The sequence below is a fragment of the Platalea leucorodia genome, assembly GCF_965183815.1.
Source record: "Platalea leucorodia genome assembly, chromosome: Z".
Classification (NCBI taxonomy): domain Eukaryota; kingdom Metazoa; phylum Chordata; class Aves; order Pelecaniformes; family Threskiornithidae; genus Platalea; species Platalea leucorodia.
The window spans coordinates 44,245,352-44,317,440 of record NC_138858.1 but is presented as its reverse complement, the minus strand read 5'-3'; the positions used below and the strand labels follow the sequence as shown (position 1 = coordinate 44,317,440).

Below are 72,089 nucleotides of genomic sequence, written 5' to 3'. Positions count from 1 at the left end.
AAGTTTTGTTGGATCAGTTCCTGGATGAGAAAAGTTTTTGGAGTTTTTTGTTAGAGTTGGGTTTGAATCTTAAAATTTATCCGAGAATTTTTTCAGCTTTTATATTAAAAAATCCCTCTAGATGGTTATTTTAAAGATTTGTTAGAAAAAAAAAATGTTAATTGTTGTTGGTGTACTTGATGTGTCCAAAGAAGGGCAACGAAGCTGATGAAGGGTCTAGAGCACAACTCTTATGAGGAGCAGCTGAGTGAGCTGGGGTTGTTTAGTCTGGAGAAGAGGAGGCTGAGGGGAGACCTTATTGCTCTCTACAACTCCCTGAAAGGAGGTTGTAGCAAGGTGGGGGTTGGTCTCTTTCCCAGGTAACAAGTGACAGGACAAGAGGAAAGGGCCTCAAGTTGTGCCAGGGGACGTTTAGACTGGATATTAGGGAAAATTTCTTCACCGAAAGGGTAGTCGGGCATTGGAACAGGCTGCCCAGGGAAGTGGTTGAGTCTCCATCCCTGGAGGTATTTAGAAGATGTGTAGATGGGGTTCTTAGGGACATGGTTTAGTGGTGGACTTGGCAGTGCTAGGTTAATAGTTGGACTTGATGATCTTGTTTTTTTCCAACCTAAACAATTCTATGATCTATGATTCTATGTTTGACCAGAAGCATTTGTAATTAGGTCAGATACCATCTTCAGCATGTGGTGGTATCTGTATCTGTGTATACATATATATATATGAATAATCACGTGACTGCAAAACCAAGGAGAGCTACATGCTCTAGGTGACTAGCATGTGTGATCTGTAATATGCTAGCATTGATAAGGCTCTGTTTATGAGATCTCTTCAGATTAGCAGCACTGTTTAATTTTTGGCTCAGCTTCTGCAGAGAAGGCACAGAAGCAAAAATCTGTGACGTGCTCCAGAACAGATACTAGAGCTGCAACACAGTTCTGTTTAAGCATAATTTAAAGCCTTCTTATAATTGCTTGTTTTGAGAGCTGGGGTCTGACAGGCATGCTTTGGTTTGGTCTCACAATGCTGGAGGAACCTGTAAGCACGGCTGGTATTTCACTCTTTTTTCCCTGAGGCACTTAGAGAGAGGGCTCTATCCTGAAATGCTCGATGTAATGTTCTTCCACTTCAGGTATTCTTTAGGCACTTAACCCCCGCTCTCTGTGATTTCCCTGTTATGTTACTCATGCTTTTCTTTTTCCCTTTTGTAGAATCACAGAAAACAGGTATTGAAGGGGCTTCTGTTCCAGGCAGAATATCATACCTAGATTATTCTTTAGGGACGTGTCTTAATCCCTTCTTAAAACTCCTCAGTGGTGGAGTCTAAGCAGGCTTAGGGCTCAAAATGCTTGAAGACTGGGAGAGTATTAAGAAGGAAACATGATCTGTGTATGAACCTGTTCTTACACTCTTTCCTGCTCATCTGCTGTTGGCTAGTCAGAGGTAGGATAATGGGGTAGATGGTCCTGATGTAGCCCTTCCAACATCCTTGTGTTATGTTCTAATGTCCAGTGGCAATATATTCCTTACTGCTAGAAAGATTTTCCTTGTGATCAGCAGGATATTCCCTACATCCTTACAATAGCCTCTTATACTGAATATTGTTATACCTTTGCTCATTGTTCCTTCTCCTCAACAGCCTTAGTTTTTTCAGACTTTTGGAATAGGGTCATGTTTCCCAGCCCAGGATCCTTGTTATTCTCCTCAGGATTCTCTCCAACTAACCCATGTAGGAAAAAATGGGCATCATTGTCCCATTGAGACCTTATTAGTGGTGAGCACAGTGGAAGTTTACATCAGGTGTCTCTGAGGCTGTGCTCCTCTGTATAGATCCCAGTATGATGTCTGTTCTTTTGCTGATTGATGCCCAGATGATGATTCACACATCTCCAGATCCTTTCCTGAAAAATTACTATCTAGCCAGTTATTTCTCAACCAGTGGGTGCAGTTAATCATACCTGTGTAAGTGTGTATCTAATTAATAAAGATTTTGTCCTCACTAATTTTTTGTCCTGTTTTTTCTGCAATTTGCTCAAGTATTTTTTAACTCTAAGCCTGCTGTTTCACTTGCTTGTATCTGTTTTCAGCTAGGTTTCAGCTACAAGTTTAATAAGAATATTCCTAACTTCAGCAGGGTTACCAGTGAAAATCTGAGTAGTTATGTACCTATGAAAGATCTTGAGTTTGACTTTGAACCCTAGGAAAATACTTTCTAAGTATGGCTTTTCAAGGGATTTTTTTTCACCTACATAACAATAGTTTCGTGTTATCTGTTACTTCATCACAGGGTGGTCCACAGCTAGTTCCCTCAGTCATTATGAGGCAAATGTCTTTCCCTAAATTACTTTTGATTAAATTTCTTGCAACTGTATTCTGATTTAGAAAGTCTAGAAAAAGAATTATTGCATATAATTATTTATACCATCAAGGCAGTTCCATTTTTTTAACAATTGAAAACATGTATCTCATACTGGACTTTAGATTTCTATTTTTCAGTAGTAATAAGCTACTCTGTTTGTTTATAGATTTGAAGAGAAAAAGGGCATGCCATACACTTATTACCGGTCCACTTGTTTACAGTTGTGGATCTTAGTATTCTGATTGTAACAAATTGAATCCGTTTTTGATGAGAGAATTATTTACATTTTAAAAAATCACCTTCTTTGATGGAGTTGCTGCATGTCACAGGTTTCAGAGCTTCATGTTGAGACAATAGTTACTGGCAGGTATAATGAATATACTCTCTTTTCATCATGATTCCATCTTTTAAGAGGCTAAGCGCTTGCTAATTAAAATACAGAGAGCAAAATAGGTAAAAGAACCAAAGGGCTTTTCAGTACATTTTCAATTTCCTATCCTGAATCGCAGTGTATTAAGATTGCAGACTGTGTTTCATAGGTAACTATAGTAACATATATTTTTGTTACCTTTCATGTTTCTTTGATAGAATTCAGTGCTATAAGAATAACCATTCTATTTCTGTTTGTTGTTGTCCAGTTATATGTAACTTAAAGTGAACTTTTCAGTTGATCCTGAACTTAGTATTTTTTTTTCTGTGATGAATATGAATTAAAGTGCATTTGTGTTGACTACATGGTTGGTTTTTTTGGTTGTTTTTTTTTTGTGTGTGTGTGTTTTGTTTTTTTTTTTTGTTTTTTTTTTTTTTTTTGTAATTATACTTAGCTTGCTGTGCATAATAAATTGTCAGGATCATTTTAAAGGTTCTTTATGCCTGTGACTGCCTTCTACTTTGCTGACTCTAAGAAAGGCTCTCTGTATTTGAAAGAATCAGACCAAAGGTGTTTACGTTGTATCACTCATAAACTAGTTAGGTTGCATGAATGCTCTAAATCTAAAATAATTACACCAATTTGTTTTGCAAGGATAGACTGCTCTAGTTTGACATTTAAAGAGAAGGAAAGAAAATTTTATTATTTATTTTAAATATAGGAGAAAAGTGATTTCCCTATATTTTATCAAGCAATAATTCTAATAATTCAAGAAATTTCAAAAAACAAAGATGCTTAGCTGTGATCTTCTCATGCAGATAGTGTATAATTTTGGGACCTGGATTTTGACATGACCACATGTCTAGAATGGAAGGTGGAATTCACCTGCATTGCATTTGACAAGGGCTCAAATACTGGAAAGCTGGAGCTTTTGCCTTGCTTTCCTCTCTGTTCCAGCTTTCTGTGCCATCACTTCATCAGGTGGAGAAAGCTGAGTCTCTTCTTTCCTTATCCACGTGGAGGAGTGGGCCTTCCCTTCCACCTTCTTCCCCAAAGCCCTCTTACTCTCCTGTGGAAGTCACTAAGGCAGACGTTCGCAGCTTTACACTGTTTAGACAAGTACTTAGACATTTCAAAATTTTCTTATTGCAGCTGAGCCTAGGATTGTTCATATTTGGACTTACGGAGCTCAATATAAATGTCTTCTGGGGGTTATCCTTAATATCTTTCAATTTTCTTTTTTATAACTGCTTTATGTTGACCTGCTTATTCAGCACATAAACTGTAGGGTTTTTTCCATGGCCTCACCTTAGTTTCCGGGTTTGTAGGTTTTACCTGTATCTCACTATCTGTAGTCATTTTTCTTTGTTCTCAGTTGTATGTTCAGTATTGCCGTGAACAAGTAGCTGGAATTAGTTTCTGTAAATCAGATTCTTAGACACATTGCACTTTTTGGTAAGATTTCTGTCAGTATTTAGAAAATCACTTTTATTCCCTCTGAATGTAAAGAACAAATCACTAAGGAATATCAAGTGCCACATGTTGCCAGTTGTATGGTTACAGTTTGTTCTGAAGTTAGCATTTATAATGGTGAACTCTATGGAACACATGCATTTTTTTTTAAAGTTAAAGTGGAACCACAAGGCAGAGACCTGCAGTTTTCCCTGTTAGTATTACTTCTCACAGATGATTCTCTTGAACGACGGTGCTGTTACCATAGCAGAAGCAGTAGCTCTGCAGACTTAAAAATGTGTAGCTTTTTGACCTCAAAGGACTGCCTTATGCTTTTGCATGCTTCCTCTTTCATTTTAGATTTTTAGGCATAAAGAATAGCGATTACAAAGACCAAACATATTTTCTGCCCTTTTGTATTAAATAGCAGGATGTAGAAAGTATTCCAGTTCTCTACAGCCTAACCAGTACAGTCAAAAGTTTATGTCCCTCAACAGAATAATACACACGATCTCTTTCAAAAACATATACTTTTAAGTCTTCCTATTTTCCACAAACAAAAGAGAAAATAGGAACATGTAGCCTTGAGCTAGCTATCAGCAACTAACATGTAGCCAGAGCCAAATGTTACCCTTGCCGCTTCCTTTGGCAGCCCATCAAATGACCTTGTTTGGATTTTGACAGCTGAGTAAGACTTGTGGATTTTGAAAATTTAACATATAGATGTACTTATTGATCTGGAAACCACATTTTTTTCTCCATCAAATGCTGCTGCTGTCAGTAACTGTCCCTCAGAGATAATTTAGTCACAAGAATATTTACATCAAAGTTCACCCAACTAACAGTCACATTCTGTCAACTGAAAGATATCAGAGGAATGCAGTAATCAGAATTGATTTTAATTACTCAGTTGTTATTAGTTACAATTTTACATTTATGTTTTCTATGGAATTCTTTACAGTATTACTTTCCAACCCCATTTTTATTGAAAAACAGACAGGTTTTCTTTTAATTGCGTTATTGACTGACATATTGTCACTTTCTAATCTTATTCCCTGGGTTGCGATAAGTGAACAAAATTGAGTACTTAGACATAATTATGTATTTTGAAAATGAGCACTAATTAGAAAAATCTTAATTGAAAACAAGCTCTTACAGCGTACTGCATGATGTGTAGGGTTTGTAGTATAGTATGTATTCATGTTAAAATAGCAATTAAACTTACACCATCACCACCATCGCCTCCCACATGTGAGAATGATAACCACATTCCCAGCTGCAGGTTACACCTGAGACAGACTGGTAAATTCCTCATTGCCAGTTATGTTTCCTAAGTTCTTAGATGCTGTGTTTTGAATTACGGTAATTGCTCTTACTTTTTAAATTATTGTATAAAACCCAAATTTTTTTCAAAAAACAAAATCATGCTACAGTTCTGTTTCTGTCTTTATTTAAATATAATGGAATAATTTTCATTTTTAAATTTACCAGGTACAGCTGGTTAATTTTGTGTTTAATTAGTCTGAAATAAAATCTGGAAAAATAGCTGGTCCAATTAATTGTCACATATGCCTCTTTGTATCAACTAGTTTTCATCTGTGATATTTTTTTATTTCTTGATGCTTAAACTGTCTGGACAGAAACCTGACCCTGCTGAAATAGTGACAAGATTCTTGATGGACCTGTGAATCATCTTGCATTTATATGGGCTGGTTCAAGTTCAGTTACCAAACCCACACAATTGCCATGGAGCAGTTGTTAGAAACACTTACCACTGCTTGCCATTATAGGAAATGGGAACTGTAAAGAAAGAGGGACTTCCTTTTCTTTATCCTAGTCATTGATATATTTATATATTTTTAGATTGCTTTCTAGAAATGTATCAGTTGACAATTCTTCCTCAGAATTAATTAGCACCCCCAGTGTCCTGTGAGAAAAGCAACAGCTCTTACAGCTGTACTAGTAAATAAATGAGTGTGCTTGGGAGTATTCCTGGGTACTGAAACAAATCCATGTGACCATGTGTCTGTGCAGTCTAACTGCATGCACACCCCGTATTGGGAACAGTCTCTGACCTATTCTGGCTGCCTGGGAATTGTTCAGAGAGTGCTAGTTAAAACAGGCCAAATTTGTGCCAAGAAATGGTCTAATAACTTACTAGCAGAGGCAGCTGAATTATTGTGTCTAGGAAGTAGAAGTGACATGCCGAAGAAGAGGAAAACTAGCTATCTAAGTTGGATATGTGGACAAAGTGCCTTTTCCTAACCTTGAGAGTTATACATTAGAATTCACCTTTAGTAAAAAATTTTTACAAATCTTGCTATTATTTCCAGAGGTTTTTCCTTTCCCAGTATTATTATACATACTTTCCCTTTCTTTCCTTTGATTTTTCTAAAGCATGGAAAATAAAATTCAAAATTCATCAACATTACTAGGATTCTGCACTTAATATTTACTTATGGTTTTCCAAAAGTAAAACTGACTCAGCCCTTAAAAAGATGTGATGTGTAGGTCTCTCTGCCTATAGAACCCATGAAGGTATTCTTAAAGATATCTGGAAGAATATAGGGTTAACTTGGTTTTTCTTTGTGGGTCTCAGGGTGCACCTGTTGGCCAGCTTTTGCTAGGTCAGTCTGGAATGCATGAAGCTCAATTTCTACAGAGATGTCTCTTTGGATGCAATTTAAACACTCTGTAGTAACTACAAAAGGTGTCTGGCTTTCCAGAAAAAATATACTTCAGTCTTTGGCTACAGCTGCAGCATTTCCTGTCAGATCCTAGGAATTTAATGAAAATATGAAAGCACTATTATTTTCATTAAATGCAAAATACATTTTTAAAGCCATTCACAGCTAACTATTAAAATGCAACCAGTTTGTGTGACCCTTACAGGAATTCGTCTGCACTACAGTGTGTTATAACCATGTTATAGTAATTCAAAATGTCTGTTGTTAAAGTATTTACTTTTATAGGTTGTATATCACTTCTTCAAAATTACAGCTCTCAAGGACAGAGTATTTTACAGCAATATGGTGTAGCTATTTTAGGTGGCATCTTTAATACTATATAGTACAGAAATTAATGAAGAGTAAATTTGTTTACAAAAAATTGTATTTTATTTAAATGCCATGTTTTTTTAAAAAGTTTATCATGAAAGTAAGAATGATTATACACATCTTTGACATTGCTGCAATGAACCATTTAACAAATAGTTTGTTAATTAAGAGCAAAACTTTTTCTGTCGCCCTGGATTGCCTGTGAACAGTTTATCTTTTTTTTTCTCAAATCCATTTATTTAAAATTATCCATTGGATCATCCTTAGTTTTAGCTTGAAAGTTATCAGTTCATGATAACTATTTGAAACCAGAGCTGTCCTCATTTCTTCTGAAGTTAAAGTCACATGATAGGCTTTTCTTCCCTGATCAGATGGGTGAACGCGATGGCCCATTTGTGCTTAAAAAAACCTCAGCAGTCAGCAGAGCACATTATGTTAACTGTCACATAGCTATAAAGTGGTATGAAATACAATATGAATATATCCAACAGCTTTTAGCCCTGTAGTGTAGTCAGCTAAAGCACTTACACCTCATCACAACTAAAGCCTAACAATGCAGCTGAGTGAGTGGCAGTTGCTGTCTTTGGGTTTCAGAAGTCCGGTGCTTTAGGAAGAGGATCAGCCTGCCACCGAAAGCACTTATTTTACATACACAGAACTAACTTTCCATAGATGTTCTTGAGTATTTACTTGATGTTTACTAAAACATGAACATCAGTATACTCACTTTGTAAAAGATTTGTGAGTGAAGGTTGATACAATACAATTTATGGAAGAAGTTTCACCTATAGAAAAATAACACATTGGAAATAGCTGGTTTTGTAATCTTCTCCAGTTGTGTAAATCTTGAAGGTCTGCAAGATAATACACGTATCTAAAAGGTATATTAAGTCTGTTAATGAATTTGGGCTTATAAGAACATAATTTTTTTCTTTATGCTTTGGAGGCAGATGAGAAGGAACCTAGTTTTAGTGACCTTTTAGAGGAGGAAACATCCAATAGAACTAATTTTTTTTCCTTTCTGATTTTATACTACGTTGCTAGGATGCATTGTCTTTTTTGTAATTTGTACAATGGGAAAAGAGGATCTCTTAAATTGGTAGAAACTGTGTTTTTTCAAGTCTTGTCTAAGACTATGACAAAGTCTCACTCCTCTTCAAGATTAACAAGCACAGTATTTTCTCTTACATTCCAGAAGAATTAGTGTGGCTTTATAACTTTGTGATTCTTTTATTGATTGTTTTACTTTTCAACTCTGAATCATGTAACCTTTAATCGCCTTTGGTTTAAAAGCCTCATGAATTTCCTTTAACACTTTCCTATTTAGAAGATCCTCAAGGGATGCTTTACTACACCTTTTTTCTTGTCCAGCTCTCCATTCTTTTATTGCAATATTGCTTGGTCATACATTGTAATAAGTAATTATTTAATGTTTTTGAATGCCCTTACTTTATTTCTCACATGATACAGAATTAACCTTGCTTAGGTGGAGAAAAGTCAGATTAGTTGTGTTCACATATATTTGGCACTTAAATTTGAACTATATTTTCAAAGTATTATATATTCAGGAAGTAAATTCTAGTAAGATTATAATCTCAAATATTATTCTGACCTTTTATAAATAAAAAGGCCTACACAAGCTATTTTTCTACCCTAGTAAATTAAAAACCTCAGAACTGTTCTCTGGCACTGAGGCTAGTGGGCATGGCATTGCCCTCTTCATTATTATTAAACTGCACTTACTTTCCAAAACAGGGTGGCCACATTAAAACTGGCTTTTTCTGTCTCCCAAACAGGACAGAGAAATCATTTGGCAGATGCCAGTTGTCCTGCATCCGATGCCGGGGCATTGGTCTACACAATTTAACAGTGTAGGTGGTTGAGTTTCAGTGCCTTTGCCTGAGATCCAGCACTTTTGAAATTATTAGTTGCAGTCAAGGGGATGGAGAGACACCATCCAAAACTGCTTTCAATGGGGCACTGACCAGTTCTGTTTTCCCCAGGAAAGTTGCCCAGAAGCCTGAAGTTGTGGGCATGTCCAATAGCCCTGTGGGCACTGAGCAGCTCAACAGACAACATCCTCTTGGGATCCAGAAATGGGACATTCTTCCCTCACTCTTTAAGGGTCTGCTGTGATATCAATACACAGAGGTTGCCTAATATAAACAGGAGAGGTTTCACACAATGAAACAGTGGCAGCTACTTTTATCTAAGATAAAGTAGAAGGAAGTACTGATTGTGTGTCTTCTTTATAGAACAGCTGGAAGGTAAGAGCATTACACACAAACCTGGGAGATGGATTCAGACTTCCTCTCTGTCTGAACAGATTTGATATTTCTTGCTCCATGTAAGAAACCCTTTCCTTTAGGCTCTTATAGTTGCTCAAGTGATTGAATACATACCATTTAGCCAGAAACTGTGAAAATAATGTAAGATTTTTTGGGCCAGATAGAAAGAAATGAAGGATGGATTGGTGATCTACCACATAGAGAAAGCTGGCATCCAGCATCTGCTCCAAATACTTCTTTACCTAGTTACGATGCACTGTAAAACACAGATACTTGGAGCAGTGTTCTTTGACCAGCTGGATGCTTCTCATCTTCATCACTGTCCCCAGCAGCTTTATGGTTAGGACACTTGACTAAGGAAAAAGAAGGGTAACTTTAATTTGCTTCAGGCACGTTAGTGAATTAAACTTGGTTCTCCTGCTTCTGGGGAAATGTTCCAACACATTGAGCAAGAAAGGGAGGTAGGAAGAGGATGAAACAGTGACCTTTCTGTTTACAAGGACCTTGATGTGTTTTTGAAAGATCTTTGGCACCATTCTGCAGAAAAAGGTCAAAGCTAATACTAACTGGAAGGAGATATGCCTGTTTGACCTAACATTGTTCATCTCTGTCCTGAAAAGGACACATCTATCCTCTCTCTTCAGCATTGCTCATTGTTAACTAGATTTGTACCTGGGTAATTGCATTTTGAGATACCCATTTCTTCAAGAACAGAGAAGGTTCATCAGTAGATGTAATTTGGTTTCGACTATTAGAATTGTTAAATGTATGTAGACTTTCAAACACAAGGAAGGTTTATGTACCTGACAGTTTGTATATCCTTCAGTGAAAAAAAGATACTGTCTTAATCTAGAAAGCTTATTTTGCTTATCTCTTTAGACTATTCTGTCCATTAGAGCACTACCAGTGACTCTCTTTGTGGCTTCTGTAGGAAACTTAGGAGCCTGATCAATATGGATTTCACCATCTGTGACCGTGCACGAAGCAATATTTAGTCCATGGTGAAATTCGAGCTCTTAATAATGAGCAGCATGTAATAATCTAATGTAATAAATGACTGTTCTGGGACATGTTATTTCTCTGTGCACGGAATAACTGTTTTTCTTTTCAGTTCTTTTAATGAATGGACTCAGAGAATTTTGCTTTAGATTAATTTCTTTTACAGCTATGGAGAAAGAAATAGCAAGAAATTAAGCAGTGGTCAGGTTTTCTCTCCACAGAGCAATGTAATTACTGCTTGTTCTAGCAATCCAGCCTTACCACAAGAAAATAATGACAGAACAGATCTAGCAGCTTTAATGTCTTTGAGCTTAGTGGGACTGAAAAGACAAGGGAAGAAAAGCTTTTCTTTTCTGAGGATGCTTGTGGATCTTTCCATGTCAAAGAGTCTCATTCTCCCCTTTGCTTCTGAGGAAGTGTTACTTCCATACCTGAAGGTGGAATTTAAGATTCAGTGACTTCTTTTGCCTTTCACTCAGCCAATTCTGCATTTCTATTCTTGTTCATTAAAAAGCAAGGTATTTGTCAGGATTCCTAACACCTTAAAAATAGGGCAGAATAAAAAAATTAATCAAGTTATCATGAAAATCATCATGAAAGCCTTCCTGTAAAAGATGAAATTCATAAGCATTTATTGCCAGCTGCTTATGTTATTCGTAAGCATTACAGATTTTGAGAATTGGCAACATGACAGCATGTCTTTAGAACAGTCTTCTGTTATTTCTGGGGTTGGAGTACTCGTGTTAAAGCAAGCATGAGGATGACTGCTAACACCTCCAAAATAGGCCCAGCAGTCATTATTGGTCATTTCAGCATCTCCTGGGCTATTCAGTTGATCATACAGACAAGCTTTTAAGAAGGCTGTCAGATGTTCATACCTCCTTTGCTGCCAATACTTAATAATTTCTGCAAAAGCATTTTGGGTACTTCACTATTCTTTTGTTAATGGTCTATTTTCTCTCTTGCAGGCTGAAGATGCTTCATCTGTATGGTTTCCCCTTCAGTCATAGTCTGGAGTCCATTAAAGAAATCAATAAAACTATGAAAGTTTTTCATAACCTCACTGTCCCAACTGCTAACATTTCAGTTAAATGAAAATTTCTGTGTATCCCGAGAGACATTTTCAGCTTTTAAATGTAGCTCTACTTTGATGAAGAGCTTTTATGTCACTTTGTGTCTCATTTTTTGATAAAGTTGAAGCATAAAATTGTGTTCTTTTGCAATATTGTGCAAGTTACTTAATTTCTTTGCCTTGGACTAAGTTTTTAAAGATATAGAATACGCCTGTTTCCCTTCAAAGGTTATAATGATGCAATGTATCTGAGAAGTACAGTCTACATGATGACTGTTACTAAATGCATTACCCTTAGTTTTTAATTGAAGAGAAAAAGAGTGAGTCACATTCAGTAGTACTAAAAACCTATACAGCAGGGAATGAGGGTATGTAGCAATGGTCTATAATCTGCTTTGACTTGGCATTTAAGTATGTGCAGCTATCCTATATGCTTCACATGAGGTGCATGCCTGGATATAACTGGGTAAATAGCTGAAAATGCCATCAAAGTCATAAAAAGTGCAAATGAAAGCACAGTAGGAGAAAGGCAGAGAAAAGAAACAGTGCGGGGTAAGAACTGTTGCCACAGCCCATCTGCTGGAGACCTCCCAGAGCCGCTCCACTCTGCATGCTACCCTCTCACCATGTGCTTCACCTGCCTGTGTGCGCTGTGCTTCCCTTCCTGATGGTAGGGAGAAGGCGAGGCTGATGAACAGGTACAGGTACAAGAGGAAGAGATGGAGTGCCAAATTGGGATTGTGATGCTTTGAGATATATGGTGTCTTGCAGACGTGGTAAAGTTTGTGTCAGTGAGTAGAGGAATTGGAGTAGGTTTAATTAATTATTTTTCATGGTGCTGTGGCTGGTATGATACCTGTGTGTAATACTAACTGTTTCAATGAGATGTTTCTATATTACTGGTTGATTCTATTTTAGTTATGCTCTACTTTCTACTTTTAGAAATTGTGCTAAATTGCTTAAACTGTCCAAATGCGAAACAGTCAGTTATTGCAACCATAAAGGGATCCATTCACTCCCTTAACCACGCATAATATTTGGAAGATTAGTTAATACATGTAACAACTATAGAAAAAAATACTCTGTCTTCAGATTAAGGTCTGAGTAGTGTGTGTTAAATAAATTGTAAATAATGCCCAAGGCCACACACAATAATGAGGAGAAATTACTGAATAATTGTTCCAGTTTATGTTCTACTACCTAACTTTTAAATGCTTGATATTCCAAGCAAAAGTCTTCCTTTAGTATGTATGTAAGATTCATAAAACAATATGTAGAGAGGGACAGGAAGAGTTGGTGCTGCACGGCTAGAAGGCGCGTCCCCTGGGTGGTGGATAGGGGATCCCTCTCTGGAGGGTGCACCGGATAAAATTGAAGAAGGTGCCGCGAACCAACGCAGCCTAAGGGAAGGCCACCCTGACAGAAAAACCACTGGCCCTCCAAGTCACGGGGGTTGGGCAGGAGGCCAACTACCTCCTCCCGGAAAAAAAAAATAAAAAGTTGCAGAAATGACGAGCATCAACTCGGAGATGGAGAAAATCAGTAATGAAGTGAGGAGGAGGAGATGGAACTGGATCGGTCATGTCTTGAGGAAAAAACCAACAGAAGACTGCGCTGTGGCCCTTGGGACTCCAGAGCACGCAGCCGCAGACCAATCGAAGTGGAAGAATGATGTTCGCGCCTTGTGTGCCTCCTGGCACTGAGAGAATTCAGATCAGATCGGACGGGAAGAGTGCTGCTATTTCTAGTGTGCGATCTGCCTGGAGCACAGCACTCCAGCTTTTCTGGGCTTCTGCACAGTTCTGCAAAGTTACTTTCAGAGATCACATGTATTCAAATAGCATTTAAGAGTTCTGTAGCTTATCCCACTGGCCAGCTCAGCTCCTCTGCTCTTTTGCTTCCTGGGGCAATGCTAGGTCTTGATGTCATGTGGTGCCACACCTCCCGTTTCTGGTTACCCTCTCTCTTTTAATCTGCTTCATTTAACCTCTGTGTCTATAACAGCGTCAAAACCCAGCTTTTCCCACTCAGTACAATAGGACACTTTAGTAGTGATACAATGAATCTCTTCTTGTTCATGTGTTATCTCAGGCCTCCCTGAAGTTCCTGAGCATGATTTCATGTTCTGTTCTGTCTCTTCAACCGAACAGATGCTCTGGCTAACTTGTGTGTTTCACGGCACAGTGAAGTAAAACAGATAGACTGAAAATTGCACGTGTGGTATACCTGTATCTCTAGCTTCGATATCTTACTTATAAATTTTAAACTCCTCCTGTACCATATTCACACTACTAGACCACAGAAACAGTGCTTTGCTTTTACATATTTATTTAATTTAGGGTTGGATTTGAAGAGACAAATCCTTCTAAGAACAGGCACATAATTTCAGAACTAACCACTGTTTTGCCATTGCCTGCTGGGAATCCTACCCTCACCACTCACTCTTAGGTCTCATCAAATAAATCATCTCTTATTTGTTATCTCTGTGCTGTTGTGTTAGGACCATTTGACTGAACCATGGCCTGCCAAGCACCTGTTTTGCAGGATATACCTATGCCATGGCAGTGCTAAATGACACACCGTACTTCATGCCAGTGCCTGAGATTTGTGTGACAAAACTTCTGTAAAAGTGGAAATAAGGGAGATGCCAAAGACTGAATTCTCTTTTATGACATCCACTGAATACACAAGGGATTACCTGCACATGAAGGCAGAAATCTGGCCCACATAGGCATCACATTGGCAAATATTGCAAGACTTTTATATGGCTTGATTCAAAACTGAATGTTAATGTGGAGATTTCCATTTGTTTTCAATGTTACTTACTATTTACTTGTATCACATAGGTAGAAACATAAAGCTTTCAAAAAAACCAAAGATGCAGACCTTTGCAGCAGGAAGGTCAAATGCCAAGTCATGTAAAAACTGGGTTAGGTAGAAAAGTTTGGGAAAAGATGATGTTAAATCTCAGAGAAAAAAAAAGATGGGGGCTATATGTTCAAAGTCCATGCCCTTACTTAGCAGTCAAAGGTAGTCACTACCACAAGAGGTGCATGGAACAGAGTAAGAGAGTGGTCAGGATAAGGGTTACTGACAAACGTCAACTCATAAACCTGCAGCCACAAAAGCAAACATTGTTTGGCGAGCACATTGATCTGAGTGGGAACTCCCTGCCTAGTGAGACACGTTCAGCCCCGGATGAGGCTGTTCCCGTTCAGCTCAGGAGCTTGTCAACACTGAAAGCCAAATGTCCCGACCCCTATGAACAAGGAGCTGGTGTGCGTAAGCAAGACAAGTTTGTCTCTTTTGACGGCTGAACAACCCTTCATCAGCCCCGTAAGGGCTTCATGATACTCTTTGGGTACAAAAATCTGATGGGCAGATGAGAAACCATGGAACGGAGAGAACACTTGTTAAATTAACTCTGCTTTACTAAAACACTAGATTTTGCTAGACTCAGAATCTGAAGATGATACCGCTTGGCTACTTTTAGTAGTTTTAAAGGTGTGTAATGGAAAAGTAGTGACAAAAATGTATAAAATCATAAATTGAAGTCCTTCAGTTATTTGATATTTTTAAGCTAAAATTTATATTCCAAATTACTTAACAGCTGTATTTCTCTAGAGTGCAGGGAACATTTCACAAAACATTTTATTGACTAGAGATAGATTGCTGGCAGGATTTTAGGCTGAGTCTGTCTAAGCCTGAGAAAACAGTAATCAAAACCTGTAAAATAATAGTAATTTCCTTTGAGGGCATTCCACACCTCTTAGGCAGAGGAACACTTTATTGTTCCCATTTACAGTATGTGATTTATTCTAATGTGAGTTCAGCTGGACTATTTGTGCTTTGCTGGATCACGTACTTAGCCTTGGGCTATGTTTCGGTCAGTAAGGAAACACTGTTTTAACAGCTGGATTTGTATTCTCTTTAACTCTATCACAACTTTGGTACACACAACCTACATTTGCGCATAGACATAAACAAGAAAAAGTGCAGGGAAAAAAACAAACAATCAAACCCCCAACCACCCACCTTAGTTAAAATTTAACTGCTTCCAATGAAATCTGAGTTTTGAGTCAGACTTCAAGAAAGTGAGAAGTCTTGACTTTGGTCAAGAAAGATGCTAGTTCTTCTATACAGAGCACTGAAAATCTGGCTCCTTTGGTTTATTGATTTGAATGTAGATTTTGCATTTTCAGCTTAAGCTGGTATTGTAACAACGTACGTGTCTAAATTACTGGTGATGGGATAGCAGTGAGCACGTACTTGGCTATGTATAACTCCAAGACATGGTCAGCAAGAATTTATCTAGTGAGACTTTGGGCCATCCTGGGTTCCTTGTCTTCCACGAACGTAAGGAGTATTTTTATTCTGCTGGAAAACAGAAATGCGATTTAACACCTTACGGAGGCCGCACAGTATTGGGACTCCCATTTGATTGCTGCAGGGGGGGTAGGACGTGTTTTTAACGCCTGGTGTTCGTAACCGGTTACCTGTGCTGTTGGCCAGGCACCGGGCGCGTCGGTGCGCGAAGGGAACACCCCGCCCCTGCACCTCCGGCTGCGGGCGGGAGCCCGGGGAAGGGGGGGCCGGCACCTGCCGGCCGCCGGGTCGGGACCTTCCGCCTGCCAGAGCCGGGAGCCGCCACCTGCGGCCCGCCCCCCGCCTCCCGGCCGCGCCCGGCCCCGCGGGGCGCCAGGGCGGAGCAGGGCCCGTCCCGCCCCGCCGAGCCCACGGCAAAGTTGTGTCGCCGGGGCTGGCCGCCGCCGCGTCCCGTCCCGTCCCGTCCCGTCCCGGCCGCGGGCAGAAGATCCGCGCCCCCGGCCCCGGCCGATGGATCCCTTGGCGGCGGGGGACGAACTGTCCCGCCTGCGCGCCCTCTTCCTGGCCTGCGACGCCAGCGGCTCGGGCCGCATCGAGCGGGAGGACTTCGCGGCGCTCTGCGCCGAGCTGCGGGTGCGGCCGGCCGAGGCCGAGGCCATCTTCCAGCGCCTCGACAGCGACCGCGACGGGGCCATCACTTTCGCGGAGTTCGCCCGCGGCTTCCGCGGCGCCACCCGGCGGCGGCCCGGCGGCGGCGAGCCGGAGGGCGAGGAGGAGGAGGCGGCGGCGGCGTGGGCCGCCGCGGGGCTGGAGCAGCCCTGGAGGGACTTCGAGCTGCGGCTCGGGGACGAGGCGAGGTACATCCCCAGGTAAGGCCCGGGGCCGCCGGCGCCGCCGCCCGCGCCCCCCCGACCCCGGGGCGGCGGCGGCGGGAGGGGCGGCCGCCCCGGTGCGAGCGGGGCTGCGGCCGCGGGGGCGCCGGCGCTGAGCCTGCCCGCGGGAAGCATCGCGGCGGCGAACCGCCCCTGCCCTCCTCCGGGAGGGGAGCGTCCCTCCTGGCAGCAGCTTGCGGCGGTGCTGATGCAATACCCTGCTGGGCACCGGCCCTCCCGGAGTCCGGCCTGACCCCTCGCCCGCTGTGCTTGCGGGTGTATGGAGCCCTCCCCGCACCTCCGCGGTTCCGAGGCTTCCAGCTCGGCTTTTCCAGCGTGCGGCCCCTTGCTTGCTTCCTCTCCGCTGCTCTGCCGGCGGCCCACGTGGGAAGATGAGGCCGGTGAAACGCACGGGATGCGAAGTGCTGCCGGCTCCGCAAATGAAACTTTCTCCCCCCCGCTACCCCCCGACCAGCCCGCAGCGTCTTTCTTGCACCCCTGTCGTCCTTTTCCTGGTAAAGGCAGACCAACACCGCCTTGGCCTCCAGATTAACCCTGTTCCTTAAGTACGGCTCTCGGGCCGAGGAGCTCGCTGAAGTCCGTGAGAGCCTTTGCCCTCGATATCGGTAAATTAAGACAACTGACGGTAGCTTGGTTTGGGATTAAACCCGATTACCACGGGTCTGTCAGTACCGAGCTGGTTCCGGTTTACATAGGCACATTTTGGTGATTCGCAGTAGTCTGCCTGAAACCTCAGGTGCTCAAAATTAATACGAAAATACTGGCTATAAAAAGTACAGAGTGATTCTGCTTCATTTAAAAATTGTAATTTAAGCTGGAAAACAAGCAATCTGAGTTTAAGGGCTTGGCAGCTAGTTAAGAGGCAGTTAAAAAAAAAACCATACATGGATATATTCAGAGAGACTGTGTCAAGTTGCAGCGGGTCCTGGCTGTGAGGTACACAGAAGCTAGTAAGAAGCACATTAGTTTCTGGATAACTTTTGTAACAATCGAGTCAAATGTGCAGTTTGTTGTTTTACAGAGCATAGATCAAATCATTGGCAAATTTTTATCATACCAGTCTGCATGTAATGCACCTTAAATTTTTATCTGCCCCAATAATTTGGTTCTAGCCACTTTTAAAAATGTTTGGATTGTGAGATGAAAAGTTTCTTCAGAGAAATAATAATATGGTTCTAGCCACTTTTAAAAATGTTCATATTGTGAGATGAAAAGTTTCTTCAGAAAATTTTTCAGTTACTTAACCTGCTGATCATGCACACAACTGGAGTCAATTGTTCTTTTCTTTTTGGACTGGAAGGGTAAATAACATTGGTTAGTCTTATTGGACTGCTCCATTTCGGACAGATCAGTGCCTTCATACAGGTCTTTCTTACTTAGTTCCTGATGCCTTCCTTGCTGCATACTTGCTTTCTACAGAATGACCAAAAAAAAAAAAAAAAAAAACCAGGGCTGTTTGAAAATTTGTAGAAGCAATTAATAACTTAACCTAAAGCCAGACAGAAACTCAATAGGAGATGGAAAAAATCTGACTCATGAACAGTGGTAGCTTGTGAAAGCATCTGTCTCATTTGGTAATAAGCCTATCTCAGTATCTTGGTTACTATGTTTGCAGCAGCAGTTTGAATGTAGTCCAGTTGTTTGTCTAAGAGGATGGTAGGAAGGAAGGGGAATAACTTTTGTTGGCTTGACTGTGCAGACACGTCCTTTAGGTTTTTTAAATTCACGGTGACACAATTAACATGTTGTGATTCTTATACATCAAAATTGCAAACAGAACTGAATTTTGATAGTTAAATACATGTGTATTAGGTGGGCAATTTTCGATGTAAATGCTTCCTATTCATGTTCAGCTTTACAAATAGCTTTGAACATCCTTCACAGTTGGCTGTATTTATTAGGTGTGTGCCAACGTCAGCTGAAGAACAGTATGCCCTTTGTTTTCTTGTTCTTGTTCTTTCTCTTTCCTGTCCTGAAGTGCTAGAAGCAGATCTGTGTTACAGTTCAACTTTTTTCCATTTGTGGCCCATGTCTTTTTTTGTTGAAATGTATGTGTAAGTTTTTTTCATGTGAGTAATCCCACTAAAATCATTAGGACCACTTGTGTAAGTAATGAATATATTGAAATCATTTGAGGACTCTGGGCATAGGAGAGATTTTAAGCAACAGAGTATAACAAAACCATGTAAAGTACAAGCTGGTACTTCAAAAAAGTTCTTTATCTTTTTATTTAAATTTTTTTTTTTTTTTTTAGTTGCTTATCAGTTCAGCTTTTTTAGGGAAAGGCAGTACTTTGAAAAACAGACCTGGCTTGGAACACACCTGTATCTTCAATACTATAAAACAGTTGGTGTCTTCACATTGTGGTTTATTACTCTTCATATGTTTGCTGTAACATTGGCATTGAAAACCATGAGAAAAGTAATTACAAAGAAACTCCTCAAACCCAGATGAGTGGAGTTAGTTGTCCGTATTTTTTATCTTGATCATGTGTGTTTTTTATGTCGATCATTTTGGGGTTCTGTCCCTTAAAATGCTGTCCCTTAAAATGCAGACTTCTGGCCCCAGTCTAGCAAAACACTGGCACATGTGCTTTGATGCTATTGTGGTTTATGTGGAGAGAAACAAGGCATAGCAGATGGAGGTGGTAAGATAAAACCAGGGCTGAAGTCAGGAGAAAATTATGCAGTAAACACCTGTGGCCGCTATCATTCCTGAGCTTGACTGAGTGCCCATGGAAATCAAGGGGAAATTTTTCACTGATATCAATACACATGGTTCAGCCTCTGTTCCTGCCACTGAGCTTTTCAAAGCCATAAATAAGCCTCCATAATGAGGTGTGAAACCCAGTAACAGATCAATATCCTGACCCAGTCCTCAGTGTAGTAGCAGACATTAGAAGCAACATTGTTTACCGCCAGGTACTGCCTCGTTCCAGGTACTAAAATAAGCATATACGATAATAAGTGTATTTTGAATTTAGTTAATTTTAAAAAAGATAGTTTTATGATGGGATGGATCCTTCGTCTCTGCAGTTGGTGTATCAGTTGCACAGTTCTATTAGCTTATACTTCAAAACATCCAAGTCTGTACTGGAGCTATGGTTATATCGCTTGCAGTTGAAGAGGAAAAGTAACATCAAGGAGTTTCTTTTTAGCCTTGCTCCTTCCCTCTCTGTCTGAACAGGTTTTTGGGACTAAATTCAGTTAGATTTCTTGGTAAGGTGTTCACTGTGAGTCAAAGTATTGTTTGCCTTAGTCTTTACACATGCTCAGTGGGCAATTGTGCCTCTAGCGCAAAAAAAAATGCAAAGTCTTTCCAGGCTGATGGCCTAATATAATGTGTGAAGTCAGATTTTCGTGGAATTGCATAGAGGGTTGGGGTTTTTTTTTGGCATTCGTTTCATTTAAAATGCAGCTACCCCTCTGTGTTCTTATATTCAATCAGGTATAATGAGTAATTAAACACAAAAGATTGCAATGCCTTTGGTTTATGTGTAGTGAATTACCAACTGGAGTATACCTGTGTGAGCCATAGGAGATCCATTGTATTGAGAACTCAGGCATGTTTGTTAGTTTGTTCCTCTAAGAAGTATTTGCAGGGATACAGGAGTAGACAAAAAAAGAAACTTACCTATTTGGTGCTCCAGGCAGTGAGTGGTCCAGTGTACTGCCCACACTGGAAGGGTGTAGCCCTTGACTGTGTTACTGGGTGTTGTGTTCTTTTTTAATACTTGGCCAACCTCAGGTCTCTTTGGACATCAGTGGTAAGATTGAAAGATTCCCTCTCTGCTCCTAATTGGCATGTGCTCCTTTAAGCACGTGGGAAAGTCTCCTAATGGCAATGCTTTTCCATTCCTCAGCTTGAACAAAGAATGGTCCAACATCCACTGACACTTCAAGAGAAAACCTGTACTTACAAATGCTGTGACAGTTATTTGTGTCTGTAAATTACAGGCAAAAAACTTCCTGGAAAACAGATTTTGAAATTTTATTGTCAAAGACCTTCAATCTGTGTGTGCTGTGTGCGTGCGTTCTTGTGTATTGTGGAATAAACTGAATCCCTTTAAGCCCTACCAGGCAATTTTTGTGTGATATTTGGCAAATTGGATAATCTGATTGGAAAATTAACTAAATTGGTTTGAGCATGAATGGGTGGATGAATCTGGAGAAGAAAGTTTGTATCCTATTTCGAGTTAAATTCTTCTGCTTCTGAGAGTCCTCATACTTCATTGCTTCGCTTTTTAGTTTTGGGGTCTGTTTTACTTCTGTGCCTTGTACTTTGGGCCAAGCTGATTGTTCATTGGACTCCAATTCCAGCACTGCCAGACTGTGAGATTTTATGCATCGTACAATTCCAAAGTCTCCTAATGTGATTATGATAACCATTTGCCCCCAATCATGTCATCTGGAGCTGTATAGAAAATGTGGATCTGGGGGACGTGATAAAATGAGAAGAGAATGCTGTTTTTAACATGAGCTACTTAAACTATGAAGACAGGCAATGCTCATGGGATATACTGCTGTGCTACAGCAAAGGAGAGGGGCTCTGCTGCATAAAAAAAGATCCAAAGCCTGTCGTGCTCTTGCTGTCATGAGCCAGGATGGATTTTTGCCAGAGTCAATACAGAGCACAGCATCAACTCTTGTCAGCAATTTGTGTTTACTTCCAAGAGATGATGAGCCATGATATCAGCACTGGAGAGATTTCCTTGGAAGTCGAAGTGTGTTCCCCGGAGACGGGATAAAGGCAAATCCTGAGGAAAAACAAATTCTGGGTCTCCTTTGTCACAGTGCTAGAGAGCGGATCTCTGCTGTAAGAATGATGTCTTGTCTTTTAATACGTCTCACGACTGGGGTTTGACAAATGTGCTCTGTTGGAAATGTGATGGGTGCCCTCTGTGAGCTAGAAGACTTTCTGAGCTACCTTAGGTTTTACTGCTCCTTGGAAACATTAAAAATCCCTTCCCTGGGAATCAGGTCATGGCCAGGCGAGAGCAACCTCCAATCTGGAGGTTGCAGATTTGTTTGTCTTCTTTTAAAGCAGCCTCTTTCTGAAGGGGCAGCTATAGAAAAAGAAAACATGGTATTAAAAAACCCCATAGTGCTTCAGGGTGAGAAATACCTTGAATTTTACACCATGTTAACGTTTCATGTAATCTGTTTTTCCTCAAGGCACTTAATCTAGGAGGAAGTGTTAGGCACTCAGCTGTGACAAAAGTAGATCCTTTCCAATTTGAAACGGCTTTGGTCAGTCTTTTCTAGTGGCTGATATGATGGCATATCCAACGTGTCTGCTTTTCAGAAAAAGGTATTTCTTTATATCTTGGTGGCACACATAGGCTATTGGTCTTCAGTGTAAGGACAGTCATCAGATGTATAATGCTTGTTCTTTCCGTTGCTTGGACCACCCAGCTCAGACCTTCCCAGCTCAGACCACCTTATACTTCATCCCTTCATGCCCATACCAGAACAGAACTGCTACAAGTGATGAGAGTAATTTTACAAGCTCACCTACAGTGAGAGAGCATTAGAACAGTGTTCTAAAACATAGGAATGGGAACATATTATCAGCATGAAAACAACCTTAAGTGTAGTGGTGATTATCTTTGCTGTTACCTGTACCTACAAAAATAGAAACTGTATTTTTCCAGTGTTTGAAAGATGTCTGGGTCAAGAAAACAAAGAGAAAGTGTTTGGGAACCTTAAGTCTGCAGGTAAGAACATGGATAAAAAAGAAGATAGACGTGAAGACAGAGGTCAGTAATTGGCAAGGGATGGTGTTGAGAAAGATGTGGATGTACACAGAAGGACCTACAAAAACAGTCCTGCTGGAGAACGCTTTTGTCTAGTTTTGTTACCTCTCAATACAACCTTTGCCCAGCTAAGCCTGACAGCCCAGGCGCAGCTCCCGTCTGAGTGAGATTTTACCTTGTTTTGCTGCTTGTGCTCCCCAGAGTGCTCTGCACAGGGGGCCCTGAGATTGTGCTGGTCACCTTGTTAGTCTGCACCTTTCTAAAGCAGACCCAGGTAAACATATGCGAAACAGCAATGGAAGAAATACTGAATCTTTACCATGTGAATGAAGGAAGGTGGTATTATCACATCACTGGCATATCTTTGATTTCCCCCAGTTTTCCATTAGCTTATTGCACTTTGTACATCTTTGGTGGAAAACTGTACAGAAAATACCACCCTTGGGGTCAGACTAAGGGGCCCATGTAACATAGCACCCTCTCTCTGGCAGCTACATAGGGAACACATGTAAGATACTGAGCAACTGTAGAGTTGTTCTTTGATAAATTCCATCAGCTCCCTCTGAGCTGCATTCAGAGTGTGGATCATTAGGCAAACGGTCACTGTACATTCAGCAAACCAAAATAATACTATGAATTGGTATGAATTAGCATAGCTCTGTGGGTTAAATGAAATTATGACACTTAATATAATCTAAATATCTGATATCTCTAATCCCACTGTTGTTTTTATTCTTTTTTTTTTTTTTTTCCCCCCCGTCTTCTCCTCTTCCTGTATTCTACCATGGTATTTTAAATCTGTCATATTACAAATTACGTTATCATCAGGGCAGTTTTATTTTCTTTCTGTAATTCTCTCAGGAACTCTCTGAAACCATGTGAATAAAGTAACTTTGCTTAAGTTAACTCTTATGTGAAGTTGTGCAAATATTCACTAATTACACTTACTAATTACTAATTTTACAGACAGCTTATGTTATAAAACATGTGAGATGAGGTAAGGTAAAGCCAAAAGAGTACTTGGTCAGAATACTATACTTTTTTGGGTACTAGTGTTTTGTGTCTGTACTTTGTAGAAGCAGCAGAAAGGCATGCGTGGTAGGTAGCGTAACCATAGTGCCAGATGGTCCAAAGGGACACATTCTTACATGTTGTTTATCAAAAAGTGCTCTTTCTATGCATTAAAATTTGTGAATGTTTACAGTTGTGTTAGTGTGGAACTTTGCAGCTAAATCCATTTAAAAGGGATTTCAAGATTTCAAGGAAGACCAGTTTTAAAGGGCAAACATGAGCATTTCTGATGAATTTTGCTGAAACTGAAGTAAGCATTCTAGTTGCCGTTTTGTCCAGCAAAAGGACAGACTATTCAGAGTTCAGGAGTCAGCTTGGTGAAGTCCATTTGTGAAATCTTCCTTTATAAATAATTTTGAATAATAATAATTGATAATAATTTTGAATTTGCAGAAGGAAATAGGCATGTATTCAAGGGGAGATGGAGACAAACAAACAAACTGGGCAATATTCATTGCAAGTAATCTGCCCTGCTGCAGTGGTGTCACTGATATTTGCCAAAGCGTGTGAAAACAGAGGAGTGATTGAAATACGGAAAGAGACAATTCAGAAGAATTACTCTCATAATCATCAAATACTTACTGCATGTTAATATAGAGTGTATATAGCTGCATCCTTTTAAAATCGTATGCATCTATAAAATATTATCACAGTGTGCTTGCTGTTAATTCATCATGGATACTTGGAGTGATTAAATCAATAGCAGTCTTCCCAGTTCATGAAAGTGTATTACTTCTTGCTGAAGGCATAGGTGATTAAGCAGAGCCACATCAATTTTGTTGCATGACTTTAATTTCTCCTCTTTTTTTTGTTGCTGCAGTAGTTGTTGAGTCATGTTTTTAATTAAGACTTTCTGTAAAGTTGCCATAGAAGCACTCAGGTAAGTGTCGCTGAGAATTTCAGTGGCCGATGTTAATCTAAAAAAGACTTCCAGGCCCTTTCCAGGATCCTGCAAAGCTGTGGTTGCATGGGTATTGTTCTGCTTCTTAAGCCTAAGTACTGCATCATAAAACTGGGTCACTGAGATATTTTGAATCGATCTGGATGGTATCTGGTCACTGGGTTAAGGAGAAATAATAAATATAAAGAGGTTTTTGTATCACAGAGGGAGAATAAACTCTCACAGTAACTACTTTGTGCTTCTGACTACTGCATGTTAAAGCAGACTTAGCTGTATGGCAGAGGCTCAGCAGCACAGAGATGCTGATTTCTGTCTTTAGTTCTGGTATGTATATTTGCATATACTTTGAAAAGAAGCTGCAAGAGGGAGTGGCTGTGACATTCTTGTAAAGACAGCAAAAGTTGCAGAAATACATTACAATATTCCACTACACCTGTCTTCTGGTCCTGGCACAAAATACAGTAAGCGAAGGCCAGACTAATTGATTCTCTAATCAGTGTAAGACACTGTACCTTCAATTTTGCTACTCCATTAATAATCGGTATGGTAGGAGCCTCTGGTATTAACATTATGCATGTGCTAGTTTTGAACACAGGATTTGCAGTATGGTTTGAGGTACCGTGTAGCTTTATGGATGTAGCTTCATTTCATTAAAAGGCAGCAGCTGATTAATTAATTTTCCTACTGTTTGCTTGCTTTCTAGGAAACAAGGTTATTAGTAAGCATCTTGTTGGTGAAATTTAAAGGAAATCTAAAGGAAAAAAGAAAATTTCAGAACACAGATTTCATGTTTGTATTTCACGTTTCTAAAAATCATATATGTTGACCTAGATTGTGCTGATTTTATCTGCCTTGGAAGACTGATAAACTTTGTCCAACTCGCTGTGCCTAGTGCCATTTCTATTTTACACGTGACTCATTAGAAGGACTGTGCGTATATTCACACTGTTTGAAGGAGTCATGTTCTTCAGCAGCTAATTCTGGATATGCCCAATGTCTGCTTTTATCTAAAATTTGAAACTATTCTGGAATAGTTTATTGGCTGTTTTGGTGAGCAATTTGCAGCTCTGAAGGACAGCTGAAGTGCTAAGAATTTATGAAATTCAGCATACATTACCAGCTCTCAGTCCAACTGTCAAAAATAAATGGAATTTCAAACATAGAGTGTGCATACATTGAAGATATTCAGAGCACTACCTTAAGTTTAACTTAACTTCTGGAAATACTGAATACAGCTAAAGCATTAGCCTTTGTAAAGCAAACCCTTTGCAAGACAGAAACATGTATGTACACAGAAATGCCCCTGGCATCAGTAAATCCATATCTCTTTGTGCTGCTGTTATGTTTCTGTATATTGAAATGAATGTCAGCATTTCAGCTAAAAACAGATTTTACAGTGTCCTGAAATACTTAATTTGTTTAAAATGGGAGTCTGAGCTATAGTAACAGTTATGGTATTGTTGTAATAAAATAAGTTATACCTTCAGTGGGAAAATCACATAGAAGCAGCGGAGTGCTGCAATGTTGATAATATAAGCTGTGTAATTGCTTCAAGTGGAAAAAAATGCAGAGAATATACATTGATTGTTGATATCATGCATATGGTGAAGGTATTAAACAGCAGTACCTCCTTAGAAGACAGGAAAACATCAGCTATGTAACAAGGATCATTAAATCAGAGTTTAAGCTTTCCTTTCACAACAAAAAGAGGTCATGTATTTGTGATGTATTACATATGGTGTTAGACTAGAACTTGCAAAACATTATTTTTGTTTGCATTTCTGCCACTGATGTGCTGTATTTCCTCATTACTGGCCTGCTTCCTACACCTTTCTAGACCTGATCTTCCCTTTTCCTTTTTTTTCTCATTAAGTTCGTGTTCTGGCATAGAGTCTACATGGCAACCAGCTTCAATTTTCCTTGGGACTGCTAAATTCTGTTATAGAATTTTCTCTGATATATTGCCTTATGGTAATCCAGATATTGGAAGCTACGTGGCATATAATGCAAGGGGTTACATGGCGCTTCTAGTGGTATGACCAGAAATCAGTGCTTGTTATGTAGTAACCTGTGTAATAATGTTTTGGAGCTACAGCTCCCTCCCTGCCATGACTGGTACAAGAGATGTAAATACTAGAAGTCCAACAGCTGAGGGAACATCAAACTTTTTTTTCTTGAAGGAGATATGATCACCTCCCTCTCTCCCCTTTAAACATCCATTTTAACTTAGGTGGTTGGTATTCATACCCATTGTCATTTCTTGTGCAGCCTCCTGAAGTTGTAAACTTCTTCACAGATTATAATTAACATTAGAGCAACAAACAAACTTGATACACATTATGGGTTACTCCAGTGGCATGCTCTTCAGTACACCATGAACAGAAGTACAAAAAATTTACTTAAGCTAAAAAGTTTTTTCTACAGTAACTATATTAAAGTAGAGAATCAGGAAGGGTGAACATCATTTAGAATAATTCAGGCATGCTATGCTGAATGTTCAAACTCCGTATCCAACTTGCTAAATGTTAAAAATATGCAAAAAGGGGAATACCTTAATTTGTAATACATTTTTCAAACCCACTATAGAACATGTTTCCAAGTAGCTGGGTTAAAATGGTATCTCTCTTTTTCAGACAAGAGCAGGTCAGTGTTCTGTATCAGAACATACACATAGCGGAACCAAGATTAATCCAGGCGTACGAACATGTCATTAAGAACTTCATCCGAGAGATCAGACTTCAAAGCACGGAGATGGAAACTTTGGCCATCGCGGTAAAAAGGTATAGTGAGTTGTGTTTCTAGTTCAGTTATGCAGTTACTTTTTCCTCTATCACACTTTGTTGGGTTAAACTACTGGGAGTTACTGCCAAAATATGTCATGTGGAGTATTTCCATAAACTGAGTTCAAAGGTTAGTTTATATACACACACATGTGCATAAGCACATATAGCAGCTTGCAAATGATTCCCTGTTCATATTTTGGGTAAGTCCTGGACCAAATTTTTGCAGGCTCTATTCTTATGTTTAATGTCTTAAAACATTTTGACTCTTCTTCCTTGGCTGTAACTTTTGAGTTTTAGCATACACGACACCTATACTTTCATTTTAGAAACCATATTTTTGCTTCTTCAGGTTCAAGGGGTGTATTTACTTATTGTAACTACTCGGCATTTGCAATCTCACATCATTACTGCCAAAACCAAACAGATTAGCTGAGGATAGAGATCTTGTATGTGTGGGTGATGGAAGTTGCTGTAGTTATTCGTTTGAAGTCTTTTCATAGGATAACCAGAGGGGCCTTTTATCTCTGTAACTTGATTTTTCAAAATGCAGCTGTGATGTATTTCATACTAATCATCAGCTGTCAGCTATTATTTGAAATCTAATTTGCCTGTATCTTCAAATTAGTTCATGATTTTGGTTCCCAACAATACCAGTTTCAAAGTCTGGGCAGTGTTAAACTGTTTCTGTGTCTGTCTGTCTAATTTGTTTCAACTGAGGTAGGCAGATATGTTGTACACAACGTTTCTGTCAAGCCAGAGGGCAATTCCTAAGACAGTATTTACTTTTAAATTTTAGAGCTCAGGATAAAGCAGCAGTTCAGCTCAGTGAGCTGGAGGAAGAGATGGAACAACGGATACAGGCTGCAGAGCATAAAGTTAAAAAGGAAGTAAGTATTTTATATTTACGGAATTTCCTAATTAGCAGACTCTCAGTGGTCTTAAGCAGGATTGATGGCTAGGTGTGTTTTTGATCCTGATGGACTGACTCAAAGCTGCCAAAGGCAGGGCCTGGATGAAAAGAAGCTATCCATGAGATCGAAAATGTGTTCTCCTTAATGCTTTCCCAAAGAGGAATGGCTGCTCAGATGTAATAAACCACAAAAAAAAGTCTTTCTCTTCTGTGAGAATATGCTGGCCTAGAGGAATTTGTTTCTGAGACCAGTATTGGAAACAGATTGGAGAAAATGACCTTTCACCATAAAAGAATGGAATCTAGTTCTCCTAGTAGATGAATTTATGTAGAAATTAATGCTTAGATCATTTGTTCCTAATTTGTGTATCTGCCTGGAGTGGTGATCTTTCTTTCCCCCATTCTCATCCTGCAACTATATTTTAGAGAGTTATAGACATAAGAGAGGGTAATTGTGATGGCAGCGTGTGAGGGCCTGGACCTCCCAAAGTTGATGGGAAATTCTGTTCCAGTGTGCTCAAGTTTTAGCTGTTATTTAAACCAGCTTGTGGTCTTGATGGAAAAGTACCAGAATCCTCTTCCCCTTACCCATTGAAAGATATATTAGAGCCACATGTGGCTGTGTAATTCTGAGCAGAAAGCAGTACAGTAAAACCACCCTACCTGTGTTGCCTGCTTCATGTTTAACTGTTACTAAATTCACGTAAGATAAACCTAACTTTCTAATGTGCACACGAATAACAGTTTGTGAAAGTGTTCTAATGTGGACATAAGAAATGCGTTAATTAAAACATATACTATGGGCATAATTATTCCTTTATAGGACACACAATATACTGAATGTCTGTACATTTGGTATGGTTTCTTTCACCAAAGCATTTGCAGAATCAGAAGTAACAAAGTGCAGCCTGCCAACTTGCTGATTTTAAATAGTTCATGGTAATTGATCTGTGAAGGTAAATGGTATTCTAACAGATTTGCTTCAAACTGCATCTTTTTCTATACAAGAGGAAACACTCCTACCAAACCATAAGTTAGTTGCTTTCCTAGAAACAAAATATAATGACGTAAAAATGTTAAAGATACCACCCCAGAAAAAAAGGTGTATCATAGTACGTTTAATTAATGATAATGCAACTCTCAGCAGAAGTAAACTTTCCATTTCCAGAGAGACTAAGCATTTATGTTTACAAAAGAAATACATTTGCCCTGGAAAATTTCTGTTCTGCAAAAAGTGATAAATCACTGAAAAAAAGCCCTGAAGACTCTTTTTCACTACTGTAAAAAGGTGACTGGGATGTATGTATTCTCTCACTCTGAGAACATCCACAGTTATGTACTAGCATTATGTAAAAACACATCTGGTATGTATTATCCACATCTAGTTTGTGTTTCTTATTCTAAAAAGTCCTCAAATTGTCACAGAGTTTCATGGATTGCGATTTCTCTGTTCACACCTAGCTATAGGTATGAAAGGTGGGCTGTAACTTGTTTCTCACAACGTTTTTTTCATTTTCACTCCGAAATGTTCCCTTTAGCTCATAGCTCCACATACTCCACCTACGAAAACACCCTGAGAGTAAACGTAAGGTATTTGCTTTGTGGGTTTGTACTAAGCCATTAATCTTAATGCCTGTACTCAAGGCTATTGTTTGTCAGCGTGATCTCACTCACGCCACGGTGACACCTGCCTCTGCATGATAGTATCTGCAGGTTGAGCCTATCTATATTTTGTTTCAACGGAAGCAAATAGTTACCAAACAATACTTAGGAGTCCTATATAGGTGTCCACAGTAAGAGAATCCAGCTTAAGCCAATTACTTTGATTATCGTTTTAACACACAGATGACAGCATCAGCTATAGGAAAGTGTTGAATTCTGGGCCATGTCCATGTCTGTGTTTTCCATGTGAAAACTTAAGCTGCCTCATTGGCACCATGTATCACTACTGCATTCTGATTTCTTGTGTTGTGAAACTGTGCACTGAAGTCCTTGGGGAGTGACTGGAGTGAGTTAAACACATACTCATCTGTAGCACGTGGAACATACCATTCTTCTCATTGTGCTTGATGTAACTTCCTTTCAAAATCTCTGTTTTGATTAAAATAAAACTCAGAATAGTGTACTTGGTTTGATATTCAGACCAAGTATCATATGAAACTAAAGATGCTGTCATCAGCATACCTTTTACTGAACTTGGGCCTGTAACATTCCAACACTTGCAAGTGAAAAAATTTAAAAAAAAAAAAAACAAAACCAAAACAACCAAACAGAAATAAATACGTAACTGATGGTGGCACAGTAATGCTAGTACTAGCACATTGTTAAATAAGCCATAGAAGGCTGATTTGAAAAAAAGGATGTAATGCCCTGATCTGTGTGCGGGTATGTATGTATACTTCTATATATGCAATACAGACCTAAATTTATGTACAAATAAAATATGAACACTTCTGTTTCAGTGTTTTATTTTAAGACATTGAGAATGTTAAGCACAGGAGACTATGACATAAATAACAAACACTGAAATGACCTATATCTTTGCTTCCACCATACCATTTTATTTCTATGAATATTTTATACACGGACTGCAATTACAGAATCAGAATCTGTGGATCTTAAGGAAGGCAGAGGTTTATGTAATGGAAAGACAGAATTACACATATTAATCTAAGGAGAAAGTGTGTGGTTTCCAAACTGATGAATGCATTTTTTAATAAACTTTTGAAACCTGACTGAACTTTTAATGAGATTAAAAATATTGCAGGAGAGGCGAAAAGCTGAAGAAGCACTAAATGAGCTGAAGCGCCAATATGATACTGAAGTTGGGGATCTTCAGGTGACAATAAAAAAACTTAAAAAGGTAAATGAGTTGAAGTCATGGTGAGAGTTCTTAAAGTGTTTTAAGAGATGCTGACCTTACGAAGTGCCTTCCCCAAGATGAGTGATCATAATTGTAGCTTTTGAATTTAATGTGTATTAGTAAATGGCAACTGCAAATAATTTTTTAGGTGGTTGTTGTCATTCTGTGCTGTTGTATTCATTCTGTGTAATTTACTGAAATACTTAGGAAAGGGACCAACTGCTAGCCAAATTCTGTTGCTGAATAATTTTCTAGGTCCATCAAATTGTTAACACTGCAGTTACCTAGTCTTGTATTTGATACATTAGAAGTAGTCTAATATATTGCCTCCAAGTATTTGTAATTTATAGATTTAGATGAAATTGGCAACCCAAATATAGTAATTTACAGTAATATAGTGCCTTTTAGCAGCTAGTACATGTCTCTCAAATATTAATAGTAAAGGTGGGTTTAAGCTGTAATTGTAAATTGATGTTACCAGTGGAATTAGTTATTACTAGTGTGAACCTAACTCCAACCTGATCTTTTCATTTGATATCTAAGTGTAAGGTAAACTGAAATCTCACATATGAATATTGGTTTGGGTTATTTTGTAATTTGGGTTTAATTTTGACATTTGTTTTTGCTATAAGTTTTACCAGAATTATAGCGACCAATGAGGATGCATTTTCGTTTCTTCATATTGAATTGCACTTAAAAGAGCATTGATAGAAATGGAAATTTCTCACAAGAAACATGTGAGCTTGTAGTACAAATACTACACAGATGAGGTAGTATATAATGTTTTTTATGTTAGTGGGGATACACCTGTTTATATCTTCTCAATAGTTGGCCTCTCTGTCACTAGTTATGCATATTCAACATGTGCAGTGTGCAAAATGCTCATTAAACATTTTTAAAATATTGTTTAAAAAATTGTATAGAAAACCGGTGATTTTTAGAGTAATGCTGCCTACTTGCACGGTTGGGAAAACTGGGTTTTAAAAAGTTTAATAGCTGTAAACCATTTTAGGCATTATTTAATATGATTTCCATTACTTTTTTGTACTTTGAATCAGAACAATCAATAACATACATTAATTGTGCACTTTTTTTATCCTTCTAGCTGGAGGAGCAATCAAAAAATGTAAATCACAGGGAAGATGTGGTTGAATTAAAAAAAAGAATACATGATATGTTGCTGGTAAGAGATGATTATCATTAATATATTAATTTAGCCTCAATTTTAGCCTCTGCAATACAGGATTTTTTTTTTTTTTGTTTACATTTATTACTGGTAAGCTACGAAATAAACTTTTGAAGTTGTTGCTAAGTGTATGAGGATCTTTAACTTGGAAAAAAACCTGTTCTGTATAAATGCATACACATTCTAGGTATAACATTTAGAAATGGCTTGAGATGATATAGTCCCCTTTTTCTGTAACTGAAATGGAAGAATAAAAATTCAGTGGTTCTTGCATGCTAATTTACTGAGTTCTCTGTTGATTTAGAGTTCTTTCATTTTCTTTCCCTCTCTATGCTCAGATTTTCTAGTGTTTCATTTTTATTTAATTTTTATGCTTTTTATTTTACCATTATAATATTTCAACATTTTATGCAGGTGACTATGACAGCTAACATCTAATATCTTCCTTTTTTAAGGAAAATCAGAAACTTAAGAAAGATCTTCTAGAAGCACAGACAAATATAGCTTTTCTACAGAGTGAATTAGATAGCTTGAAAAGCGAGTATGCAGATCAGACTTTGAACACTGAGAGGTAAGATACTTCTACATGATGATATTTTCATCAGGGGGAAAAAATCTGTTGTTTGATATAGTTATTACGTATGCAGTTGGTAACTGTTATTTTCTAAATTTGCCATAAATGAAAGGTACATGTTTGACATCATGCGAAGTATGCCGTGACTACTGTTCTCCTGTCAGGTTTCTGAAAGAGCAAGTTCTGGATATGATGCGAACTCTTATAATCTTGCAAGGAAGCCCATTGATTTTACTGGGACTTTAGTTAGGAGTAAAAGTTATAGCATCAGTCAATTTTTTTCCTCCATGACTTGCACTCAGATGAATATCTGTATGAATATTAGGGAGAATAGTTTTGGAAGCCTCCCACATCAGTCTCAACCAGTTTTTTCTAAAGTGAATGACAGCTGCTAATAGATATTAATTTAAAGGAGTGTAAATTGCAGTTTCATTATGTGGCTATCTTCAGATAACACAAATGATATTTCAAGGGGAAGGGAGACAGTCCATACGGTTATTTTATAGATCTTTTATTTTTCATTCACAGTCTTTGTTTAGATATAATGGTAGAGATCAATGAGATTACTAAGTGATTTTACTTTGTATAAAACTACTTTTAACATATTTCAGCAGAAATGTACACACAGAAAAACTGTATTCAGAAGTATTTTGAAATGGTATCTTTTCCCCACTATATATTTATCACCTCTTACAAATGTTGACTGTTTAGTTTTGTCCTCTGCCAAAAGCAATATTATAAAAATAAAAAAGGATATCCTGTAAAGTATAGCTTCTTGTTTTTTTTTTTTTTGCAGAGACCTAGAAATGATCCGAGAGTATACTGAAGACAGAGATAATCTGGAAAGACAAATTGAAATACTTCAGTAAGTTCTTAGTAATTCAGGTTTTTATTAACAAACTTTGTCCCAACATATTTGGGGGTCAATGTTATTGTATGCAAAAGACTGGGATGAGATTTAGGAAAAAATACCAAGCAAAAATACTGCAATGGCCTCAATTCTTATAGAAGGTACTGTACTCAACTCTTACAGAAGGTACTGTGCTACTAACTCTACTGTGTTACTGAGCCACTAACTCTTCATTGTTTTTTCTTTTTTTTTCTTAGCCTCACTGACTTTCATTTCTTTATGATAAGCTGAATGAGATTTGAGTCTAGCCATACTGCTACAAAAATTATTACTTGGCTCCTTTTTTGATTGACTTCGCTTCTCCAGTAACTCCCTGTCTTATCATTATATAGAAAGTACTAAGTGTGTGCAGTATTATACAAGGGGCGCACAGATTTTCCTTTAAAGGAGGGTCACAATGAATAGGGTTTTTTATATGTTTAGTTAATTTCTTTACCCTAAACATATTTTCTCTTTCAACCAGATGAATTGCATCTGTCTTTAGAGTCATCTCAGCAATACTTAAAGGATAGTCACTTTGTATTTCAGAAATGGCTGTACCAGTTTACCACCCCATAGCTGTTTTTTTTGTGGCCATTCCTGCGGTGTCTTTTTTCCCTTCAGCTGACCACAGACCATGCTACAGAAGTGAAACAGGGTTTCCTAGGCCGCTGCTGGAGGCTAAACTTCACAGTGCTTTTTTCAAGTGTGATCATTGGTTTGAGTACATGACAACACATTTCTAGTTCCATGTTACTTTTTAGTGTTTATCTAAAGAAAAACAAAAAGGTTTTTTGATATGTATTTTTTCAGTTTTTCTGTGTGATGTTACATGATTTTTAATGTTTTCTTAACTGCTGCAATTTAAACTATGTTTCCTTATTAGATCAGCTAATAGAAAGCTACATGATAGCAATGATGGTTTAAGAAGTGCCCTTGAAAACAGTTTCAGCAAGTACAACAGATCATTGGTATGTATTTGTAATTTTGTTTTGTTGTACTAGAAGATTTAAGAATTAACACACCAAATGCAAATTTGTTTGTACTTCAGTGGGTAGTCAGAAAACTGAGTTTTATTCAGTGGACTCACTCTGGGAATACACTTCTGTAGTTGAATTTTGTTAGATTTTACTTAAGTTTTGTGAAATAATGGAGTTTTGTCAGAGCACAACTGCTTTCTGAGGTGCTTTGGAAAGTAGTGATTTTTTTAATATGCTATGGCCAAATGCATCTGATGAGGTGAATAATTCAGCAGTTTCTCTTGCACTAAAGGCAGTATGTTTGTATTGTGTATATGGGAATGCCCTAACACTGAAAACACACTTTTTCAGAAAACTGCTTTCTTTTAGTAGCAAGGTCTTTGCTACTAAATTTGAACTTTTGTCCAGGCAAGTCAATGGGAAAATGAATAGCAGGGACTGCTGACAACAGGGACCTCAGTCAGACCCTTTTGTGCTGTCACAGCTGTAGAGGGATCTGTTGTAACAGATGTAACCTGGCATCCTCCAAACTAGAGAAAGGAAGGCCTGAAAGTTACAAAAAATCTACTCTGCCATTTTGCAGTATTGGGAAACCTGTTAAACTCCCAAACTAATGATTGGGCAAGCCTTTACACCATCAGGGAAGCAACTAACTGTTTTAGAAGGAGGGAGCCAGAAAAATGGGCCCACAGAGACAATACTGGCCAGGAAGAAGGAAAATAGAGGTCATTGCCTGTTTCCAGCATACCATACCAATGAACGTGAGTGGCTTTTGCTGATACAGGCTACCAGAGATTCACTGCAGATGGAACAAGAGATACCATTTCCTTCTGCCATGCCCTGAAAGATAAGGGAGGCAGATTACAGAGAAGACAGAGGAAACTGTTCCCGGTGAATGAATGTGTAGAGGGACAGCAGCATGCATGAAATACTCTGTCACGTGCTATCGGTTGAGATCTCTCCGCTATCTCACTCAAGAACCAGGAGGTATCTCTACTAAAACTAGCTCAGCCAGTGACATTTCCCTTTTCACTTTAGTAGTCAACATGCCGTTTTTCTAAATATTACTTTTAAAAACTTAGCATTTTAAAGTCGTCAGGTATAGTCAATGAAATCATCCTCTTGGAATTTCCGTTGTCTTTTGAGGTTGAGTGTGGCTAGCACGTTCAGTATTAAGGCAACAGTGGAGCCTAAATGCTGTATGTAATGGGCCTTTTGACATTCAGTCCTGTATAAAGCATGAGGTTTAATTAAAAATAAGTAGTTGAATATATATGAAAGTACACAGTATTAATTTTGATGATCCACACTTTTTTCATGACAAATCTAGATGCTTACACTGTGTTCATCAAACTTACTATTCATTTGTTATGTATCTGTCGCAGCGGTTAGCAAACACCTCACCAGCAAGTACCCTTTCTAGAAGCAGTCCTAAATTTAATGGTGGACAGTCACCCCTAAACCCACGGTATGACAGGTAAGCTGTGTTTGCTTTTATTAAGTTTATAAAGACTAGGGCATCACACTTGTCGTAGAAGAGCAAATATTGTCAAATAACAGAGAGAATAGTTCTGTCTGATTCAGAAGGAATGTGTGACCATAGCATATGATCCAAAGTACATTGAAGTCAATATGAATCTTTTCAGTGACTTCAGAAAGCTCAGGAAAACTCTTTTCAGTGCAAATCATGAACTTATGGAGAGTTCAGACAGCCTCTTGTTTGGTCTTGGACTGTTTTGATTCTAGTTTGATTGTCAATCTCCCTTCCTTGTCTCCAAGAAACTGTAAAAATCTACTGAGGACCTCTGGTTAGCTAGCTTACTCCATACTTAGGAAATAAAACATTTTTGGTCATATCTTCAGCCTGTATCTGGTTTTCCAATGTAATAATTATTATAAAGGTATGTAGGCCTAATTCTTCAGAAGAATAAACATCCTCATCTCCCACTGACATGCAAGAGTAGTGAATGCACTTGGATATTAATGGGGTAAGAGCCATAGAGAACAGTAAGTTATCTAAACGCAAATATCAGATGGTTAGAGCTACTTTGGTTTTGTACTTACTGGTTGCAGGTCATTGATCAGAGCTTCCTCAGATCATTGCAGGGACTCTCACTGAAGTCACTGGGCATTGGATCCAAACTCAAGTGCTGTAGATCATGATATGTTTTCACACCTTTTTTTTTTTTTTAAACAGCTGGAACTGCCAGCAAAAATGTGTGTCCTTACTCAATTGATAGATTGTTTTGTCTTATTTTTCTTTCAGTCGTACTTCAAACTCTAGAGAGATTTCCATTGGAGTTCTTAGTAGTCTGTGTTCTACATTTTGCCAGAGAGATGAATATCTTTGGTAGGGATTAAGTTGGCTTCTGCTTCACACTAATAATATCCCCATTCATTCAATAGTGTTACTTTTATTCTGCTGTCTCCATGTGAGTTGTGTTTGCTGGCTGTAAAGTTTTGCTTGTCACAAATTGATTCGTTTGCTGAATGCAGATGAAACCAATCCCCCTCTCTTGGACGCCTCTGTTGCAAATTTTGAGAGGCATCCACTACTAAGTTGCATATTACATTGAGTAATTTTCTGAAGGGATAACTAAAACCTCTCTGGAGGCTTAGTGATGTCCTTTTCTGTGAATATTTATTAGTACCTGCCACATGGTGCTATTCTTGCATTCCCACAAAAGTGAGAAATGCAAGCTACTTTAGATGAAAGTTTATGTGGTAGGAATAAAAGTTACACTTAACAAGTGTGACTTATTAGTATCAAAAGACAGAAAGATGTATCAATGTCCCAAAACCTGTTCATTTTCAGTACTTTGTCTCCTGACATCAGATCAGCATTAAGAGATACTGATTTGCATTCTAACATGTTTTGAACAATTTATATCAGTAGGTATGCTTTTTCTTTTTTTTTAGCTGTATCATACATCTTGGTCTAACTTTCTTTAAGCACATATGAAATTCCCAGCATTGAATTCATGCTTCAGTGAGGTTGAAAATTGCCTACTAAAGACCTTTGTTTCAGGGAATGCCTGACAAGCTTAACTTTGTTATAGCATGCACCCTTCCTCTGTATTTCAGTGATTTGGATAGGCTAGTAGGTGCATGAATACAAATAGCATGGATGCTGTGATATTTCACAGCTCATTCATGTGATTATTCATTAGCCTGAAAAGATGTAAACTGATGATGTTACATGGGACAATGATGCCTCTGTCACCCCTGTTTGGCCACTTGCAGGGAGGAATTCTGTTCAACTCAGTAACAGCTCCATAATTTGGTGGTTCTCCCCAGTGTACTCTTCTGTGGTGGGCCATTGCACTGGGAGCTCCCAGCCCCTCTGGCAGCAAACTATCTTTACAAGGATTGATGCTGACCTTGGCTGTTCTAGCAGCTTAGTGCTTCACGTCCATTCCCAGTAGGACAGAGCCAAAGTGGTTCTTTCTTCTCTGCTCTGACTTGGAGACCTTTTCTACCTCACTTTAATTTGTGCCTGTCCCTCTCTTGCTGCAGGAGCAGGATGATGATTGTAGCCGTAGTAAACTTTTTTAAAAGATTGATTCTTTAAGATTCACTCTATTAATCTTTCTTTTCTGTAGTTTCAGTTACATAAATAAAAAACTAAATTGTTTTTTCTGTAAGCCATACTGTCATTGCTGCATCTGTTTAAGTATTTTTATATATTGCAGCACCCAGAATGAAAATAAAGAAAGGCCTTTGAAGGAAGGGTGAGGGCAAAGAAAGGACTTTTGTATAAAACCTTAAGTTTTGTGTAGCCTACCAAACTGTAAGAAAACACGTTTCAGTGACTTCTTCCACCGTTACTGATCTCCTGAACTCAGTTACCTGCTTTTCCTTATTTATAGCTGTTACTTATTGGCCTGTTTGCCTTTGTGAGCAAATGCGTTCATTTGAATGAGATATAGTACTTCAAGGTCATTTTATGTGTCTTAGAATAGGCCAAAATTCGCTAAACCATCAGCTATCATTTTCTGCCTTTAATGTCTTCATTGTACATAACTTTTTTAAACAACTATTTTTTCTGTGTGTGAATAAATAGGCATTCTTACTGAGACTCAGGAAGTCATCATCAGTAACATGAATTATATAATTTAATCTGAGTGTTCTAAGAGATATGATTGAAAAAGAAATTATTTAGGCAAAATAGGCATTGGCATATGCCTTAAACTGTATAGTTAGCATTTCTAAGTATTGACTATTCCAGAATGGCTCAGATTTTTTGGAGAAGAACAATTGTGGAATAATTTTTTTTCCCCCCCCTCCAATATTTTTTTTATTAGATCATCTCATTCTTCTTGTGTGGATGAAGATTATGATTCTTTAGCCCTTTGTGATCCTATGCAAAGGATAAACTGTGAAGTTGACAGCTTGCCTGAGAGCTGTTTTGACAGTGGTTTGTCTACCCTGAGAGATTCAAATGAGTATGATTCAGAAGTGGAATACAGGCATCAAAGGATTTTTCAAAGGTCACAGTGTATGCAAGAAAGCTTTGGTGGTGATGCTTCTGATACAGATGTAAGTGCCAGACTTACTCCTTCTCTGAGAAAGACATTTAGTTGGAGGCTAAATTAGTTTCTGGTTTTTAAAATTAAATGGATCTTTGCCCATAGGCCAGTTAAAATGAAGTATTTGGGTTACATACATTTAAATAAGATTAGTGACAATATTTTGGAGAATGCATAAATAGTTACTCCTCTTTAAGATAAAATGTTTGACATTTTTTGATAGGTTTTTGAGGTAATTACTTAATTTTTGAAGTACACGTGGTTTTTAAAGGTTGTTAACATGCAGACAGGAGCCCATTTTCTAATGACTAAAAAGCAGATACTATGGAAGTAAAACAGGTTTCTATTCACTTTCTCTTACTATGGTGTGGCACTGAATGAGAAAAAGAATACTCTTAGTGCATACATTGACTTACACAGTAAGTCTCAGACAATTTAGAAATGTAGGAAGGTCTTACTGTGTCATTTTTATTGTTAGTAAAATGGAGAGCTTTACTGATGACTACATAGCAAGACTAGTATCAAGCACAGCAGAACACGGGGTTTTTTAGAGTAGGCCCTTTACTGTGCATTTAATAGAGACATTTAGTCTCTGTTTGCAGTTGAAAATGCTATGAATAGCGCTGATTACAGTTGTGCAGTATTTAATTTAGGTTGAGTAGTAATAGCATGGAGAGTAATGTCTTGTAGGGAAATTCTTAATTTTTGTAAAATAAGCTTTTAGATAAAGTATTTGTTTATTGTAATTAATCTTTTAAGCTGAAATTTTCCATCTGGAAATTAATTTGCTCTGTCTGGAAACTGTAATGAAAGCAAGTATGCCAAACAGCAAACATGTTTAAGGACCAAATATAGGCTATAGTAAACAGCAAATGTGAGTAAGAACAGAATAATCACAGTATTTCAACTAGAATTGCACAGCTCTATTTGGTCATTTATCTCTGTTTAATCCAAACTGTTAAAACAAATGTTTTAATGAGTCTTAGCTGTGCCTTTCCAAAAAAGCATACTTTTCTCACCAGAGCTAACACACTAGCTTGTACTTTTAGGTTCCAGAGATCAGGGATGAAGAAGCATACAGTCCTGATAACAGCTGTACAGTATTAGACTGGAAGCCCTCACGACCAGTAAGTCGAAGCAGCTCAACTGCTTCAACAAGGAAATACATATCCGCTCTCACCCCTCAGGTAACCAGTTCTTTACCAAAAAAAAAAAAAGTGTTTGATATAGAGAATATTTTTATATGAATTGAAATAGAGGAGTTCTTTTTATTTTCAGTCAGATGCAACTGAGTGTACTCCGAAATATGCCAGTTCAGAGAAGGCTTACAAGATTGTTCTTGCTGGAGACGCAGCGGTGGGAAAATCCAGTTTCCTTATGAGACTTTGCAAGAATGAATTTCGAGGCAATACCAGTGCAACCCTCGGTATAGTTGTTCTTAAAATACTAAAGTGAATTTCATTGCTGTTCTGCAGAAGTGGGTGAAAAGATTACCTTTTGTGATTGCTTGCCAGGGTTTCCTGAATATACATACACATGCAGTTTCTTAGGCTTTGAGATCTAATTGAGTACTAAAGCTTAGAAGTGCGTAACTGCTGTTTGGAGTGGGTAATAGAGTACTGCTGTAATTTAGCTTCTCTTTGCAAAGCACAAATCCTGTTCATGAACAACACAAAGCACCAGAAAAGGGAGTTTCAGTGTAATGAACTTAGAATATGCGTACAATCCTTTTTACACTTTTCATTGCTTTCTTGTCTTCTCAGCTCTTTCCTCTTTCCTTAGTATTTCATACTATCCTTTGATGTGTTTCATACTATTTTTTGTCTCCATTTCTTCAAAGTGTTACTGAAGCTTTGGTTTAAATGCATCTGGAGGGATTTCTGACTGACTTGTGTATATTATTATAGCTGTCAGCTAACAAACTTGTCTTACTGATTCCAAAGAGTGAATTTTTGTCTTTCAATCAAATCATAGTTATATATTTGTTTTATTGCCTCTGAGTCAGGATTTTTGTTCTGATTTATCTTTTTCATCCTTGTCACTTGAAAGAAAGTCTGTTTGGTAAAAAAGGCTGTTTTCTCTTCCTCCATAAAACTGTTTAGCAAAATAAAGCAGAGAGAGGTCTTCTTGTTTGCTGGTCATGCCAAATTTGGATCAATGCTTCTGGGAAAATGTGTGGGTAAAATATTTCTTTAAATGTTTTCCTGAACACAATTTAAATATGTTCAGGGGATTATTGCAGTTCAAGGCTATGTGAACAACTGAAACCTCATAATCTATTAAAAGAGATGAATTTTGAAATAACTGTTGTATATGGCACGTAACTTTTCATTTTCTGTGGGTTTTTTAAGGTTACTGGTGTTTTTTATTAGACTAGACTCATTATTCTTTTCAGGTGTGGATTTTCAAATGAAAAGACTAATTGTTGATGGAGAACCTGTAGTGCTACAACTGTGGGACACAGCTGGACAGGAGAGGTTAGTGATTCTTTGCACTTATGTAATTCAAGTTGTTTTGTTTCTAAAAGACAATTGCCTTTTTTCATCTAGGTGAAAAAAATTCTGCTAAATATTATATGGCCCTATAGTAAGTCAGTATGGCCATATGTAAATGTCTATAAACAGATGTTACTTTGCTCTGCTGAGACCCCAAGACAGGTAGAATGTTTAGTTTTTAGCTTTGGTGATGCTTGAGGTAATCTTTTCTCTCTGCAGAGATAAATAGCTGAGGTTCACTACAGCATTAACTAATTAAATCTGTGTGTCCCTCTCTTGCAATACAAAAAGATGGAGTAGATGTACATTGTTTCTTCCGTTTTTAGTCTTTAGCTTCCTTTGTCCTTACAGAACTGTATTTCTGAGCAGGCTTTATCTTAGAGATTCCCTTCCCTTCATCCTCCTCTCCTCTTCTTTCCTTGAAAGTCTTGATCCTGATTTGCATTGTATTAGTGTATGAAAACTTCTTCCCAAAGACTTTGAAGAAACTTATGGCAAAGTTGTACAGATTGCTCAATGTATATCCAAGGTTCTTCAAATTATTGTCTAGAGTTTCCTCAAAATGTTATGACATCCTTACTTGAGAGCAATTACTTCTTTACTGGCAGCTTATGGGGCTTATTAAGAGGTTAATCTAACACCTTGGAAGTCAGTTTAATCTGTTCATTGACCAGGATTTGTATTGGGCTGTATGTGTTTACTTTTGCCTGAATGAGTGATTATGTGAAGTAGGTAGTCAGAGGCCCGATCATTGTCCTCCCACATAATAAATATGTGGAGAATATTTTAATATATAATTTAAATACCTAGTTGCTGTACTTGGTTGTTAAGTAGATTGTGTTATGTTAATGGCAAACTGATGAATTCATTCCTGGAGTAAGTTTATTGGTTTCATATTTTTTCAAATGTAGCAGAGTAACCTACTCAATTTATGACATTATATGTAAGCGAAAAAGCCTTGCCACCTAATCAAAAGTCAAGTGCAAAGCAGATTATTTGTAATAGATACACTGTAGATTGTTTTGATACAAAAAATGTTGATTGCTGTTTAGGACAGAATCCTGTGGATCCTTACTGAGCATTTGTAGACCTGCATCAGCAGTTTTCAAGAACTACTTCTGAAAGAAGCTATGGGAATACTCATCCTGTAATGTCGAGAGAATCTTACTCAGTAGTGCAATAAAGTAATGATGTGTTCTTAATGATGTTAAATTGAGTTCTTTTTTGATAATGTGGCCTTATGCAAATCTTTTTTTTCTGAAAGATTCCGGAGTATTGCTAAATCATACTTCAGAAGAGCAGATGGTGTCTTACTGCTATATGACGTAACGTGTGAAAAAAGCTTTCTTAATGTGCGAGAATGGGTAGATATGATCGAGGTAAGACCCTTAAGTATATACAACTGAGAAACTATGTTTCACTGCATTGTTAACCTTATTATTTGTAAAATTGGAATATCTGTATACTGGAATTAGCCAGACTGCAGTCTCTCATAGAAGTAAAAGCTACGTGGAAGTCCTAAATGTATCTTGATGTATTCAGTTAGTGTTAAAACTGGTACATCTTTTTGTTTAAAAGGGTATCATGTAACCACACTCTTCCCATTCACTTTCTTTTGAAATGAACATGAGAGCCCATTTGAGATACCCTGTTGTGGATGGCTTGAGTATTCCTTGGAGTCTTCACATTTTAAACCAATATGTTAGATTCTGTAAATTAGCTATAGTTCAAGTGAAATTTTCAGTATTTCTTTCTACTATTATGGCTTGTTTGTTTATTTGAATACAAATTTTTGTTTAATGAAAAGGGTTTTTCTCTTGTACCAGAGGCATTTAATAGGAGGAAAAGTGATAAGCAAAATCTTTTAATTCATCTTCTGAAAGCCATTTCTTTTAATCATGATATAGGAGTTGGTCGCTTTTCCCATAGTAGTTTTGTTATATAGCATTTGGATATGGTAACCATTTCCATTAGATTCATTGAACACGTGAAATTCCTTATTGGGAAACAGGGATTATGGGAATGAAAGCACATTTTTGCAGGCCGATATTTAAGCTGGCTGCTTAAATATTGACTAGCTCATGAAAAGTTCTCAGCATGACTTTCATAATTTGTCATTTTTTGAGATAGTGTGCAAGACTTTTTTTTTGTGGGAAGGAAATCAGTATGACATGATGGTGGTAGTTACTTTTTTGTATTCTGAGTGTTATAGCAATAAGGAAATAAAATCCTCTTTACAGGATGCAACTCATGAGAATATTCCAATTATGATGGTGGGAAACAAAGCAGATCTCCGTCAAGCTGTTACAGAACAAGGGCAAAAATGTGTGCATATAAACTATGGAGAAAAGCTGGCTATGGTAAGGTCCAAGTCTACCTGTTTAAGTCTAAGATGGTGTTAAGAACTTTAAACTGAAAACCATGTGAGAAACTAGTAAACAAAAGTAATTTTCTGGTCATTTGTTCAAGTCTAGGATTCATGGATACTTTTAATGAAAACTGTCTTATTTTGATGGTGTTTGCTGGGCTAAGTGTCCACTGAGCTGAACTTCATTATTGGCTAAGACAGCCTTTTCAGTCTTTATGGTGAAAAAGTGGATGGACTAGGAGACTTGAGTTTTTCTGCTGCCAAAGAGAAGTTGCCAGTGCAAATATGAAGCACACTAGTGGGTGTATGAGGCTTTTTGCCTGGCTTATATCTCTCCAGCTTTTGAGTGGAATATTTTCATCTTCAAGAGGATATCTTGTGTTCCTGCCACATCTGCAGAAGGAAAAAAGGAACTCTCTGCTATAAATAGAAGTGTGGACAAGTTTTTTGAATGCATTTGTATGGGGGATAACGGATACACATATTCCATATTTTGCAGAAAAAAATGTAGAATCTGTAGAGTTTTGAGCTGCTGAGTGCTTGTGCAATTGATTGATTATACCGGGGCAGATATCATGTCTGTTACTTAGATATTTGTGCTTAATCTAGAATACCAGATGCTGTAGCTTATGAGTAGCCAACAAGGTGGATTCAGTAACCTGTCCTATCAACTCTCTTCCTATTTTGCAGTCTGCTGGACAAGAAGATTGAGTTTCGACATTAAGCCTATAATGTGTTTTTTATTCAGTTTGTTAATTCAGAATATAGTGAATATAAAAAAGATACAATTAAAAAGCAATTACTGGGTTTTTTCACAGTACTAAAATGAATATATTGGAGAATGAAGAGTACCAGAAGAAATCCTGTTCATTTAAATGTGTGTCATCTTTCTTTGTGTTATTGAGGAAACCATTTGTAATTGAATATACGTATTCACATGGGAACCATTTTAGATTAGTTGGCTTAACATTTTATTTTTACTCACAGACTTATAATGCGCTATTCTGTGAAACAAGTGCTAAAGACGGATCTAATATTGTAGAAGCAGTTCTTCATCTTGCTCGGTAAGTAGCCATGTTTCTATTCTCAAAGCATATCTGAGTGTATTTTATAAAAAGGACGTTATTAGTGAATATAGAATCACAGAATCATAGAATGGTTTGGTTTGGAAGGGACCTTAAAGATCATCTGGTTCCAACCCCCCCGCCATGGGCAGGGACATCTTCCACTAGGCCAGGCTGCTCAAAGCCCCATCCAGCCTGGCCTTGAACATTTCCAGGGAGGGGACACCCACAACTTCTCTGGGCAACCTGTTTCAGTGCCTCGACACCCTCATACTAAAGAACTTCTTCCTTACATCTAATTTAAATCTACCCTCTTTTGGTTTAAAGCTGTTACCCCTTGTCCTATCACTATGCTCCCTTGTGAAAAGTCCCTTTCAAAGACACACATACATTTAAAATTGTACCAACATCAAATTCAACAAACAAAATTTAAAAAAGAATACCATATTAAATCTTTATAGATAAATGCAAGACAGGATTTATTCTCAGTTTAATCAAGTAACATTTTTGCTTGCAAATGTTACAAAGCTGTCACAATAATTAATTTTTAAATTAGAGCTCAGTAATAGACCTAACAATTTTAAAACCTGTTTGGTGAATTAATTACATTTATTAATGGTACATGGATTTACTTTCTTAATTCTTTCTTATATTAATTTCAAATGTGTATAATTCTATGTATAATTAATTCTTAATTCTTTCACATATATTAATACGTATTCAGTTTTATTACTGACCATTCTAATCCCACATGTTTTCTTTGATGTCCCTTTCTCTAAATTATTTAGAAGGTAGAAATTCTGATTATATCCATTTAGCAACCCGGTATTTCTGTGATAATGTGTAAGCCAAACATTATACTTCTACTACCTTTCCAAACCATTATTAGTTACAATTTAATTTTCAAGGGCTGACAGTATGTAATGAATCCTCAGCCTCTGATTTTTCAGTTTAATACATAGAGCTCAAGGCCAGAATTACAAACCATACTCATGTGATTTTTGCAGCAGCCTAATGCAGTAATCAAACTTTTTGACGTTTGGTCAGTATTTGATTATTCATTGTTGAAATACTACTGATTAACATGGCTTGATTACAAAATACTGGCTTTCTGAGAGGGTCGTTGCGTCTTCACATGAGACTTTCAAGAGCACCTTTATTTCCAGGAAAATGAGTCCGTCAGAGATGCAGCAGGAACGTAGGCATTTATTTGTCTGTCAGTGTCAATGTGAAGTTAATTGCTGATTTAAATGACTCATTTCCAAGAACCTGGCCATGAATGCAGGAGTGGATTATGAAACTAGAGAACATACATAGCACAGTTATATAACATTAATCACTGTTGGAAAATTATTTCTAATCTTTAAACATGATAACTTTGTTTGACTGTTTCAAGGATAAAAAAATGTTTTGGCAGTTGGAGCCTCTCTTTTCAGAATCTCAAAAAAAAAAAAAAAAAGTAGTATGTTTCTTCACAAAGTTCATTGATCCTCAAATGGTCTAGACATTACCTGGAACTTTGATCTGGAATGCTTGGCTGCAATTTCTTTACTTAAGTCTTAGTAATTTCTATTCTTTGAAAGAAGCATTTCATTTTGAAATAAAAATTTCTAAATGAACATTTCATTACCATTATGTTGAATAATACAGTGTTCTGAGAGGAACTTCATAAATTTATTTTACTAATATGAGGAGGACTTAAATTTTTTTGTGTGTGTGTATATGTGTGTGTATATATATATATATAAAGAAATTTTAGAGCTGGCTTTTGACATTCTAGGGGGCCCATAGTAAGAATACAGATCAATAATGGCTCATATATACACAACTTTTAAGGCTGCATTTATCATAAAACATCCAACAATGTGTGTTTTTTCTCTGAGGGTAAATTATACTTGAAATTGCACTTATTTAGTTTTATACTTTCAGCTATGAATATATTCTGTTTCTATGGTAATATACTGAAGCAAACAAATTAAAGAAAAATTATCAAAAGAAAAGGAAAGGGAAAACAGAACATTGTGGAGTTATTACATATCAGAAATTATTATATTTCTATCACTAACTATGATTTGTATAGAAATATTGATATGATGCCCAAAGTGGAAACTTATGAGACATGTTGATTCTGTGCACTAAAAAACATAGTTTTAACCACACAATAGATGATGGTGAGCTCTGTAAGATATACTGGAAGAAACGGAACAGTGAACATGAATCAAAATGTATTAATTGAGTGCATTTGTTTGTTTGTTTGGTTGGGTTTTTTACAGCGAAGTGCGAAAGCGCAGTGATAATCAAGATGATACGAGGTCAGTAACCAGCCTGGCTGGGACACCTGTCAAAAAATCAGCACTCACGAAAAACTGTTGCAATGTTTAAGGGATGGATACTTTTCCTGACCTAAATAACTTGTATATTTAAAAAAAAAAAAAAGAAGGATTTCAATAATGTATTCTTTTTATTGTGGATTTATACATTTGTGTATTTAGAAATTGCAGATCATGTTAAAAATCCAGACTCTACTTTCTACTCATTCATGTTTGTGCATTTGCTTTGCCCCAGGGGCTCTGTTTTCAGTTTTCTTAAGTAATATAAGTCAATGAAGTGAGCTCGGAATCAATGCTACAGTAATCACTGCATACAGTATAGTAATATATTTTATCTTCTTTACCTGCTTGTTTCTTTATGGGCTCAATATTTCTTACATACAGAACATGATAATATCATTTATCACTCATAGGAAAAGAAAAAATTACGGCTTCAATTAATTCAATCTCTTCTTGTGCATGTCTGCTTATCTAGTTTTTTGAAGGCCTTAAGTTATATGTTGATGAAACAATTCCTAAGAAAACCACAGACCATTAAAAGGTTGCCTAGATCCAGGTAACCCCTAAGTTCAGGGCATGAAGCAGAATAGTCTCTGTTGGGAGAAGACAGTGGCAGGTGCATGGGTTCATGTGTAATTTTGCAAAAGTTGGTGAGTTAGGATTTATTTAATTTTGGGAGTTGGGCTTTGATTCAGAACCGAGAAGTAGACTTTACATCTGATCCTACACAGCTCAGAAGTGAAAGGAACATTTGCATGGACCATTACCATTAAAAATTCCAGAGAGACCATAATACCTGTGATATGTAGGATTACTGAGATGAATTAATGATCCAATACCTGCCTGTTTGTTTAGACTAGATCATTATTAGTATTACAGAGATATGGGTTGAAATTTTTCCCTTATTTTTCAAATGTCTTCCATTCAGACACTAATTGAGAGATTGTATTAGTACAGAGGAGTCTATTTTAATGGATATCTTTATGCATTTTTGAAGTTTTAAACCTGCAGGTGAAAGAATTACTGCACATGCGCAAGCATCTGTATAAACTGTTCATTAAAAGAAGTTCCTGAAATGAACAGCAACCACTTACCTTGATGAGAATTCCTTTGCCTGATTTTAGGAAAATACTGAGAAGCTCAACAGTGGGTTGTAGCTTTAGGTGTCAGCATCTCTAAAAACTGAGTTGTTATTGCTTATAGTAGTTCGCAGCAGTCCTGTAGTGTAGTAACAATTGTAGGTATTTCTACAGTTAACAATCTTGATCCAATTCTTGTCAGCTTTCACTGATTTTGATGGGAATGGGATAGGGCCCCTTCAGAGTCAACAAACTATTTTAGTCTTTTCTGTATATATTAATAAAACATCTCCAGGCTGAAACCTAGCTCAGTAAATTAACCTTGGATAAAGTTTTATGGACTGATTGGAAACCCATATGAGTAGCAGGTGTTACTGCATTTTATCAGCACTATATTTGAACACTGTATAGCCTGTGCTGTGTTATCAGTTTTATAAAATATGGAGTTCTCAGAAACAGGATGGTTCATCATTTAAAAAAAATTACAGTTTTAAAGTAGGAAGACCAGTGTTTTTAAACATCCTTTCAAACTTACAGGTCAGAGCGGCTAATCCTCAGGTAACTTTCTGAAAGCTTGTTCTTAATAAGACAGAGAAATCTAATGCCAGAAGGAGTAAGACATTTTATTTCACTGTATTGTACTTCAGCCCCAGAAGAGAAAGCATGTTTGGTGTCCTTTTAGAAGTACTGAGGGAATCTTCACCCACTTCCTTATTTCATGCAGGAGACTAGGGTTATAGCGTCTTCCCACCCAGCAGTACAAGAGGCCTCACTGTAGTCCTGAGACTTACTTGGAGCAGGTGGCAGAGAATGAAGGAGATGCAGGTGTACCAGGAATATGCCTGGTCGCATGTGTATTGTTTAGCCTGTATTATTAACCTTGTATTATTTAAACAAGAAATTTACAGCTGTAATTAGCTTCTCTGAGGAGACAACCACACTGAGTGCATCGATGAGGGCCTCTTCTGTGTTCTTTGTGTGTAAAAGCTTCTCTCTCTTCAAAGGAGTGAAATGGAAGTAGAATTAATGTGGGTTGTACTTGCAGATAGTTCTTCCTGCAGCAGTAGGGAGGAGAAAGGGAGATGATCCAGCGCTTGGTTTCTGAAGTGTAAGCTTACCGTACATGGGTGTTTGCATTTTCCAGGATGAGAAGGTCATGATTATAAGCTGTCACATTCCAAAATGTTGCTCCTTCAGTGTTATTAACTTCTGTTAACTCCCAGGGCTTAGACTGAGGCTCAGCGTTCTATGTGTGTCTCCTGAACCACAGTGTTTGACCAGATCTGTGGTCTTGGCCTGCAGTAAATGAGGTGAAATGTGTTTACCTAAACCTTGTTGACACACCTGCAGGAGTAAAACATTTTGGTTGGATACAGAGAATCACATAAAGTTGTTTGCAAGAAGGATTTCTGGAAGTGGATTTGTCCAACCTCCAGAGCACCCAAGCAGAGATGGACTGTTGCCAGCCCTAGATCAGCTTAGTTGTGGGTTTGGCTATCCAGGCTGTGAAAAGCACCAAAGAGATATGCCACCACTATTCTGGGCAACCTGTTCCTGTGCTTTCACTCCCCTTCTAGATAAAAATTTCTTTCCATGTCCAACCTCAGTTTCCCAATTGGCTACAAATTTGTAGCCATTTCCCCTCGCTATATCATCACCTGCTACCAAGAAGAGTTTGGCTGTGATCTTGATAACTCCCCTTTCAGTATCTGTAGGCTATTAGATCCCCCTTGGCCTTCTCTTCACCAGTATAATAACATCATGAGGTACCTCTTGCAAATATGGGTTCTGCATCCCAGAGTTATCAGCATGCATTCATGTGCAGTAATTGCTTTCATATCTAAGTTTCTTATCATACAGAGAGTGGCATGTGAATGTCCATGCCTGCAGAGAGCCTGGTTGAAGGATGTGAGTTTAGGGACCTGCCTTGACACTTTTTTTTTTTCTCTCTGCAGGACTGGGCCACTGATATTTTGGGTACTTTTTTTTGTTTATTTTAATGACCAAAATCTCTCTTGTGTTACTTGGCCAAACTCTATAAACTGACTCCCTTTTTTTTTAAGCTCTGTAAATTTTCATGTGTCATGTAAACCAACTTTTATTTGAAACAGTATTGTTTTTTGAATAAGATTCAGGGTTGGAAACTGTTAACAAAGTTTTACCTTGGAGTAGTTCTATGATCAATGTCTAAAGTACTGAAAAAAGCACTAACAAATGGGGATATAGCTATAGCTTAGTTGGAACTGGTTTTAGAGATCCTATGATCAGCTCCATCAAGTCTAAATATTAACAGAATACCATGTAGAATTCATGTTAAAGCAAAAGAACTTGGAAAAAATTATTTAAATTTAGAAATTAAAGCATGTATTTATACATAGAAATAATTAATATATGAAGTTTTCTGTTGTTTTGCTTTGAAAGGTTACATTGCCTTCTACCTAAAATGTAAAATGGCAACGTCAGCTTTATGCTCTGACATGGTTGCACTATTGTACTTTGAATGTTTTTATGATTTTGTTTAGCACATAAGAACTATTCATTTAATTGCACAAAGTTATTTTTTTAGTTAGTGGATGTGTTCCCTTAATACATGTATTTATTTGAATAGGAAAGGCCTTTCGTGTTTTTCCTCATGATCTGTAAATAAATTTTTATTCAGTTGACACAGAAGTATTATTTTATCCTGTATTGTTTTTGACCCTTTTTAATTGTGGTGTAGTACACATTTCTGAGGCAATAATTTCTGCGAGACACTCTGAAAATGTTTTGATCACAGAAGTCCTTGTAAGCACTTTATGCCTGGTAGCATACATTAGTGGCTTAGTAAGACAAGCTGCAGCTTCTTTTAATTGTTCTTAAGAGTACAGTTATGGCCTAACATGGTTTAAGTATTTTTCTGTGTAACTATTTTTGTATTGACTACTAAATCCTCTATTATTTTAGGAAAAATAAATCACATTTTTAAGTCTGTGTAGCCTGTTAAAATACATTCCAAGGAAAATATTTACAGGCCACTCCTGCAAGGAGCATCATGTAGATGTGCACCCATGCAGATCCCCAATTAAGCTAATAGGTTCTGTGCTAGTGCAGGCAATCTGTTCATATATAGATCCTTTTAAAGAGATTTTCTTTTTTCCCCAATCCACTGCTGCACAAGAATGCTAGGTAACTTTTTAGGGGAAAAGATTTCAGTGAAAGATCCCTAATTCATAAACCAAAGGGGGATATTTATTCATATAGTCAAGGCACTTTATCATATTACAAAGAAACCTACTTCCAAGATGTTTCTGACCGTATTAGGTAATTAAAAAAATGGACCAATATCTCATGTGCTGTTCAAATGCCCTTAACCACTACCCCTGCCAGATTTGATATAGCATGTAATGCCATCCCTCTGACCCTGTCCAGGCTACTTTTACAGCACCAGTTATTTTAGTATTTCTCTCCCACTGTATTACTATCAGGCCTAATCTTTTCTTATTGATATCCTTAGGCCTGGTAACATGAATATTCATCATTATTCATTTTTTTTTCACCTGTCTTGTTTTATGAGAAAACTCTTATGGTAAAAGAAAATTTGACTCAGATCTGTGGAATGCAGGTTCAAATGTGTTACTCAGTTTGTAAAAAGAAGTCCTTTTTCTACAATTTCTGCTCTTTAAGTTACAGCTATAGATAGCTGGGTCTATAAGAAGTTAGTCATTACATGGCTGAGTAACAAATAAACCCAAGCTGTGAAGGTTTCCCACTGAATATAAAGTGAAGTATTTAAGATAGATAGAAGTGCATTTTCATACTAGTATGAGGAAGAAATTCAGTGCCAATTCATGTGCCAATTTTTAATAAAAGTCTGTATATTATATAAATAAGGCTCTAAATTGTGAAAAATTTTGAAACTTTAATTTATGCTGTTTACAAGTAAAACTGTGGTGTTCATGCAGTTTGTTCCTCCTCAAAACTACAGATCACTGCATTCACTGTAATTTTGTACATATATATGTTTAAAAAGAACTACACATTTTCTGTATTACAAATTGCTGTATAATAAAATATGCTTCAATAGCCATTTTTCTTCAGTGTATTTTTTTTTGTCAGTGCTCATGTGCAGCAGTCCGGCATAGCATCTGTGATTGGTCAGCTTAGTGTCATTAGGGTTTACCAGTTTCTGTGTCCAGCAGCATACAAGAGTGATGCAGCCACTGGTATCTGGCTGCCTCCAACTTCTTAGCCTCAATGAACAGTCATCAATTTACATCTGAGCTGAGAGATGTCCCTCACTGTGAGTCCCGAATAAGGCTTGAAATTATGCTGCTGTATCTGTTTACAAAGACGCTTTAGCCACTCTGTCTCTAACCATTAATATGTGATATTGGTAAGGTAAGAAAGAAAAGAAAAAAAAATAGCCAAAAGTAATAAACCTATTGCAGGTATACTCTATATAGGGCTCTAGACCTCAAACAGAAAATACTTGGAGGTCCATATGTCAAAGAAGAAACTGCCCCGAAACCCAAATTAAAAGCTGCTTCAGGAAAAAATTGGCAGGTTTAAATGTTATCATAGAATCAGAGCATCATTTGGGTGAGAAAAGACTCTTAAGATCATTGAGTCCAACCATTAACCTCACACTGCCAAGTCCACCACTAAACCATGTCCCTAAGCACCACATCTACACATCTAAATACCTCCAGGGACAGGGACTCAATCACTTCCCTGGGCAGCCTGTTCCAATGCTTGATAACCCTTTCGGTGAAGAAATTTTTCCTAATATGCAATCTAAACCTCCCCTGGCTCAACTTGAGGCCGTTTCTTCCTGTCCTATCACTTGTTACCTGGGACAAGAGACTGACCCCCACTTTGCTACAACCTCCTTTCAGGTAGTTGTAGAGAGTGATAAGGTCTTCCCTCAGCCTCCTTTCCTCCAGGCTAAACAACCCCAGCTTCCTCAGCTGCTCCTCCTATGGCCTGTGCTCTAGATCCTTCACCAGCTTCATTGCCCTTCTCTGGACACACTCCAGCACCTCGATGTCCTTCTTGAAGTGAGGGGCCCAAAACTGAACACAATACTCGAGGTACGGCCTCACCAGGGCCGAGTACAGGGGCACGATCACCTCCCTGGTCCTGCTGGCCACACTATTCCTGATACAAGCCAGGATGCCATTGGCCCTCTTGGCCCCCTGAGCACACTGCTGGCTCATGTTCAGGCGGCTGACGACCAACACCCCCAGGTCCTTTTCCTCCAGGCAGCTCTCCAGCCACTCCTCCCCCAGCCTGTAGCGTTGCATGGGGTTGTTGTGACCGAAGTGCAGGACCCGGCACTGAGCCTTGTTGAGTCTCATACAGTTGGCCTCAGCCCATTGATCCAGCCTGTCCAGGTCCCTCTGTAGGGCCTTTCTACCCTCCAGCAGATCAACACTCCCGGCCAACCTGGTGTCATCTGCAAACGCGATCCCCTTTTCCAGATCATAGATACTGAGCCCTGGGGAACACCCCTGTGACCGGCTGCCAGCCGGATTTAACTCCATTCACAACTCTGAGTCCAGCCATCCATGTTGATCCAAAAGGAACGTAAAAGCACTTTGTTGTCTGGTATCTTCTTACAAATATATTCTTAATAAGTAAAATACTCAAAATACTAAGTATACTCCATTTTAATAAAAAAATAAGATAGTTGAGAACAACCTAAGAGAGGTATCATGGATTTTAAAGTTAGTCCTTAGATTTACTGACAGAACTGCTGTGGTGTATGTTGCTAGGCTTCAGAACAGCTGCTGCTTTCCTGACTACTACTGACATCTGCCCTTGCAAAGTTTTGTCACCTTGAGCTCCTTGATGACATGAGTTTAGAGTGACATTGGCTAGCAGTACACTGTATATCTTTTTTTGTTTCTAGGCTTGGAGCGAAACTGTGACTTTCTCCTTGGCAGTTCTCAAGGAATTTTAGATTTGCTTGAGTTGTTTTTTGTAGCTACTCTGAAGTCCATAAAGGCATTGTGTTCTCCTGCATATCAACGTCCAATTTAATTGGAGTTAGATCAACAGAAAAAGCATGGTTTGGGACAGCGGGCATAGTGTGAGAGCAAGTCCTACTCTAAGCTCACATGCAGCTTCACTAGTGATTGGATCTGGAGCTAAAGCATGAATGTGTGCTCCTTTCTGCCTCAGAGCAATAAGCCCTGGAAGGATGGGGTGAGGGTGGGGTGTATGTCACTACCAAAATGCTCTTTTCAAAGCCTGGATTCCCTTCTTTTAGAACACAAAGCTAATAAGTAAGACATCAAATTTAATTTTCATATTAATTTTTCTCTTTAGGAATTTTCATCCCTTATTTCTGTAACCAATTCTTCCTGTGGCCATAAAAGTAGTAAGAATTAAAATGTAGTTTTGCCTTCCTTGTAATTTGCACAAATTAAAAATTATTGTTGAAACTGAAACATTTAGCCATATTTAATACCTGATACTATCAGCATATAATCAGAAACAGTTTCTGTAGTCCTACATTAAGAGGCTGTATCTTCTTACTGATATTGTGGTCAGTGGGGAATTCTGGTTTGTAAGCTAGTGTTGTAATCCAATGAAAGTGAGATGTGCAACAACAAAAGCTGATCTTTCTGCAACTAAAAATACTCACCTGGTAGTTTTCTATTACACTTTTCTGTTACTTTATGCAAATAATCACTGACTTTGCTAAGAACTTGCTATTGTTTTCCTTTTGCAAAAGGTCTTTTTTTGATCTTATTTAAAAATAGGAAAAAAAATCAAAGACAGAATCAAGGATAGAATCCTTAAAAGAATGGAGAAAATTCTCCTTATGAGTTGCTTATTTTTAATGCTCCCCAGCTCCAACTGTGAATTTCCATGAGGAAAAATGTTAAAGTGTTTGTACCAGAGTAAAAGACCGATGGAAATCTTTAAGATATAGGAAAACAGAAAAAAAGGCCAAAGCCACTATATTTAGAACAGAATACTGACTTCCTCATGGCTTTTTTTTTCTGAAAGTAGCTTTCTGCTTTAGTCTGTATCCATTCCTGTAGAGTGTTTCCTTTTGTAGTTCTTAGGGAATCGTTCTGTTCATGTCACAAACATATCTTTACAGAGGTAACTGTTATTGCAGTTGTCAGAGAAAAGCTTCAGGCATTTCGCAGTAAATTTATGACAAAAGTTCCCTTTATCAATTGAATAAGTCAACGTGCCTGAGATTTGGATTGATTCCACTAAACAAACTTACTTAAGCTCTGTATACCGAATAGATGCACATTCTAAGATAAAATAATGGAGCAAATTAACTGTGTGAAAGATGTCAAATTAAACCAGGCCTGTGAGAGCAGACGGTGCTGTATTTACACTATGTGTATAAGTGATGCTAGTAAAAATAGAAGTTATCAATTCAGTGAAATGTTTTCAATAAATCTAATCTAAACCCCAAATTGTGAGTTATAGTAATAGTTTGTAAAGTAGTTGGTATTTTCTAAAATACTTCTGCTAGTCTTTATTGTACCCAAAACTGAAGACATTTTTCTGGCTCTATCAGAGCTGTAACATTAACCTTGCCTACCAGAGCTGTGGGCGACAAGCATCCTAACTGAACCATACACAACCTTTGCCAAATCTGTAACTCATCCCATTCTTAACCATTATCCATGGTTAAACTGGTGGAAATCTGAACAAAGCTGTATAGATGAAATAAATTCTACTCTAAGAGATTTCAGCAAATTCACACAAAAATACATACACTTTTTCCACATTTATTTTCAAGTCACCTGAAGTGACCAAACATGAGTAACAGAATAAGGCCAAGCAGTGACTAGTAACCCCTTTTTGCACAGCAATATTCCAATTCTGGAAAATCAGGCTTAGGCAGGTATATACGTATATATGCCTATATACAGATACATATACACATTAGAGTATATATAGTCTTAGTTTTCTTTTATACACACACATGCATGTGTACATATGTATTATACATGCATGTATGTATGTGAAGCAATGACTACTGTCTTTCCCTTAAAAAATTAAAATCCTAGATCACAGGAACTTTCCCATAGTGGTTTTCATAAAAGGTAACAGTGACACCAGTGTTCTTGTAATCTTTCGTCTTAGTGTAGGTCTGCTCAGAATCCAAGGTTGTATCTTGCTAAGCACATACTGGCAACTACTTTTGCTTTTGAAACCCACACAGTATTTTTAGTGTTTTATTGCAAAGTGCTTTGGGCTACCTTGTACATAGAATCTTAGAATCACAGAATCATTTAGGTTGGAAAAGATCCTTGAGATCATTGAGTCCAACCGTAAACCTAGCACTACAAGTCCACCACTAAACCATGTCCTTAAGGGCCATGTCTACATGTTTTTTAAATACCTCCAGGGGGTACGGGGACTCAACCACTTCCCTGGACAAAGGTACTATAACATTTTTTGCTTTCTGTTCTGTAATTACTTGGGAATGTGTGCTAACACTTGAGTACAGAAGTGTCTCACAATGATCCTCTTCCAAGATTTGCATGAATGATTTAAGTTGCAAGGTGGTCCCAAGGAATAAATAGTGTCTTTCCTAAAGACTTCATGGACCATTTGAGCACTACGGTTCTCACAGAATAGCTGTGCTTTTTGAAGAGGAACGTGAATAATTGGAGCAGTGAAGTGCTGTGATGGGCATAAAATCTGTCCTTCTTAAATGGGGAACATACACGGATCATTTCATGTGTGTAATGGAGAGATAGTTTTTTCTGCCTGTTAAAAAAAGACTTGTCTCTTTTTTCTTTTTTTTTTTTTAAGTGTATTTGCAAATAATGAAGTACTGGGGAGGATGGGAGTCATGCAGCCTGCGTGTAGTGGCTTTCCCAGAGAGCGTGATGACAAATCAAGCTTTTAAGGGAGTTCAAAATAGAATATGACACTTGCAGTGAATGGAACAAATAGGTGAGGTGGAGTGTGAAATATCTTTGGTGATTAGCTACTGATAGGATTTTGTTGAATAAAAGTGGTAAAATTATACTTCCAAAGAATACATTTGAAACTAAATGAGAAGCTTTAAAATCCCAACCACTGAAGCACGTAAGCGCCTATATAACTGTGAAAGAAAGAGGTATAAGCAGGTTTAACCTGGGTCTTTTTCTTTAAAGACAAGTTCTGTAAACATTTTGTTAAGTCATAATATTTTATTCAATCCAATCTTCTTCTTCCTTTTATCTTAAATTTGAGATTCAGGATTTAGGCAACCGAGTACTTTATACATCAAGACACTTAAAGTATTTTCTTCTTGAAGGAAAGTCATATATCCAAAAACTGTAACCAAATATTTGAAAGCCAAAAGTCAACCTGCACAGCACATCCAGAAATGCCTACTGGTCTTCTCCCAAGTCCTGGAGTTTTCTAGTTCTTATTTTAGTCTTTTTATTTTTAACTTTGTCCTGTATTTCTACCTGTCTATCCACCCAATACTATCACTGTCCTTCTTCTGTGCTTTTCCACACCCCTCTCATTCATCTACTTCCAATTAGTCATGTCTTTTCTATTTGTCTTTCACCCATAGCTGTTCCTTTGCAAACTTCCATCTCTTCTGCTTCACTGTGATCCCAGTGCAAGGGCTTTGTCTTCTGACACACCTGGGCCTGTCTCTGCTCTGCCGCAGGGAAAACTTTCTCAGATAATCATGTGATAGTTTCTTTGCCAACTTACTAAAGAAGAGCCCAGGTGGTAGACAATCACTCTGAAAGTGGTTGGCATTGGTCTGACTTCAGATAGGAAAATGTGGGCAGCTGTTTTTATCACTGATTTGTTTCAGATAAGAGCTTATTGGTGGAGTGGAAAAATGCAGTGCAGGAATCTAAAAGAGTGCACGTGTGTGTCCCAGGGGTTGATTATTAGATAGGTAGCTGTTTAGTATTTAACACCATTCTGCCAGGTTCATTACAGAGATAAAAGATTGCTAATGACAGAAATAGTTTTGCTGCATTCATCTGGACCATTGTAGTCCTGGGTTAACCAAAAACTGGAACGTGTTCTGCTAATCAGAGCACAAGTGCATAAGAAACCAAAAAGTGCTGGCAAACTGAAAGACTGCAAAGGTGGCAGGAACAAGTGGGGGTTTATTTTCAGTATTAGTCTGATTCAAAAGAGAGAAGACAAGTTTGTACTATCAAAAAAAACCCTCCAGACTCACTTTGATCTGTTAGGCCTGGGTACGTGCTCTGATCGTGTTCCCCATTCACAACATGCTTGTTTCCTTTCCTCCTCCCTTCGCACATTCATCTTGGTTTTTAGCAGAAAGGAGATGGGAGTGAGATCCAGAGGAAGCTTCTCTGGAGCATCCAAGGAGCATCTGTGGTGCATGCTGTTTAGATATAGCCTGAGAACTTGGAATAGGAAATAGTCTGGCTTACAGAAATGCACCATCTATTTAGTTTATAATCTCATTGGGTCAGAGACTGACTTTTAATGTCCTGATTGATAGTGTCAAACATAGGCCTAGGTAATGCCTTAATACAGACAACGACACCGTAAATAGTAATTTTTGAACAGACTATTCATTTGCCCAATTTGTAACTGTACTTGAGCGGCAATAGCTTTCTTCATTGGGAGGAAATGCCAGTTTAAGGACGTTAAATTTGAAAAATCAGCAGTAATTTTGTAAAGCAACCATCTCATACTCCAGAACTTACTTTTGAAAAACAATGGTTAAGTTTCTCAAGAATGATTACACTAGGAAACATTAATGGTGCATCAACCCTTTCCAAACTCCTTTCCCACCAATAAACCTATACTAGTTATGTGATTATGTTGCTAGCTGCGGTAATTTGATTATATTGTTACAAATGACTGTGAAGTCTAACTGGAGGTTTATGTCTGTAGGATTCAGATGTTCTCCACCAGCTTGCTACATACAAAGATGAAAAACAGGGTTTTCACTGAAGTGGTTTACTGTGATGTTTCAGTTTGCTATAATTTAGTCCAGTTAACTGGTATTTATGCTGGTAAAACAAACAGGTTTAAGATTTTGCATCAAGAAACTTTGTCAAAGGGTATGATTTTCAGCATTGTTCGTAATATGGGCAAGGTCCCATTAGAGTTAAGACCTGTAAGCTAAACAAAAAAACATGGTCACAAAATATTGGAAATTTGGAACTATAGTATTAAGGATGATGAAACAACTTGTCTACCGTAAAATACAGATTTTGTAAAAAAATAAATTTGAATTTTTAACAAATCTTACAGTGCTCATTTACTGCTACTGAAATGATGGGCAATTCTGCACATGTGCAATTTATGGAATGAAGACAATGATGCACATTTATGATTTATACTGGTTTTTGTTGATATGTCTGGCACTGTTTATTGTGAAAATCCCCAGTAGTGTAAACACTGTCACATACATAAAGTGTTTCCTAGATAAATTAGACCAATTTGTTCATTGAACTAGTTGTCATGTAATATAGATTTCTTGCTTGCAGCTGTAACTTTTCTGAATTACTTGTCATGCAGTATTTTAATGCAACACAAAAGTCTCGCTGATTGTAATCTGTGATCATTTACTGCACTACACATTGCATTTACAGAAATGTTTATTTATTTCTTTCCATTTACAGAAATGTTTATTTATTTATTTACATTCAAGTACTCTGTTTATTCAAATAATATTCTAAGGCTAAGATTAAGATTTCACTTTCATAAAATTCTGTCATAGTTCAATGATACCCAACTGATCACTTGTATCTTGAGAGCAAAGAAACCTTTTGCAGCAAATACGCTCTTCCAATTGCTTCTACGTCGTCACTAGAGGGCAGCAATGTTCAATATAACACTTTATTCTAACCATTAATCCCTCAGGTTAGGCTCCTGTTGCAAAACCAAGCACAAAAAACCCACACTGCAAATACATACAGTCAAAAAGTAGGTTAGTATAGCAGAATATTCGTACTGTATTAGTTATATTCAATACTGTTTTCAATAAAACAACCCTTCTGAGTGGTTTGTTACTTACTTGTGAAAATTACCCCAAGGCTGAGCGTCACATTCGAAAATCTTACCACCCTTCCACTCCCATAGTACATTTCTTTTGCTGTGCATTGGTTTGGCTGTTTGCATGTTGCAGTTAGTAGTGTAGCAGATATGTCTGTGGCTATGGGTGCCAGCTGCTGTCTTGCAAAAATGCTCAGATTAGTTTCATTCTTTGATTGCTTTCATTTGTCTTTTAGGTTAGTATTATTATGAAAACAAATTGCGGTAGGGTAGTTTTCTGTAATGAAAAACATTTCATTGTAGTCTTTGAATGGAGGAAAAAAAAACCCATTCCGGCTTCTCTGACTGACAGTGTTGCACAGAATGAAGAATGTGCACCATGTTTTGTGTCCTGTAGTATCTCATGGGCTGAAGAGATTACTTCGTTTAAGAGTCTCTTTACACATGTATCTTGATAGGCTGAATTTGTTAATTTTGAGTAAATAAATAATTAAAATATAAGAAATAAAAGGCCTTCACTTTGGGACTATCCTGATTAGAATTTTTGGTTGTGTAGTGGCATGCATTAATTGGCAATTAACTCAAGTTAACTAAAACAACTGTAAATGTTAAGACTGGCTAGTCCCAAGGTATTTATTCATTGCCCCATTTTATCAATGCAGCAAATGTTTGTTCTTTACCCTGCTGATCAGCCTAGGGTAATGAACAAATGTTTGCAGTCGGAAACAAATGAGCTCCATGCTAGTCTTGCTGCGTGTCATGGAAAACACTTGCAAATGTGGGAAAAAATACTCATTAAGTAGTGAGCCTCTGATCCTGGATCAAAGATGCTGGCCTGGCGCTATGGTAGCCTTTGCCTTCGCTAAGGAGGCTGTGGGCTGAGGTGAGAGCTGGCCCGCCATCACCCCTACAGCCCAGTGCCCCTGTCGCTGAGGCCTGGGCTAGCTGCCTGCTGCTGTGGAGAGTTTCCTGTCCCCAGGATCACAGGAGGCTTGAAATAAAAACTTTCAGGTGCTGCACAAACAGGAGAAAATGGATCTGCCCAAACCAGTTGCTGTGGGCCTCCTGTGAGGTCCCAACCCTGCAAGGTGTCAGCCAGTGCTGGTGGGAGATGGCTAAGGAGGCTGGGGTTTCTTGGGAGCTGGTGAGTGGGCAAGGGTGAAGTGGGACCCTGGCCCCAGAGGCTGACCAGAAGGTTTGCCCCCACAGTAATGGGGCTGCTGAGTGGGGGTGTGCGGGTGGAGCCGCAGGGCCCCCTCTGCCAGAGGTGGTGGTGTAAAATGGCATCCCCGGGGGGGGGGTGGCATGGTGGGTGATGATATCTACTGTTGGGGATATGCCCCAGGGTGGGATTTTGGAGCCAGACTCCTCCCATATTGTGTGTGGAGGCCCTGCGCGTGGGAGGAGAGCAAACATTGCTCTCCTGCAGGCTGCCCAGGAGGGTGGTGAGGAAATTAATGTTTATGAAGGGGAATAGGCTCAGAGGGCTGGGGAGAGATGGGGACAGAAAGCATAAAGTGGGTAAATGGAGGCCCTTAGAGAGTGCTATTTATACGGGCAGCCTGTAGCAGCACCTATTTTCGAGAGGATGTCTGGGCTGCAGGCTGCTAAGCATGCTTTTGTGCATCGCCAGGTGAATTGCATAAAGAGGAGTAGAATTTTGTGCTCAGCCCGCCTCTCTGTGGCATTTGGCCTTGCCCTGCTCTGGGTGTTGGTGCTGCCTTGCGCTCCCACACGCCGCGTGGGGAGCAGGGTGCAGCCCTCCGTGTGACCCTGCTACACTGCTTTTTATAAACACACATTGGTTACATAAGCTTTTTTTTGGTTTTGTTTTTCTTAAACAGAGGATTTCAAGATCAGTTGGTAACGTCTGCTGCCTGGGAGAGCCCCAGCCCTGGCATCATCCACCTCCCCGATGGACTTGCTGGTGGTCACAGCTGCCGAGGAGTTGGGAACCGGGGCATCCAGGCCTAAGTACCTAATAGCCCTCTCCAGCCACCCTGGGGAGCAAATGCCCTGACACCCTACGTACAGGGGCATAAGTTTGGCTGTCTAAAAGGTAGGCCAGGAGGTAGGGTCTAATTCCAAATGGTAAGTGAATATGGGTTGTATTAGAGCCCCAGCAGAGCCCCCTTGGAGCCCCGGAGGAGTTTGTAAGATGGTGGGTGCTGAAGCTATTGTGAGGTGATGGTGTTTCCAGAGACAAAATGGGTTGAGAACTGTTATTTCTCCATTGTCTGAACATGTGAAAAAGAACAATAAACGATAAGGAAATAAGAATTCTTTTTTTTTTTCTTTTTTCCCCCCACTGTCATAGATAGACAGCTTTGATTTCTGACTTATTTTCTGTTGTTTTTGGGAGGAGGTGAGTGGGAAATAATAATTTTTTTTTTTTAATCAAAGCCATGCGTATTTGTTCTGGAGTTTTGATGTCAAATGGCTTATATTTTTGTGTGTGTGTGTACATTCATATAAATATGTATATATAAATCTATACATACACAAACATTTTCCAAAATTAGTTGCTTATGAGGTTTCAGAAGCCATGTTTCTGTGATATTGATTGTTTTTGTGTTGCTCCAGTAACTCTGGAGCATTTATCCATGTAATAGCATGGTCTTCTGCTTCACTAGTTATATAGACCTCATGCTTCAATAACTATGTTTGATAGGATTCAGATGAAATGCTGCTTAGTGTATTTTGTGTTTAAAAGCTTACTTACAGCAAATAAGAAAAGCAAACATTTTAAAAAGACATAATCAGTTTGACTTAAGACGATAATTAGGTTTCGACATATACATTAAAATATGTGACTGAACAACTTGTTTATAATTGATGTAAATGATGTGGTAGAACTGAAATATGAATTATTGGCAAATATAGTTTTTGTAAATGAAGAGATATTAATTCCTTGTGTAAATAAAAAATCCTAATTGGCAGTGTATTTTAGGGACTGATTATGAAAGTTTTTTTATGGTAGGCAAATATCTATCTGACCTTAAAAGAGTCTTCACAAGACAATAGTGAAACAATCATTACGGAGCACATGTGATGCTGATCTAGATTAGCCTAAAAAAGCAGGCTTAACCATTGTATTACCAGTACTCCAAAATAATTAATCTCACTGAGCAGAACTGGCTGTCCTAGCAGATGAGTGAAACTCAATCAGAGAAAAAGTTAATCCAGGAGTAGCAGATATAGAAGGTTAGTCTTCACATCTCAACTAACTCAGTAGTCATATGCGTCTCCAGCCACTTTCTTGCAGCTCCAGTTCCGCAGTTACTTTCAGTTTGCCCCAGAGACAGATAAGGGTTCTTCTGGAACAAATAAGAAAGTAGACTTTTGAAGCTGAAATCTTACCAGCTGTGCCTTCTCATATGTCGCTGAAGTTCCAGCTCAGACTCTGGTATTAGTAATTCTATGAGTATGGCAAAGGAGAAGGGTTGCCTTTTAAATGAGTTCTAAACATAAGAAGCCTAATAGCTTAAACCTCAAATGTTGAATTCAGTCCAGGCTTGAAAGCAACTGATTGCACCTAGGATAGAAGGGACGTGACAAGTATTTGGGCAACTCACTTCTCATAGACTGGTTGTGACTGTTAGAGTAGAATCTATTAGATAATATCTACAGGCTTATTACAATCACTCACTCAAAGTTTAGCAAATAAGAGACTAGTAGTGTCTAGGAGGGTTTCTCCCTAGCAAGGAAATGACTATCAGTTAGAGATGCTATCAGGAGAAACATGACAAATCGAGGTTATTATACTGTCTCCAGAGTACTCTCCAGAGTCCAGCCTATAAGATGTAGCTGTCTGCCAAAAATGGCTGGAAATCTAGATTGAAGACTTGCTTCATCCTTTTTTAAGTAGCAGGAATTGTTGTCATCAGATGCTTGCTATTCCTTTTTTAGTGGTTATCTTGGGACCACAGTTTCAAGGACTCTTCTGTTCGTGGTTCAGGAACTTCTCCTCAGGAAGTGCATGCAGAATCTACTTGACCTATGGATATGAATCTGTTGCCTATTTACCATGAGAAGGTAAACCACCTCTAACCTCAGAGCAAGAACTTTAAACACTTGGAAAAGAGAACTTCTTGTTCTGTCACTTAACTCCGGAGACAAATTATTTTGGTCTTGTGGATTTTCTTTTTAAGCATATGCAACAAGGTAAAGCTATTCTAGCCCTTCGACAGTTGGTGCAAGACAGCTTTAACTGAAATGTTGAAAGTCTAAACTCCATGTATAATTTATTCTTATGTGATCATTTTTTCAGTCCCCCCCCCCCATCCTTTACAGATTCAGTATAGAACTACACTGCTGAGTGCAGGATAGAGCATGACCACTGTCTGTATTGTAAAACTCAAGTTTATTTTGAGAAAATCTAGGTTGTGCACTTGATGATCTTTGTCTAAGCTGTTTTTCCTGTTGTCTGGGTAAGTCAGGTGTTGGTGAGGCTGACTTCACAAAAACCAAGCTCATCAAACAGCTGCTCAAGCTAAGGGTTTCTTAATTACAGCATAATTACCCTCAGGGAGAGACAGCTAAATTGCCAGCAGTGAGGAGGGAGAAGCATGTGGGTTGTGGAGTTGGTCTCTACTATCTACTGGAAATATGTAAAATGGAAGAGCATGAGGTCTAAAATAAATTGCCTACAATAAATTATTCTGAATAGTAGCCCCTCCTCAATGGTGAACATCATCTGTCTGGAAAGAAAAAAATGGTTAAATCTTGTCGTACTGCAAGTATATGTTGTGATCCATTTAGACTGCCAGAGCAGCAGTCTGGGTTTTATAGTTTGAATGATTTGGCTAATTGTTTCCCTTCCCTTGTCTTAGGGGATCAAGGGAACCCAAAAGGGACAAAGGCCATGTAATACTCATTGTTTGCATCTCAACCTTGGGTTTGTCTTACACAGAAAGGTATTCTTACATTCTATTACTTGTGTTCTTAACATAAGTGTGCTGGGTTTGGCTGGGATAGAGTTAATTTTCTTCATAGTAGCTAGTATGGGACTATGTTTTGGATTTGCGCTGAAAACAGTGTTGCTAACACAGGGATGTTTTTGTTATTGCTGAGCAGTGCTTACACAGAGCCAAGGCCTTTTCTGCTTCTCACCCACCAGTGAGGAGGCTGGGGATGCACAAGAAGTTGGGAGGGGACATGGCTGGGACAGCTGACCCCAACTGACCAAAGGAATATCCCATGCCATATGACGTCATGCTCAGCATATAAAGCTGGGGAAAGAAGAAGAAGGAAGGGGGGGACGTTCAGAGTGATGGCTTTTGTCTTCCCAAGTAACTGTTACACATGATGGAGCCCTAGGTGATGGGAAGTAGTGAATGAATTCTTTGCTTTGCTTTGCTTTGCTTTGCTTGCATGGGCAGGTTTTGCTTTACCTATTAAACTGTCTTTATCTCAGCCGACGAGTTTTCTCACTTTTACCCTTCTGATTCTCTCCCCCATCCCACCAGGAGTGAGTGAGGGGCTGTGTGGTGCTTAGTTGCTGGCTGGGATTAAACCACGACAATAAGTAACTAGAGATACAGTGTTACTTGAATGGGTAGTGTGTGTAACCTGGAAACCAGGAGCATGCTGATACCTGAAGTTCCTGTGGTTGACCCTTCACTCTGGCATAAGAATCTAACATTACTGGGAAAATTCTCATGGAAGATAGAACAGTCAAGTGTAGACTTGGTCTGCTCGTCCTAGATGGTACAGCTCTGTGTGGCAGAAGACTTAGCACTGTTTTGGTTGCACCAGAAGATATTGCAAAAGGGATAGTATTATCCCTGGTAAATAAAAGTGTATTTTTTAGAAGATCCCAATGTCAGTAACAGACTGCCAAGGTGCCTAGTTGAAGTGATTTGGGAATGTCAAGGAAAGCTAGACCTTTCAAAGAATTAAGATACAAATCTCACTTAAAGCTTGGAGAAAAGAAGATTTCTAGGTTTTCCAAATGCTTTTTCAAATCTGTATATGTTTATCAAGATAGTAAATGTAACTTTTTGATTGTTCGCTCATCCTCTGCAGAACACAAATCATGAAGTGGCTAGTAGTGTTAAACAAATTGTGTGACTTAAATACGTAGTTTCACCAATTTTCTTTTTTTTTTTTTCCATTGACCTCTTTCTGGGAAATGGTTGAGCTGTTTCTGGTGGTACATTTAAATAAATTTAATATAGCCTTAAGCAGAGAGAAGCATGAAAATTTCACTCTTAACTAGTAAAATTTGCTGAAGTTATAAGCAAGGGATAGAATTATAACAAGCATAATGCAACCTTCATTTTTCTTGCAATACAAATGAAAGTAAATGTCAGTAGAACTGAAGTGCAAGTTGTTGTAGAGGGAGAGAAGAAGAATATATATCAAAATCATTGCTTCTATAAATGGTGAAAAATATGTAAAATCATGCTCTTGTGTGATCTGTTACTGCATCAATATCCAACATGGAATATGGAAAATGGCTTTTATGGAGCTATTTGATAGTTTTCTGTGAACTTTTCCATTCGATTTGCTGTGGATACAGATCTTATAATTTGACGGAGAGCAATTGATCTGTGTGTTGATTATTTGAGGGGTACCTAAGTCATGTAGGCGCTGATGATATGAACGTGTGCTTTCATGCTGAGTGCACCAGACGGAAAGTACATAGGATTTGCTAAACTGGTAGCATGTGTGAGGACAGATAAAACAGTGAAAAATATGGTAAGACAAATCAACATAGGAAAGATGAGCATCCCAGAATACGATAAAAGATCAAAGGAAAAAGAAATAACTAGTCATGCAAGTAATTAGTGGGGCGATGCAAGCATGTGGCCAGAAAAGACCTTTAAGAGCAGTGGTTCTGATTGCCATGTATTTGGGAAAATCTGGATATCTGGATGCTTGGCTAGTTCTGTGGGTTTTTTGGTGGTGGTGTTTGTTTTGTTTTGTTTTTGTTTTTTTTTTTTTTTTTTTTGGTTTTTTTTTTTGTTTGGTTTTTTTTTTTTTTTTTTTTTTTTTGAGTCCTCCTTGAGCTCTTTTGTGCAGAATATTAGGATTCTGACCACTCCTCCAAGTTTTCCAAAGGCCTGATAAGGTCTGATAACCTGGGGTGTGGTGACCTAACCTCAGGTCATCATCTGACCTAGTGGCACGCATGCAGACTGTCTGTGCAGTGAAAAAACCTTTTTTTTTTTTCCTGAGCATGCGCTGTGTGGCACAAAATCTTATTTCCATATGTAATTCCCTGGACAGAACCATTCCAGTAGAGATGAAATACGTTTTTCACTTGTGAATTGAAGTTACAGTAACACTGTCCATTGTACAGAATGTGTATTCCAGTGCTCATATTCAAAAAAGATTACTAGGTTTTTATTTATTTGGTGAATTTTCTAAATTCTAGCTAAAAATCTAGTAATAGCACAAGCTATCCAATCAAACACTTAATGCCACCACCTCAGGAAGTCCCTAAGCTGCAGATTATTGAAAGTTAAGGAAGTTTGCAAGAGAATTATCACTATCCTTAATTCATCAGTCTTTTCTTCCCTACTGTATCCTGTCTGTTTGAGACTGAGTTAATTTGTTTTTAATAGCAGCCTGCATGGTGCTATGTTTTGAATTTCTAACTGAAGCAGCATTGACGACACACCAATGTTTTGGCTGTTGCTGAGTAGTGCTTGCCCAGCATCAAGGCTTTCTCTTTTTCTCACTCTCCTCCTGCCCCTTCCTCCCTCAGTGAGTAGGCTGGGGATGGGCAAGAAGCTGGGAGAGGACAGAGCCAGGACAGCCGACCCAAACTGACCAAAGGGATATTGCATGCCGTTTACATCATGGTCAGCAATAAAAACTGAAGGAAAGGAGGAGAGAGTAGGCACATTTGTGGTTATGGTTTGTGTCTTCCCGAGTAATCATTATGCATGCTAAGGCCCTGCTTTCCAGGGAGTGGCTAAACATCTGCTGGCCCATGGGAAATAGTGAATAAATCCCTCCTTTGTTTTGCTTGCACATGCAGCTTTTGCTTCACCTATTAAACTGTCTGTCTCGATCCACAAGTCTTCTTGCCTCCCTTCTGTTTTCTCCCCTTCCCAAGGGATAGGGGAGTGACTGAGTGGCTGTGTAGGTATTTGACTATTGGCCTGGGTCAATCCACCACAGATCTTTTTGTTGCACCGCATAAGACTTAAAGGGTTCAACATAACAGCAGATTTGATTGTAGTGTGCTAGACTGAATTTACAGCTGTTATAACTTCTTAGCCGTTAATTGGCAGGCTCCCGTGCTTGCTACGGGGCTCATTTACTTTGTTGTATATCAGAGCCTATGGCTTGTTAATGACTGTTTTTGGTTTTTGCTGTTTGATGTGCTGCTTATCATCTTTGCTGTGCCTGGTAACATTTTGGTTAACAGTATGTGCCCATGTGCCTGGGCTGGTGTATGACCCTGGCATTACTGCCATTCCTGTATTACTGTACCACACATTCAGGAAGTCAAATACAAACTGTAGCACGGACACCCCTGAAGGCACTAGGCCTGTGAATAAGCTCTTACTGGAGCAGGTACACCTTCAGAGGGACTGCAGCCCATGGAGGATCCACACTGGTATAGGTGCAATGGGTGGTTGTTGTTGCAGTACTAACTCTATAGTCTGGTCCAAAGGAAGAAGGGGTGGAGATTGTAATGGATATACATTTAACCTGTTGTAACCCGTGGTTTGAGTTGTATGTTATAGGAAGTGCTATAGCAGGAACCACCTAAATGAATGGAGGATGAAACTCACAAGAAACTGAGCAAATGCAGTGGTGACTCAGCCTGAGCTGGCTTTACTTCTCGACAGCACAACAAACCATGTCTTCTGTTCTGAGCAACCAGTGTAACAGATGGAGACCAAGTTGTGGACTGAATAAACTCAATGGACTTTTACGGTCTTCTCACCTTTCTCCTATTTTCTTCCCATCCTATGGGAGAGGTGAGTGAGCAAGCAGCTGTCTGAGTGTTTGGCTATTGCCTGGGTTCAACTCACCACACCTACTCATCTGTTACAAGATACATTTAAAAAAAGTTCTTCTCCACGGATATGGGTGTCACCTCTCCCTTTCAAAACCTTAGAGTTCTCCCTGACCAGCAGGGACTAAAGAAAAGGAAGCTGGGAAGAAACTAACTACTAGATGCTATTTGAGGGAGGAACTCAGTCTAGAGGGACCTTCCGTGTGATCCAGTAGAGGGGTTTTTTTGTTATTGATAGTGAAATGATCCTTCTCAGTCTCCCTTATGTTTTGATGCAGTCACATTACTTAGTTTTGATATCTTTTTGATATCTTCTTAGCAGAAAGACTAGTTAAAGTAATACTTGAGATTTGTAGTATGTGAGGAATAACTCAAACTTATAAATGGATAGTGTATGCTTATGTGAAGAATGCAATTTTGGCTTGAGATGCATTAATTCACAATTAATCAAAGGGTAAAAACAGTCAAAGAGAAATTATTTATGTTTGCAGATGGGCTTTGTTATGATTGTGGAATCAGAATTTGAAAAGAATTGATGAGATCACTGCAGTCAGAATTGTATCATTTTATGGAAAATCCGATTAAAACTAGACCTCCTTCTCTATCCTATAGATTATAAAGGACCAAAACTGAACAAGATAACTAATGCATTTAAAATTAAGCTAGGTATAGTACTAAGGAACGGACAGAAGGGTATGAGTAGTCAATTGAAGTTAAATCAGTTTATCTTTCTTTTCCACTTGTTTTGGTTCTGAGTAAATAACTCTTCAATTTACTGTACATATGGTAAGGACCTTACCTACTCTTGAAGTATGCTTGTAACTGACACATATAGAGTATCCTTCAGACCAGAGAAGGACATGGTGCAAATGATGGCAAATATTTTTTTTTTCCTGGGAAGAATATGGCAATGATGTCATTTAATCTCAGTGTCTAAGTCTACTGACTATTCTTATTTTTTCCCCAAAAAGAGATATACGAGGGTCTAGCCAAAGAATTATATGACTACTGACTTGCCATCAAATTTTGTTTCATTTTTCTGACTTTTTTTAGTCTATTTTCATCAAGAAGAAAAGATTATTTTGTGTCCAAGGTTGAAACGTGTCTGGCATCCAAGTCCTTTGACAGACAAAGCTCAGGCTGATGTGTGCAATTCTTTTCTACTAAGGTATAAAAGGTGTGGGTCTGAGTTGATTTTTTTTTTTTTTTTTTTTTTTTTTTTTCTGACAAGGAGGTTGCTTACAGATAGGGCTTTTAAATATTTGTGTTCTACTACAGCAGCTATAAGAATAACCTTTATGTACTCTTGCCAAGATAATCCTTTTTTGTGGCTTTTTTGCTCAAATCTGTTGGTTGAAGAGATGGGATTTAGCCTTTTGGATCAAGTGTAAGCATGTCTGTTGACCTGGATTTACAAATATCTGATAACTAAGGCCTAGAGTATCACACCTTAAACTACACAAACAATGGTGTCAGTATTCAGCAGTTCAGTTTTGTATTAAAAGGCAAGACCCAAAAAATAAATAAACGAATGAAAAAGGAAAGGTCCTGTAATACCTGGGCATGAGGTAAATATTCTGATTCATGTTTTAGCAAATAGGGCAGTGCTGCTATCAGTGGCAGCAGAACACATGTTGGGGCAGTCATTAGAGAAGTTCCATGTTGATGGATTATCTTCTGCAAATGTGAAAGTAGGAATTAAGTAGTGTTTGAAAATAGTAATTTTTGCTTGTTGGAAAACGGATTGCATGTCAAAGCATTGATTCACTTACAGCTATGACCTATATCTCTCGTGTGATAAATAATGCTAGACTGTAGCCTCCATTGCATAGATGCACATTTAATTGAGACCAGCTCATTACTGTCTCTCTCATTACTCTCATTTCTCTCATTACAGAGAAGAGTAATCTTTCAGAGAATGTGTAATGTGGTGATAGCTGATGACAACTACAGGAAAATAACAGAATACGTAACCAGTCAGGTCTTAAGAGATCAGCAGATGAACTGTGATCATAATTTGGGAAACATGGATTGTTTGTAATGCCATCCTCCTTGTCAGATTGTAAGTTTTATGTGCAAACACTTGCTTGGTCAAAACTTTGACTGCTGCCCCTCCATAGCGTCTATGTCTTTTCATATTTAACACAACAATAGAGACCAGTAATTACTTTGCTTCTATTTCATCCAGCATTTAGACTTGTACTGGTACACTTGGAGACTCCTTTGTATAGGCTTTTTGTGTGCATGTATGCACAAGTGTGCACAAAATCCATTTGTCTCTCACTAGACTGTCTTCTTTTTCATAATGGCTTTCCTGTGGCCTTCTCGTTTGAGCATAAGAGCTCTTACAGTGCTTCTGCATATGAACTTCATGTACAAAATAGTCAATAAGTTGACAAGCCCTTCAGCTCAAAGAAATGCTGAAGGTACCACATCCTTCCACAACATGTGGGGCATCTTCCAGTGTAACAGGCTGTTTGAAAAAAGAAAATCAACTTAAGTTGATTAATGATGGTACTTACCAATTATAAAGTAATGTTCCTCTTCAAGATGCTTCAA

At 38.3% G+C, this 72,089-nt stretch overlaps 1 protein-coding gene across 1 annotated transcript; it reads left to right on the top strand.

The window, feature by feature from the left end:
- Positions 1-16,432: 16,432 nt before the first annotated feature.
- On the top strand, positions 16,433-47,565 carry RASEF (RAS and EF-hand domain containing; the record flags this gene model as incomplete). Its single annotated transcript, XM_082335598.1, has 18 exons — positions 16,433-16,791; positions 27,176-27,322; positions 28,122-28,212; positions 31,003-31,098; positions 32,204-32,281; positions 32,740-32,855; positions 33,655-33,723; positions 34,634-34,718; positions 35,390-35,488; positions 36,113-36,204; positions 39,032-39,266; positions 40,306-40,443; positions 40,535-40,682; positions 41,652-41,733; positions 43,016-43,130; positions 43,992-44,111; positions 45,107-45,183; positions 47,457-47,565. The coding sequence occupies 18 exons, from the start codon at positions 16,433-16,435 to the stop codon at positions 47,563-47,565; spliced, it is 2,256 nt and encodes a 751-aa protein (XP_082191724.1).
- Between the last annotated feature and the right edge of the window lie 24,524 nt (positions 47,566-72,089).